The 62,960-nt window shown below is 43.1% G+C and overlaps 1 pseudogene; it reads right to left on the bottom strand.

Moving 5' to 3' along the window:
- Positions 1-23,705: 23,705 nt before the first annotated feature.
- LOC110578875 lies at positions 23,706-33,274 on the bottom strand (annotated as a pseudogene).
- Between the last annotated feature and the right edge of the window lie 29,686 nt (positions 33,275-62,960).

Below are 62,960 nucleotides of genomic sequence, written 5' to 3'. Positions count from 1 at the left end.
TTTTTTTTTTTTTTTTTTTTTTTTTTAAAGATTTTATTTATTCACTTGAAACACAGAGATATATATATATAGAGAGAGCATGAGCAGTGGGAGAAGCAGAGGAAGAAGGAGAAGCAGACCCCCCGCTGAGCCAGGAGCCCGATGTGGGGCTCGATCCCAGGACCCTGGGATCATGACCTGAGCCGAAGGCAGACGCTTAACCATCTGAGCCACCCAGGCGCCCCTATGAGGCACTGTTTTAATAGATTTTATTCCTACTTAGTGAAAGAAGCTTATATCCCATGGAAGTATGAAGAGTTTCTGTTCTATTCCATCTATTCTATTCTATTCTATTCTATTCTATTCTATTCTATTCTATTCCATTCTATTCCATTCCATTCCATTTTATTCCATTTCTTCCTCCCACTCACGGATTCTTAAGCTTGCCAACAGCCTGGAAGAGGGAGACAGCTGCTGTGACCATTGCAGCTTTGCTGGTGGTTGGTAATGTCGCTTTGGACCCACATGGTTAGTGAATATTGGAAGAACTGTGGATGGGGAGGTCAAGTCAGAGTCATGACCCTGTGGACTTCTCGGGACTGCCAGGTGCCTCTGCTTGTCGTTCCATGAGCATCCTAGTTTAAGGTTGTTCGGAATGGTGAGAAGTCGGATCGGAAGAAAGATCAGCCACTTGTGTGCACAACGCTGGGCTCCTCCCCAGAGGGGAAATGTAAGACAAGGCGCACAGGTCAGGGACACGCATCCTGCCTTCAAGGCCAGGTGGTCATTGGACCTCTGGTTTCCTTCACTGGCAAGTTTACTGATGTTAAATTGAGTGTGGGGGGAGGACAAAAAGATTGGAAAGGGTGGCAGGCTGCTCAAATGGTAGATTCCAGTCACCTCAGGTGCCCCCACAGGTAGAGGCACCTCTCCTCTACTCTCTAAGGAGAGTACCTCGGGGGGCATCATTCATAACTCACCGTTCCCTGATTGTCTACTATTTTCTGGATAAGGAAATCAGTCTTTGTCTATGGTCTTTTATAGCATTTAGTTTATTTATTCTTTTGAAACTTTTAGTCACTACTGTCAGTGCTCCTTTAACTTTTCAAAAGACAAAAACAAGTTTGAGGAAGGAAATAGGGCTCTTGTAGAAACCGTAATTTTCATAATGAAGCACTAGTGTAATTTGTTAGAGGCGTGGACTACCTGGTTGTAGGCTGGGGTGGAAACCCTAGCCCTGAATCACAACACCAGTGTCTCTGTAGGCAGGTTCCTTTACATCTCTGCTCTTCGGTGTCTTCATGTGTAAAATGTGGATAATCAGATCATCCTCTCAGTGTTGCTGTGAGGATTAAATGAGATAATAATTGTGAAGCTCCTGCCAGCACCTTTTCCTGCCTCCTTCAAAGTTAACCTTGGTTCTGTCAAGGAATAGAGTTAATTTTTTTCTGTTATTTAAGTATAATTTCTCTCTTTTGTGATGCATTTTCATCTTGGGAAATAGCTTTATTCAAGCAAGTTTCTCCCTCCCTCCCTCCTTCCATCCTACCTTCCCTCCTTCTTTTTTTCCCCCCAAATCCAGATACGTCTGTTTTTTTTTTTTAAGATTTTATTTATTTATTTATTTGAGAGAGAGACAGAGAGTGAGAGAGCATGAGCAGGGTGAGGGGCAGAGGGAGAGGCAGACTCCCCGCTGAGCAGGGAGCCCAATGCGAAGCGGGACTGGATCCTGGGACTCCTAGATCATAACCTGAGCCAAAGGCAGATGCTTAACTGACTGAGCCACCAGGCACCCTCGTTCCTTCCTTCTTTCCCTCTTTCCTTCCAATACATTAGTCAAGGTAGGCAGACACAAAGACAGTCTTTTCTAATTAGTCTAAAGACCAGATTAGTGATTATGTGACTATAGTAAACTAATCAAATTCTATGACAAATTTGTGAAAAACGTTCACTTTAACGTTGTTTTGTCTTTTAAAACAGAGTAGTGTACCTGAAAATTTATCTTCTACAAATACAGTGGAAGCATTATGTGAGAGACTAACACAGACTAATAGAGTGAGGTCTAAGAAAGGCCAGAGAAGAAGGAATCCTAACGAGTAAGCATTTTAATGGATGCACTGTTCCACTGAGATCAGAGAGTGGTTAGTAGAGAGAAGTAGGATGGCTGTAATTAGCGTTGGATGCTTAAAGCAAGGAGGTCTTATTTCACGGAGCAGGGAAAGCCATTCTTGCTGTGTAAATATCATCGCTTCTGTTGGAATAAACTGTACAGTGTCAGTCTCAGCTTGGTGATCACAGAACCTCATTCTTGGGACACTTCTGAACCAAGGAGTACTAAAGCTCTTGAGAGAGTGTGAACGGCAAGGTTAAAACCCTTGGCTTTATAGACTTACAGTGATACATTGGTGGGTTTTGTTGGGGAATAGATTTAATTGGTTTTTGGAGGGACTTCAGTTTAAATTTGGACTCTCCAAGCCAGGAGGGGGACCTTTATTTGGCTGTTCCTTATAAATAAACAGGTCCTCAGGGAAGCCATCTCCTAGTCAGAACCTATGGGGCAGGGAGCCCCTCATTGAAGGCATCGTTTCTTGTGGGTGAAGGGCATGTGGCCATAGGATGCTACATTACAGTATTTTCTTAAACAGAGGAGATTAGCCTATGGTTTATACTCAGAAGTAACACAGTATTTTGGGGGCATGTATTAGAATTAGTCACTTCATGGATTTTAATATGAGTGTGAAAAAAAAAAAAAAGCTTTGTGCCATGCCGCAGCCTGTGGCTTCCCCAGGACATGTCCACGTTTCGGGAAGTCTGACAGACACTGCTATGTCTGAAGGAGACATTGTCTAATGGCACCCTTGAAGGCAGCAGTAGGCTGCAGGTGGTGGCAGGACTTGAGGAAATTGCTTTCTCTTTGGGATTTGGAAAGGAGATGCCAGGAAGCATAGGACCTGAGGCTTGGAAGGAATGGGGTGAGCTCAGAGGCATCCTAGACAAGTGTCTAGATTGTTGTGATTAATATGCTTCCCAACTCCTTTACAAAAACATTTCTGAAGATCCCTAAGGGAATTTATGTGGATCACATGGGGTTTTTAAAAAATATGCCTAATATACAGCATGATGACTATAGTTAGCAATACTCTATTGAATATTTGAAAGTTGCTGAAGGGTAGATCTTAAAAGTTCTCATCATAAGAAAAAAAAATGTAACTGTGTAGTGATGGATAATTAAATTTATTGTGGTAATGATTTTGTGCTGTGTATACATATATGAAATCATTATGTTGTACACCTAAAATTAAGACAGTGTTAATGTCAGTTATGTCTCAGAAAATATGCCTAATAAATTATCTTCCAACTCATAATATCATAGATGGATCAAGTCCACAAAACCTTTTAAGTGATTACTATAGCCTTACAGAAATAGTTGGGTTCATAGAGAATTTTTGTTTTGAGATTTAATTAATATTTTTATGAATGTGTGTGATTAATTTCATTTCTTTCACAGTTTTTTTTTTTAAAGTAGGTTCCATGCTCGCGTGGAGCCCAATGCAGGGCTTGAACTCATGACCCCGAGATCAAGACCCCAGCTGAGATCAAGAGTCAGACGCTTACCGGACTAAGCCACCCAGGCACACCTTTCACAGTTTTTTTTTTTTTCTTTTTTTTACGGTGTGTGTGTGTGTGTGTTTTCATTTATGGAAATGGCCAAAGAACTTACTGAAAAACAGAGAGTACAGATGGCTTGGGTTTTAGTTCAGCTCTGACTCAGATCTTATGACCGTGCGCAAGTCACTTCACTTCTCCCGTCCTCAGTTACTTCAGTCATAAAATGAGAAAACTGATACAAGTTCTTGGATTTGTATGGATATTTATAAAATAAGTGATGCTGCTTGTATGTGAATATGCTGTCAATGTGTCTAGACCATTGCTTATCTTTTCCACTCACCGTTATGAAGGGGATACTTATGTGGAGGAGTGGAATAGGAATGTGGAGAGGGGTGAGGGGACAGGTAGTGCAGGAGAGGGAGCATTGTGTGGATGCAGACGGTGGTGTGCCAGGAGCCGAGGAGTGTTACCAGCACAACTCTCTGCACCCGTGGTCCAAAAAACTAAAGCAAAAGAAGAGAGATTTGGACCAAGTGAGCAGTTCCTAATCTGTGTACTCACATCAGCTAACAATACTGAGAAAACAATGTTGGGAATTGATAAATCATATTTAGTAAGGATGTTAAAAATTTAGCGTGATGCATTACCTTCTTTTTATAAACAAAATGACATTCAAATATATAAAATATAGGGAGCATATGTTACCCAAAAAGGAGACAGTTCCTTAAATTCAATAAATACATCTTTTGGGAGACTCATCCCATTGTCCTTATTTTTCCGATTTTTTCTTGGCTTGGTAAAAAAGGTATCTTGCATGGTCACAGGCCCCGCGGCTGGCATTTAGAAACCAGTGAGTGTAGTTTCTGAGAGAAAACTATCATGTGAGTGCTCTCCTAGGCTGATTTAAAATCCCGAGAGTCTAATGTGCAGTGGTGCTAGTAATTCAGGGACTGGAGGGGAGGAAGAGCTCCTTGCTTGTTGCCTTCTTGGGACACCAGCCGAGCTGCTCTGTGTGTATGGAGGGAATGCGTGCATGAGCGCATGTGCCTTTGCAAACAGTGGGGAGCACTGAGATGGAACCTTTGCAACCCTGCTGGGATTATCATCTTTAGATCCAGTTTTACAATTAGAAGGGGATGAATATCATAAATAAACTGATGGTGATTTACCTTGCTTTTTTTATTTCGTTTCCTGGAGTTTTATGACTTGAGTTTTGTGAAAATCTTCATTATCAGTTGGCGGGTAGCCCACCCATCTAAGATTATTTGTAGAGTGTCTGAGAAATAATTTTTCCCCAAGGAAGTCCAGCATTGACATAGCACTGATTTAATTGTTAAGCAATCCTGCTTATTTTTCCATAGGCTTTTGGCCACATTGTAACCTTCCGGTGTTCTGAGGGCGATCCCTAGCATTGTAGTAGTATTGTCTGTGTGAATCAGTCTACACTTGAGTGGGAGAGCCTGCTTTCAGGGGACTCAGTCTCCCCTTTGTGTTTGGGGGGATGATCACAACCAGAGAGTCATCTCCTTGGAGGCAGAAAGAAGCGCATCCTTCTTTCTGCCCTGTCCTGATTCTCTAATCGTGAACGACCAATATCCATCTAGAATGTGAGCTTCCTACTACCGGAAGCCATGATTTCTTGTTGTAAAGTTGTAGTATGTATAGTGGCCTAATAATCAACATCCCTTGAGAAGAAACTAGAAAGCACCTTGGATTATTTTTGTTAGTACATGCGTGTCCTCTAAGCTTTGGCCTTTTTCTGCTCAGTCCATTTGGCAGGCAAGGGGCCAAAGTTAGTCTTGGCCTAGAGGCACACCACAGTGGGAAGAGGGTGAGGGAGGGGTGTGTCTTCCCTTGTTTAAAGTCACACAAGGACCTTAAAGGACATCTCTCTGATGTCTATACCGGGTTACTCTTTCCCTCTATGAGGGATGTTAAGTTCATTAAGTGGAAATTTTGTTGTCCTCAACTCCAACTGAATGTTGTATGTAATTGAATTTACTGTCTATGTTTTTTTCTTTTGGTGAAGAGAGGGCTCCTTAAAGATGGGAAAGCAAAGGAAAGGGGCCCGTGATACCCTGAAAAGGTAGCAGCCTAGGAAAAATGATGTGAGTGAGTTTGTTCAGCTTGCTTCCTGAACTCAGTCTCTTAGCCCACCACTCTGTTCTGAGTTCTTGTTTTTGGACTTATCTTTCCTCAACCCCATTCATATCGCCATCTTCCCCATCTGAACCAGTATTGGTGCATGTCTCAACTCTGCTCTTTGAGCTTCTCCATGATTCCTCTTCGCATGTAGTTACTGAGCACCAACAATGCATCAAGCATGGTGATAGGGCCTGGATATAAGAAAAAGATATAAACCCCACCTTTGATGAGCATGGATTCTTGTGCAGGAGAGGGATGGATGGTGTAGGAGGAAGTTCTGGAGTCCGGGAAGGCTTTGCAAAGGAGGTGAAGCCCATCTTGAGGGAGTGGACTTCATCAGACAAAAGGGATTTCCGAGGAGAAGGAACTGTGTGAAGAGGGATGAAGGGGCACCGACTTGAGAGGTGGCATCAATTCAGAAGTTAGCTCAGGGTGACTTGAGGATGGGTGTCGGTAAGAGTGGCTGCAGGGAGGCTTGACAGGTGGGGAAGAGGCAGTGGCTGGAGCCAGGCCCCCTCACTGTGGATCTCACCCTCCCCAGCAGAGAGCCTCAGCACTGAGCGCACCTGCCTTGTGCCCTCTTGTTCCTTTTCCCAGCGGGGGGGGAGCCCTAACTCACAGTTTCCCCTCACTCGGAGTGTGCCATTTCCCCAGATCTTCCTGTCTCTTAAGGCACAGTTCTCATGCCACGTGCTCTAAAGAGACTTCTTGACTTCTTGGGCCTTCTGTGCAATGCCTTCTGTTTCTAAACTTCTTTTTAGTGGTAGAATTTACATAATATGAAATTGACCATTTTAACCATTTCTAAGTGTACAGCTCTGTGGCATTAAGTACCTTCACGTTATTGGGCACCGTCACCACCATCCATCTCCAAAACGTTTTCATCTTCCCAAACTGAAACTCCGTGCCCTTAAATACCAGCCCCACCCCCCCTTTCCCATTTCCTCCAGCCCTGACAACCACCATTCTGTCTTCTGTCTGTGACTGATTACTTTAGGAACTGGAATCTTTCACTTAGCATAATACCTTCAAGTTTCATTCATGATGTAATATGTATCAGAATTTCCTTCCTTTCTAAGGCTAAATAATATCCTATTGTATGTATAAACCACCTTTCATTTATCCATTCATTCCTAGATGGACACTTGGGTTGTTTCTGCCTCTTGGCTGTTGTGAATAAGACTGCTGTGAACGTGGGTGTACCAATATCAGCTTGAGTCCCTGAGTTCACTTCTTTGGGGGTGTTCCTTTACTTTATTTATTTATTTATTTGTTTGTTTGTTTGTTTGTTTTAGAGAGGGAGGAGGGAGGGGCAGAGGGAGAGGGAGAGAGAATCTCAAGCAGGCTCCATGCCCAGTGTGGAGGCCGACGTGGGGCTCAGTCTCCCAACCCTGAGATCATGACCTGAGCTGAAATCAAAAGTCGGACGCCTAACCGACTGAGCCACCCAGGCGCCCCGGTGTTCCTCTACTTTTAAAAGGTTATTTTAGTCTGTGTTACACAATTTGGTATGAAATCATTTATTGTCTCCTTGATCGGCGATACTGTTTTATCATACTTTGGAACACCTCCTAAGGGTGTGGAGTAGGTGCTTCATGTGTAGCAGCATCCTCAGCCCCTGACATTTCCTGGGTGCTTACCTTGTACTAAGCAACCCTCTGCCTGCTTTACATGCAGTCACACATTTCATTCTCAGAATAACCTCATGAGAAGGACACTTACTATCCCAGTTTTGCAGGTGAGGAAATGGAGGCACTGAGCATCTATGTATATAGAAGGGCAGATAGCAGATAGGAGGTATATATTATGAACTCTCAAAGCAGCTCAGACCAGCAGATTGTCTCATCTTCATTTATTCAGAAGAGAAAAGTATTGTTCTGAGCAATTAATTGGCATTCTTAATTGCATACAGTTACGAAGCAACAGAGTTCAAATGCCTTGTTTACTTGACTCCAATTCCCAGGTTCTTTCCACTGCAGTGTTACTTTATTTTTCTTTTCTATTCTATCCTATAATATCCTATCCTATCATTTTATTTTTAATCAGATTGCACATTCTTGAGAGGCAAAAACATCCTTCTGATTCTTTTCCCAGTACATAGTCAGTGATCACTACATAGTTGATTTCTCATCGTTAGGTTAATAAACAGATAAATGTATAGGATTCAAGGAAAGGACACAATAGTTTTGTGTAGAGGCTTGAGGAATTTGAGGACAAGGGAATGGGAAGAAATCATTTAAAACAATACTTTCACAAAGAAATTAGTGCTCAGTAACCATTGTTTTTCTTCTGTATTTCTGTAATCTAGAAGTATGTCATAATACATGGAATGCACTGTTACATATGCTGCATCCCATGGGGAAAAAAAAAACCCATTGATTATTCACAAGAGTTACACTACTCTCGTGAATTATTAAAATTTGCTAATGAGATGAGAAGCAGCCCCAAACTCCCATCAGACTGCTCTTTCTGCTCCTGCCATAGAGGGGCCTTTTCTGGAAGAGGGGAGAGCTTCGGGGGAGCCAGGCTGGGGTGGGGTGCTGGCTGACAGGGAGAGTCAGTGTGAGGATGGATGGCCCCCGTGGGAGGAGGGCACGCGTGAGTTGAGAAGTAGGATCCATCCATTATATAAAAATAAACAATAAGCAACTTTAGAATCGCGATGCTGTATTTCCTTCTGGGATTCAAATGACTACACAAACCACTTGAGCTTCATTTTTATGGTTTATGAAGCTCAAGGGAATTATATACTCGTAATTTATAGTTGCTGGTTCCACATAGTGTTTATGGCTCCGTATGCTATGTATGATGATATCGTGTGCATGCCTGTACATAGGATTTAATTAATGACCTAGAGATTATCCTTGGCCTGACTTATTGATATCTGTGTGTTGGAAAATGTGTGCTTCCACGCTGAAAAATAAGAGCGGTTCAGGGCCAAGAACAGTAGCCTTGGAGTTTGGAGTGAAATTTCATGCCGCTTGCAGATTCAGTCTTTGGAATTCTGCATGTATTGTGCACCTTTCCAGCTCATCCTCTAAGCTTTTGCAGTAAGTGAAGCAATTAAAAGTTAAATTAGATTCTGAGTCCCTCTGAATCAATTTCTTTCCTATATGTTTTGGAGAGTGCGAAGGACATAAAAGTTACAATTGATATTTTGGGGTTATTCTTTCTTTGAGAAACAGTGAGTCTTCTCCATTTCCTGGAGTTGGGAGGGAGTCCTGCAGTGGACCCGTGCAGGCATGTCTTTTGGGGTTCCACATGTGAAGAGCAGAGGGAAAGTCAGGAATGCAGGTTGCAATTTTATTAACTTTTTTCTTTAGAGTAGCTCTTGCTAAAACTAGATTTTAGAGTGTTAAAGTGACTTAATTGGATTGACATCATCAGTGGTTTTCAAACTTTTAAAAATCCATAGATCTCTTTTTTAAAGAAGGAGCTGTGTAGAATCTGACAGATGAAACAGGTACAAGAGTAGGTGCCCTAGTCCCTCTGGGTAGTTGAGAAGTGGTGTGGCCCAGTGGTTAAAGTATGAACTGTGGTGATAGACTGCTTGGGCTCAGGTCCCAAGTTTTCCCACTAACTGAGATGGGCAAGTTACCTAGCCTCCTAGTACCTCAGTTTCTCCACCTATAAAATGGGGATGATACGAATAAAAGCTGTCTCATGGAGTTGTTGTGAGGATTAAAGAAGGGAGTTGCTATGAGTTAAGTGCTCACTACTGTACTTGCATGTGATACCTCCTATCAGCTGCTGCTCGTATTATTGAACCTAACCCAACAGCTCAGTGAAGCAGCTTGAACGCCTCTGAGTTATTCAGATATTTACTGTATACCTACCATGTGCCAGGCACAGGTCTAAGAGCTGGGGAGATGGTGGTGAAAAAAACAAAGTCTGCTTTTCTGGCTCTTAGATTCTGTTGTTCTAGCCCATGGGTTGGCAAACGTTTTCTGTAAGAGGCCAGTCAGTCAGTGTTTTGGGCTCTGCAGCCCATCCTGTCTCTGTCATCACTGCTTAACCTTGCCATTGTAGCACCAAATAGATATAGATATAGATAGGGGTTCCTGGGTGGCTCAGTCGGTTAAGCGTCTGCCTTCAGCTCAGGTCATGATCCCAGGATCCTGGGATCGAGTCCCACATGGGGCTCCTTGCTCAGCGGAGAGCCTGCTTCTCCCTCTGCCTGCCGCTCTCCCTGCTTGTGCTCTCTGTCTCTCTCTCTCTCTCTCTCTCACAAATAAATAAAATCTTAAAAAAAAAAGATACAGATATAGATAATACGTAAATGAATGGGCATGGTTGTGTTCTAATAAAAGTTTATTTACAAAAACAGGAAGTGGGCTGTATTTGGCGTGAGGGCAGAGGTTTGCTTCCCCCTGTTCTAACCTAATCTCTCCTTTTATAAACTAGACAGTTGAGGGCCAGGTCACATAATAGTGGCAAAATCAAAACCAGAACATTGTTTCAGACATCCTATGCAATACTTTTTCCTTTTCACCGTGCTCTCTGGCATACTGGCTTTGTGAGGACCCATTCTTTTCCCTTTCTGTCTTTTATCAACTGCACAGTGAGTTGGGTAACAGTGGGGTGACTGAGAGTCTCACCAGTAGATCCTGTGATTTGTTTGCTTTTGTATCTGTCTTCAGAATGGTATATTTGCTCATTCAACAAATATTTATCAGGTGCCTACTACGTACTAGGCACTGTTGTAAGACACAGTGGCTGCTGGTTAGCAAAGCAGACAAAGATCCCTGCTCTCTTGGAGCTTACCTTCTAGAGGGGAGGAGAGAGGAAACAACACACAAAATAAATGAATTATCAGATGAGCAGGAGGATTGAAGGTATAGGAACAGGTCGCGGGGGTTCCGTAGGGTGGTCAGAGCAGGCCTCACCAAGAAGGGCAAATTTGAGCAAAGCCTTGAAGGGGACGAGAACGTTGGCCCAGGGAAACCAGAGCAGTAGCCTTTTGGGCAGAGGGAACTGCTGGAGCAGAGATGGGGGGCCATGTCAAAAGTGTTGAAAGGATGGCAAGTCGGCCACTGTGGCTGGAGAGGAGTGTATGCGGGGCGGGTAACAGGAGACAAGGTGGGGATGGCTGGGGGTGCTTGTGTGCGATGGACAGCCATGCAGCATTCTGAACAGAGGCATGCATTGCTCCAAAAGGACAGGCTCGCTCCCGTCGGCTCTTGGGGAGGGGAGATAGAAGCAGAGGCCGTTGCCTTGATCCAGACAAGAGGTGATGTTGACTCAGGCCACAGTAATAGTGATGGATTGAGGAAGTGAGAGGAGGTCAGATCCTGAATACATATTTTGAAGGTAGCATCAATAGGCATTTGTGATAGATTGAAGGTGGCCTGTGAAGAATGAGAGGAGTTAGGGACGACCCCCCCTTATAGTATTTATAGGATTCCTGGGCCAATCACACAGCACAAGAACTTTCTTTTGTAGATGAGAGAACTGAGGTACAAAGAGGAGTGACTTGTCCAGGTCCCAGCAACAAGCAAGTGGTGGCCCTCCATCTGGGGGGCACAGCTCTATCCCTCTTTTCTATTCTCCATCATTTATCTTCTTGGGTTAATCTTCCTGCTTCCCTGACCATAGAGCGAGGTGCCCCTCTACTCTTTGTGATGTATCCTGTTTTTACCTACCCCGCCATGAGACTTTTCTCTCTGTTTTCTAATGTCCTGCTTACTGTCTGTCTCTACTTGGCTCTTTGAGGGTTCCTAGCATAGTGTTTCACACAGAGGAGGTGCTTTATTAATGCTGTATGAAGATAAAACATTTTTCAAATGATCTTCTCCTAATTTATAGCCATTCTAAAATCTTGTTCTTTTATAGTTTTCTTTCTTTCATTGACTTTCTCTTACGTGTTTTCTTTATTTTTTTCCTTAGAGAACCTCTATTTGGATTTGCTTTATGTTTTCTATTTTAAGAGTTTCCCTAGAGCTTGTCACTTTGAAGGGAAAAGTCCTTTGATTTTCATTTTAAGTTACATCCCTTAAACAGTAACACATCAGGTAGTAAGGCATTTGATATTTTAAATCTCTCTTTTTACTTCCTTTGGTTCCTCAACAGGTCTCTCGGGGGGAATACAAGTTCAGAGTGTCTTGAAATCCTGCCAGTAATGTGGTACAGTTGTCGCGGTGTGTATAATACTCGAATGCGTGAAGTGCAGCTGGATAATGCGGGGATTCCCCATGCCCAGAGTGTAATGCATCTGCCTCAACTCGGTCCTCTCTTCTGCCATTATTCTTAGTCAAGCATGTGCTTATAAAAAACACCAGGTGTCAACAATGTCGGCAACCATGCCCTGACTAAATCTTCTGCGGCTGTAGGTGCATCTGCTGGAAGCATCTTCCAGAACTGTTAGTTGCTGAAATTGCAAATTCACATAACCCTTTGCTTTTAACCAAATTATTGCTCCAAGTCCTGCAAGATATAAACAAGGGAAAGAAAAAAAAAATCAGGTGAGTGTATATAATGGGTAAAATATCTATTAAATACTGGAACCTGAAAGATATTTTTATTCTTTTGTGTATTTTTTTGAGGGATATGTGAGTCTTCTTTTTGTTGTCTCAGTAAGGACTGTGAATAAGCAATAGATTATTGGTTCCGTATTTTTGGTTTTATGACCCATTGTTTATAGTCTCATTCTTTTGAAAACAATGATAAAATGGTAGCTAAGATTTATAGCCTGGCATCATGCTGAGTATTCTACATGCATTCTTTAATTCCTATAGCAACCCAGGACCATACATCTGAGGTAGATGCTATTATTATTCTTACTACTCCCATTTTACAGATGAGGAATGAAGTTAAGTAACTGGCCCCATGACAGTATCTGTAGAGCCCGGGACATACTTGTTACCACAAATGGTATTTGCATATCTACAGGCTCTGTGATATTGTACTGGCTTATGTTCATTTTTTCCTTATAAATATTTTAAATTATGATCATTTGGAGAATATAGACTATATCTCAATAAGCTTTAAGGTTAATTTGTGTTTCATTTGGTATATGATATTTTATGAAAATTCCCAACATTTATATAGCATTGTAGCATTTACGAAATGCTTTTACAAATAATTTCTCCTTTAATTTTAGTGCTCTGTAGACACTCCCCCTATTTTCCTAGTGTCATAGACACACGGATCATTTTAAATGTGAAGAAAATCTTCCGTGTACTTCCTGTCCCCTCTTAACTTCCCCCATCCCTCACCTCTCCCCACCTCTATTGCTTTACAATATTCAAAGCAATTTCGTATCTATTACTCCACTTACCCTTCAAGCCAGTCATCTGAGGTAGACGTTATTCTTCCCATTTTGCTGTTGAAGAAGTTGAGCATGAGACAAGTGATTTGACCGGAGATGAGGAGAAGGGAAGTCGGAGAGATTCGAAGTGTGGGCAAGACTCGACCCAGCATCGCTGGCTTTGGAGACGAGGGAGGTCACGGCCAGGGAATATGGGCAGCCTTGAGACGCTGAGGCAAGGAAACAGGGACCTGAACTCTGCCAACAACCGGAATGAGCCTGGAAATGTGTTCTCCCCTTGCGCCTCCAGAGAGGAATGCAGCCCTGCCAACACCTTCATCCTGCCACGTGCAACACTTCGCAAAGAACCTGCTGAGCCCTGCTGTGCCTGGACTCCTGGCTCATGGAAATCATGAGGTAATACATTGGTTGTTTTCAGCTGCTGAATCTGGGGTAATCTGTGGCAGTGGCAATAGAATACAAATTCAGTCACAAAAGTTGTTTAGCGGTGATTCAGGTGATTCCCAGTTCCATACTGTCCCCACTGGTTGCCCAGGACAGCACTCAGCACTGTGGTCTCTAGGGGTAGGAGGTCCGTCAGCCCCAGGCATGCACAAGAGGATACATTCAAGTGAAGAAAGAAAACTCAGCTTTTAATCTTCTAGTTTTGCAAAGGTTTTATAGTATAATTAGTGTATTAGTATGGCAGAATAGTTATCGTTTGCATATAGTGTGTTGCCTGCCCAGTTATTTTTTACTGACGGGGTTGCATGATCAAAAAGATTGCATGATAGGTTGCCTGTCCTGTGGAACAGTGACCTAGTGGACAGCAGAAGGTGGAGTCCGTCCGCTCTAGTGGAAAGCTCACTAGTGTGTTTGGAGTTGGAACCATCAATTTTATTTTCATCTATGAAGGTAATTAGCCCAGTGACTTTGGCTAAACCACTTAACCTCTGGCTTACATTTCCTCATGGAATCTGAGTTAGGCATCCTGGATGCTCCTTGAGCTTTCTTTGAGAATATGGAGATGCTGCCTTGACACCCAAATCATCTCTGAACTCTCATCTCTTGAACCATGTCTTTGTTCTGATTGAGAGAAGAAGAGAGAAACAGACTACCCCCCCCAAAAAAACCCAAAACAAAAAAACCCCGCAAACCTCCAAAAAACAAACAAACAAAAAACCAGGTTTTACAGAGATGGCTGGTTGTTTGGACTAATGGATCACGATGTTTGACTGAATTGATTTAATATAGTGAGCTACTTCTGAGCAGGTATTTTTCTGATTCATTTTTAAAAGTCTTCCAAACCTCTAATCTGGTACTTTGCACCGGATTAATAATAAGATCTTGCGGAATGAATGGGTAGACTTAAAATGGTAAAATGAAAGCATTAAGGTTAAAAAGAAGTGTTAAGGTTAAAAAGAAGCATTAACAACATAAATTACAGTGATATCTCTTATTTAAGAGATAAATAACTCTTCCGGATAAGTGACTACTTTCATTAGACCACAGGATCTCAAGGGGACTGGCAGTACAATTGATTGTTTCTAGGGGTATTCAAAAGAACTCTCAGATTAATCTAGCTGCATGTATACTGTACCTTTTATGCTCCAGATGTCGTTCTAAGTACTTTCTGTATATTAACTCATTTAATGCTCACAATAACCATATTGGTTTGGTACTAATATTACTCCCTTATTACAAGTAGGTAAAGCAAAGCACAGAGAGGTTAAATAACCTCCCCCAGGTCGCATAGCTAATAATTATCTGGGCAGGGATCCAAACCCAGCAGGCTGGCTTCAAGGTCTTTGCCTCTCAGCACTATGCTCTGTTGTCTCTCCATGATAAGAGGTAGGGAAGCAGGCTTAGGAGGACTCTTCTGATTCCTTCGAGCATAAGCATTTCTCAAATCTCTGACTCACCAGGAATAATCAGGACCACCTCCCCTCCTCAAGGACTCTGAGTATGGGACCAGAATAGGAAAGCCCACAGTGGGGTGTTCAGTGTTGCCACAGAGAGGACTAGAAGGGGGATCTTGGCACAAGGAGCCTTCTGGCCTTGGGAAAATTGAACTTTCTGAGTCCTGGTTTTCTCATATTATCAACATGGAACTGACAGTACCTCCTGGATAAGGCTATTGCTAGGATTAAGAGAAATAATGGGGATGAAGCGTAATGTTTCAGGCACAGAATGTAACAGGTGCTTAATAAATCTTTGTTGAACTGCACTGCATCCCCATTCTGAGTGGCTCGGGAGCCCAGTGATGTTAAAACACAGGAGAGCGGATATGCAGCATGGCTCTTCCTACACAGCATCTTTGTGGTCTTCGTTGTGTCTTTGTACAAGTACACCGAGGCTAGAACACATGCTTCTCTGTTCTTCACTCAGTTGTTAGTTCCCAGTGGTAGTAATAGTATATTAGGAATGCATTATATTATGGATGTACTTGAAAGTATTCCTTCAGAATTCTAATAGCCACAATGCCCTTGGGGATTGATGAAGCTTAATCAAAGGCCTGCGTGATTTTTATTCACTTCCCTCACATCTGTGCTTCCTTGAGTCTTCCCCACCTCTGTTGGGGGGACCACTGTTTACCCTTGCATTCTCTTTTCCTCACTTGTTTTGGGAGGATCGCTGTTCATCCATGCATTCTGTCTCCCCCGTTTCTGTTGGGAGGACCTCCATATATCCATGTGTTCAGGCTTATCACCCTGGATTTTCCTTGACTTCTCTCTTATTCCCATATCCCACATCCCATCCCTCCGTGGATCCTGTTAGTATTACCTTCACAACCTGTCCTCAATCTAACCACTTCTCTTCTCTACCAGATGAATCCTGGCCTCTATCATCTCTTGCCTGGATCACTGCAAGAATCTCCTTTGGTCTTGCTTTCTTTCTTGCCCTTCCAGTATACTCTCCATAGGCAGCCAGAGTGATCACGTCACTCCTCTGTGCTCACCTCCAGTGACCTTCTGTCACGTTGAGAACACAACCCAGTGTCTGACCGTGGCCTGTGAGATCCCTCATGGTCCTGCCCCAACTGTCCCTTTGTCTTCATTTCTATCATCTCTTTCCCCTGCTTGCGGCTCTCTGGCCACTGGCCTCCTTCCTTCTGCTCCTGGAGCACTGCAAGTGGCCTCCCACCTTGGGCACTCCCTGTTCACTCGCTGTTCCCTTCTGGAAGACTCTTTCCCCAGAATTCCCTTGGCTTCTGCGTCTTAGTCTTCACATCTCTGCTCAAACTTTATCTCCTCAGAGAGGCCTTTTCAGTGTTCATTGCTTGCTCTCCCCTAACCCCATTTATTTTCCTTCATATACTTTTTTTTTTTTTTTAAACTACATGTTTATTTGCTTTCCTGTTCTCTGTCTAGGATGTATAGGGACTCAACGCCTGGAATAATAATTGGCATATATCATGAGTTTATTAAATATTTGGAATAAGTGGATGAGTGAATTATTGAAGAATTAAAAATGAATATAGTAGAAGAAGAAATTGGATATTTCAAAAGGATTTCTTCTGAGAGCAGCAAGGGAGGTAGAAGGCAATCTACCTAGGGGTGATTCCCTCCCCTTGACGGCAAAAGAGAATTTAAGTACTCAGGGAATAAAGTGAGCCGGGGCTGAGGCAGTCCTCCCCACCACTGTGTTTTATACACCTGTTGCCTCTGTGGGGCCCCCCCCAGCCTGCTGGTTGGAGGCTTAGGGAAGAGCACCTGCTTGGCCATTACCAAGCAGAGCAGCTGTGCTTTCCTCTCTTCTTCTGTGTTTGGGGTCTCTCTGGGAGTGGGCCTGCAGAAGCCTGTGGGCCTGTTATTCCCTCCCCGGATAGTTCAGCAGGTACCAAGAGCCTTTTTGTCCACTTGGGAGTCAGGGTCCTTAAGGAGAAGCTCACTACTTTGGCTGAACAGCAGAGCTGTTCTCAGGGAAGCTCTCCAAGGAGTTTCTGCACAGGCCTCCCAGATAGAGCTGCAATTTGTAGCAGTATTAGGCCTCTTTATATTCCAGTTTCATCTCTACCCATTGATTTTGTCATTTGCAGCTTATAATGGAAATGAGGATAGCTGGTACGGATGGAACAGTTACCAGACGCTTCTCTCTGTCTTGTAGCTGGGGCACTCCTGAGGAATCAGCTGAATGGGCATTTGCTTCCTTAACTCTTCTCTGGGTTTCACCAAGTCAGGGTTGCCTGGAAGGTGGTCATCAATTCTGTAGATGGTTCATATTGTACAGTGTGAAAAGAGATGAAAGAATTAGGAGCAGCCCCCAACATAAAAGCTTAAAGGAGAACATAAGTATATAAGTTGTGACAATTTATACTAATTTTAGGAATACACTTTGCTTAGACAGGATGAAAAATACATTATATTTAGTCAGTTTCCCTCTATGCTATTCTTGGGGGACAATGGGATCTTTATTTTTCTGTAGATTGCTTATGATGCTAGTGCCTTATGGAAGGCTGATATTTATTTTGCTTTAAGAAACAAAGGATAGGGGTGCTTGGGTGGCTCAGGTGTCTGCCTTCGGCTCGGGTCATGATCCTGGGGTCCTGGGGTCAGGCTCCCTGTTCCTTGGGGAGTCTGCTTCTCCCTCTCCCTCTGCCCCTTCCCCTGCTCATGTGAGTGCATGCTCTCTCTCTCAAATAAATAAATAAAATCTTAAAAAAAAGAAAACTAAAGATATATATGGTGGCATATCACTTGTATGTAGAGGTCAGTCTGGAATACAACTTTGATCTGAAAAAGTAAATGGAAAAGGACTATGAAGATATGAAGCAGAAGACTCATGTCCCTGCATGAAAGCCAGGCCCTGAGCACTTTCTATTCTTGATGTCTATTTAGTACTCTAGTCTCAATATTTTCAGTTGTCTTTCTCCCCCAGCCCAGTTGAGAAGCAGCAAATTGGACGAGGGCAGAGGAGGTTTCAAGTTAAAGTCATCCTAATGGAAGAGAGAAATGACAGCTGACAGCAGGGGAGGTGAAAGCAAAACTTAACCAGCAATGCAGGACTGCCGTAGACTAGCCTGAAATTGTTGGGTTTGTCTGCAAGTCCAAGACAGACACAGTGGGGATTGCCTTCAGGCATGACACCCAAGAAGGAGACATTGGAAGGAGGCACTCTTCATTTTTATTATTGCATTTATGATTTCTAGCATTTCCTTTCAACTCTTTCTTAGAGTTTCTATCTCTTTTTTTACATTACCCACGTGTTCTGGCCTTGAACTGATTTTGCCTATCCACCTACTTTCTCCATTAGAGTCCTTTATATATTAATCATAGTTATTTTCAACTCCCTGTATGATAATTCCAACTTCTGTGTCATATCTGAGTCTGGTTCTGATGATGGTTTTTTTTCTCCTCATACTGTGTTTTTTCTTGCTTTTTGTCAGACCTTGCAGTTTTTTGTTGAAAGCTGGGCATGTTGTATTGCATAATAAGAACTAAAGGAACTAGGTCTTTAGTGGGAGGGTTTATGTTAATCTGACTAGGAGTTGGGCTGTGTTTAATGTTTATTTTAGCTATAGGTGCCAGAGGCTTTAGCTTTTCCTTTGTTTTTGTTCTCTCTCTTGGCTTTGAGGCTTCCCTGTGTACTACTTCTTGGAGAGGGTCTGCATCTTACACTTTCTTTAGCCATAGTTCACTGTTATTACACTGGAGTCTGTTGGTGGGGTGATGGGATGTGTGTGTGTGTGTGTGTAAATGTTCTATGATCTTCTGATTAAGTCTCAGTCCTAGGCTTACAGAGAGCCTATGTGTTGAACTGTAGCCTTCACAAGGGATTCTTTCCCTCTTCCAGTGGTATAGCTCTTTCTTCCTTGCCTTTTACTTCATACTGGAGCTACAGTTTTCCCAATTTATTTCCTTGAAGTCCAGCTCCTTGATGACTATGGGATTCCTACCCATGCCCCCGCCCCCCCACCCCAACTTCCCTACAGGAAGGCTATAAAGTGCTGGAGTGGGGAGGAATTCCTTTCCCCCAGGTAAGATAAGGTGTCAAAATTGTGCACAGGTAAAGTCATTTTCCCTAGAGAATAGGCCTTTGTTATGGTCATGGCTCTGGATGGGTTTCACAATGATCACTTGGCCAGGAGGGGATCTTTCTCAGATCCTTACTGTCAACCTGGTGGTGTTCCTGGAGGGAAAGCTCAGGAAAGTCCCCTTGTCTCAAGACTGTGGACCGCAGGAATTTCTCACTCTTACCCTAGTCTACACTGAGCCTCCAGCAATTTGTCAAAATTACCAGTTCCTACCAGTTTATGGCTCCTGTAACTTCTGTTCCAGGTAAACAGATCTCAGTTGTTATATTTCTTGGGATGTACCTATCTCTCCAGATTTCAGGGAGGCAATTTACCCCACTAATTGATTTTCAGTTTGTCCATTTTTTTCTCCTTGTAAGGATGGGAACAATGACCTTTACATATCAGAGCTGAGATCGAAGTGCCTCACTGCAAGTCTCATTGTTTACATCCTAGTCCTGTTACTTCTATTTCCAAAATATCTTTTGAAATAGTCTCAGCTTTAGTCAAGACATCATGATTTCTTGTCTGGATCATTGCAGTAGTCTCCTGACGATTCTCTGTATCGCCAGAATGCATGCATTTAGTAGATCCTTGAAGTCTCATCTTAGGACTGTCCTTACTAACGTCTTTGAACAGCCCATCCACTTTAGTATAGGATACGGTGTCCTCTACAGTCACTGCCCTCTAGTCCCTTACAACGTAGTAGAAAAGACCAAATGTTCAGGGTTTGGAGACAAGAATGTGGATGCATTTTATGATCCCTTTAAAGTGGGACATGTTCACAACAATCAGAGATCAAAGAGAAGGGACTGGATTGAAACATCTTTTATTTTGGCCACAACTCCGATAAAGTTTGGAGGGTTGTGATGTGACACGCATTCTGTCAGAGCATACATGAGACTGGACACAGGTAAGATGAGGGCCCCTAGCATAAGCATTTGACCTATTTTCAACTTCGGGCCCTCTTAATTCACTACCAAAGACCAAATGAAGTGATAACTGTAACGCATCAGTAGTCTAGAATTTTGCTGGCCCTGGAGACCTGGCATTAGTGTCCTGTGGGTGAGGTCTAAATCAGATGGCAGTCAGGTGTGTATGTACACAGGAGTGGTCATTACTGTGGGCAGATGTGCACAGCTAATAGCTGGCAGTGGAGATTGCTGCAGGGGGAATTCCTTGATAAAAATGAGTTAAAATGAGACAATGGATTGTCCAGAAGGGTGCTTTTCTACAGACTACGCTTTTATTGGTGGAGGCGATCAAAGGAAAAAAATCGAGCCATTAAAAATGAAAGCCACTATAAGGTATTTATTTAATACCATCTATGCAGCACACAACTGTATGCATATATATGAATTTTTTCTTAGGCTGAGTAAACTAAAGGAAATACTGCTTTTATTTTTTTCCCAAATAAATGTGGATGGGAGGCTGGTACATTAAAGCAATGTAGGAACCTAATGTACTGGGGCAGAGGGACTCCTTGCAAAAGAGTTAAATCTTTATGCATGTAAGCCAAACTGCCCATGATCTCATTACACCACAGAGAGCTTGCAAGCATTGCTCCCCAATCACAAAGAAAAATCAGCGCACAAGTGACCTGTGTATTAGCATTTCTGCAAATCTCAGGCAGGAGCTGAGATTTATATAGACTTTACACACCCCTGAGGAAATACCCATTTTATGCCATTGATAGGCCAGATGTATTTTTCTCTGTGAAATGTGATCAGAATGTAATTAGAAGAAAATACACTGCATATTCAAAAACAAATAGACAGTATTCTTTAAAACTCCATGGTAATTTGGAACAGGCAGCAATATCAAATTGTAGGAGTTATAGGGAAGGCTTATTACTGTGTGATTGGGCCTGTGTGGTTATATTAGCCACACTACGCTGGTGTAGTTCCACTGAACTGAACTGAACTGAAAATTTCACATGTCCAAAAAATCCTTGTCTCTGAATATGATTACTTACGTGATAAAATATCATACATTAGATAGTGTGAGTCCTTAAAAATGCCAATGTGGATTTGAGTCTTTTATTTTTTGTTTCCTCAAAACCAGTTTTACACGGAAGGAAGAAATTGAAGATGGCTTTGGGGGAAAAATATACACGTTTCTCATAGAACTTGCGAGAGCAATACACAGGCTGCTATTCTTCTGCATCTGTGCATTTTACTGTAACAAAGTGATTAATATGCTTTAAATTTTGAACTTATGGACTCAACTATTTTAGTGTCATATTAAAATACACAAAAACCCGACACATCTAATTTCTATGGAATCCCAAGTAGTATAAAATTATATGTGTATTTGTAATGTTTAGGCTTTTGAATGGATTGTGTGACATAAGCGTGGACAGTTACATACTGAATAAAACATGGTCAAATGTGTAAACAACACAGACAGCAGCCAAAAGAATTGTCTGTGTGCATGATAAATTAGGATGAAAATTCATCCTTTAATCTCTTCTAGACTTTGGATCATAATATTTTATATAAGACTGAATATAGGAAATATCGGGGGGGGGAGGGCATAATTTATAACCTGTGTACTACAAGGATTTTAATCCTTAGTTTTATATGAACCAAAAGGATGAGTTAAAATATTGTTAATGTTTCTAAACCTCTCTGAAGAGGTCCAAAGAGAGTATGGATTAGTGGCAGTGAATTTAAAGACAGGATTAACAAGGGTTGCTTCCAAATCGAAGGTATTAAGGACCAACTTTACAAAGCAGAATATTCTCATAAGCAGATTTGAGCATCATCTGGGACTATTGATGAGTTCCAAGGAACCAGTAACCCATAGCCTTGCTCTGGTATTGGTCAAAACCTTACCAATGTGAAGAATGTCTAGAGAAAAGGAAAGTTTGTGGGTGCACATGGAAGACTGACACAAGACATGGGGCAGTTTAAAATTCTTTGATAGTCCTCCCACTGAGAGGCAGGGTTCTGTCGGTCCCCTCTGAATTTAGGTGGGTCTCTGACAGCTTGGACCCACGGAATGCAACAGAAGTAATGCGGCGTGATTCTGAAGCTTGGTCAGGAGAGGCCATGTGGTGTCCACCCAGTCCCCTTTGGAATGCTCACGCGGGGAGAAGCCAGCCCCACTGTAAAGAAATTCCACCACCCTGAGACTTCCAGGCTGGAGAGGCCACTTCCAGGTGCCCGGGGCGACAGGCAGGTGAGCCTGCAGGTGGCTGCACCTTGAGGTCTTCGCAAGCACGGAGGAGCAGAGACAAGCCATGCTCCCTTTTCCTTCTCCCAGCCTATGATCCAGGGAATCCATGGGAAGGGTCAAGTTACCGTACACGACTTAGTTTGGGGGATGTTTGGTTCACAACAGCAGTCACTGGGGCTAGCCAGTATTTCCCAGACTGACCTTTAAGAATGGCCACTTGGGGAGCAAGTTAAAAACAGATTCCCATGTTTCACTCATGGGCATTCTGACTCACTAGGTCTGGCTGGGCATAGGGGTGGAGAAATCTGTTTTTAACAAGTAGCATGGACAGTGAACTATGATAAAATGACTCCAAGATGCCGTATGATATGTTGGTCAATTTTGACATACGAATTTTTCATGACAAACATATTTCTTTGATTACTTGGAATGGGCTCACGGACCCGTTATTTTCCTTATTTTAAGACTGTAGAACACACCACTTAAATGCCTATCTATTTTTCTAGTCCCAATTGTGGAAAAGAAGTGAATAAGACAAGACACTCTCATTAAGTACTAGATCAGAGCAGAGAGAGGGAGGAAAATGAGGTCTGGCACAGGAGAGAGTTTTACGGAGGAAGTAGGGCTGCAATTAGGCCCTTTGATGCTGACAGCACTGGAAGTGGCTTAGAGGAGAAGGAAGGTATCATGGGTGGAGGATGGAAGCAAGAGGGAAGGCAGACAGTGAATGATTCCATCATAGCACCAGGGACACTCGATTGCACTTGTTTATTACTACTGTTTTACTTCTAACAACGACGACAGCAACCCAGACCATCTTTTATTGAGTGTTTCCTTTGTGTGCATTGCCCTCACTTGCTCTCATCTGTCTCCTGCCTTCCCAATGCCAGCACTGCATCTTGCTTCTCTTGGTATCCTGTGATTGGTGTGGTGCCTAGCACATGGTGGGCAGGCCCGCAAATGTTTGTTGAATAATAATAATGATGATAATAATAACAACTGATAAGAAATAATATTTATGGGGCACTTCCTATGTGCCAGACTTTGTGCTGGGCACTTTAAATAGATTATCCTAGTTCATCCTAATAGCATATCTATCACAGAATAAAATCCTTATCCCCATTTTACAGAAGTGAGGACTGAGGCAGATTTGTGACTTGCCCAAAGTCATGCGGATTGGAAATGGTGGCCCCTGCGTTCTGACCTAGGCAGTTGGACTTTGAACTCGACTCTGAATCTGAAACTTTAACAAAGCTGTAAAAGAGAATGAATAGAGTCGGTCACTCTTGACCCCTCCGCATACTGCCTCTACCTGGGGCACTCTTCCCATCTTTCCTTGCCCAGCTGGTACCTACCCATCCTGCACCATCCTTTCCTCTGACGCTTAGTGGGAGACAGAAATGATGGAAGTTTCCTGCAATACATGGAACAATCCCATACAGAATGCCAGTAGCACGCCGGTTAAGAAACACTGCATAGTAACACTAACTAAAAGCTCGAAAGGAAGCCCCCGGCCCCAATATTTACAGGGTTTCAGGTGGTGAATAATTTTATTTTATTGGTAAGGAGAGGAGATATTTTCTCTTGACGCTCCTGAAGTGCCAGACTTACGGGGAACAATTTTATTTAAGGGCTGATTCCACAGAAGCCTATAAACAGCATCATTTTAACTTTTGGGTATGAATCTCAGGATATTTTAATCTTCTAGGTCTTTTTTTTTTTCCAACAAATATTTATTAAACACTTTTTATAGGCAAAGCGCTATTCTAGGCTTAGGAGATACAGCATGAACAAGACAGGCAAAGACCCTGTCCTCATGCAAGAGGGAGTTTACAACCTTAAAATTGCAAGGGGGGATAAAACATGAGAGGGAGGATTCAACTGCTTCTTTTGCAGCAAGAATTATTTATGTGGGATCTCTGAAAATATAAGTAGGGACACATTTCTTCATAACTAGACAAGCTTATAACCCCAAGGGTGTATGCATTGTCCGTGCCTTGCAAGAGAGGTAGATGTAGACTGTGTCATTAAAACCAATTGCTACCACATACCCAGGGCTGTCTGGGGACTAAGAGAATTGAGGATTTATTTAAAACTGGGAGAACAGAAGAGTTGGCACCTGTAGGAAGTCTTGCCAGTGCAGTTATGTTAATGTCATAAATATTTCAGTAAAATCAGTGGTTAAAAGGATATCAACATTGACCTAATTGGTTGTAAATGAGGCAAAACCCAGAGACTGCCAAGAATCCTTTTAAAGCTGAATTGGATATGCTTTTTGTTTCAGCTCATTTTCCCCAAACCTCTTTGTTGGGGCCAGCCAAACAGGAAGAAGAAATATAGGTAGGATAGAAAGAGGGTGCTCTTGTTGTCATCATTGTTGTCATCATGATTACTTTTATGTTTTCTTTTTGTGTGTGTGTGTGTGTGGTGATACTTCAGATAATGTTCTTCTTAATTTGATGGACCAGAAGAAAGAAAGCTAAGATAGTTTCCTTTTCACTAGTTTGATGTAATTGACGGAGGGAGACCAAGAGAGAGATTTCCTACCCGTGCCTAAAGCCAAAGATACAAAAACGGAGTAAAGAGATGCCACTGGTAGAAAAAGATAACAGAGCCAAATTTTACCATGTTGAGCGGGTGCTATTGTGGCAGGATCGTTTATTGAGATATGGCCCGTGTCCTGCTTTCCTGTGCCTGAAGAGGAGGTGACCACTCCTTGGGTCACTTACTCAGGGGATGTTTGGGCTGGGAGGGAACTTCACTTCTTGTCTTTGGTGAAAGCCTAAACTTGTTAAGCTGATTATACTAAAGTGTCCTGGAGATCAGGAGAGAGAGAGAGTAGAGAGGTAAGGGAGGGAAGAGCAGGAGAGAGGAGAGATCCTCTAGAACTGGGCAGGATCTTGGCGTAGTGGATACTTGGACTCTGTTCTCTCACAGTGGGCCTCGAAGGGAATGGCAGCATGGAAGACTGGACCCTAGGCGCAGGGTTTGCTAGTCAAGCCAAGGATCCCGTGTCTGTTTCCACCCAGGACTCTTGGAGTCACTGCCCCCATCTGACAAAGTGAGCCTGGGCCATAAAGCAGCAGCTGTGCCCATATGGATGGGAGATTGGAGGTCTGACTTTGTGTTCTGGGCACATGGGTGCCTCTAAGGTTTCCATGAGATTCTAGAGACGGGAGGATGTCCAGAATGGTGAAAGGTCAGAGAGTGTAACCCACTTGCAAGGTGATAACTTATTACTGTTTCATGGATGCTGGCAGGAATATACTTCTGGGTCAGAGACGAAGCAGCAACAGTCACAGAAATCATAGCAGCCAGAGCCCCATTATTTTCGTATTGCCTCTCTGAGCCGCGGTGCTCAGAGGGTGCTGGGACGGGAGCCAGATGATAACTGCCCGTGCACTTGCTTGCATTATGGGAAGAGGAACCTTGAGCTTAGGAATGCTAATCTTCGTAATGGGCAGGAAGCGTGTGTGCCCTTTGCTCTGCAGACGGTATCTCTATATTCCAACGTTGTTTGCTACAGAAAATGTCTTTGAGAAGATGATCTGGAACAAAGGGCAGTCAGTACCACTGCTCACCAGATGTGCAGAAACATCAAAGACACATGGAGAATTGTCTCCCAACAAAGAGGACATTCTGTAATGACTGAGATTAAATTTCTGCTTTATAATAGGGACTTGAAGCCAGATTTAATTTGGTTAAAAGAAAATAAAGAACATGACATTTCTTAAAAATAGTCCGTGGAATACATTTTATACCTACTGTGCTATTACCTACCAACCACAGTGCCAGGGCATTATGTGATTTATCTCACGAGCATGGCTTTTGGAGTCAGATAGATCTGAGTTCAAACTCTAGTCATCCCCTCCTGAGGAGGTCACTTAACCCTCAGCCTCAGTTTGCTCACCTTTGAACCAGGAATAACAATTTCTGCCTTGAAGGTGGTGTGAGAAATCGATGCAATGATGCCTGGAAAGAGCTTAACACATCGCCTGGCATAAAATAAATGCCAAATGTTTGGGAGCTATGATTTAAGGCATATAATGCATAACACTAAATGTGTGTGGCAAATGGGGTAGTCGAAGGTCGGAAAAGAGAGAAGGACTGTTTTTCAAGTCTTTTGTCTTAGTTCTGAGGTTCTCATTCTTTTGAATTGGAAGGCCTTTTGACTGGGCAACTTGCCTTTGAAGAAGATTCGAGTTTCCTGTACTTGCATCCCTCACATCTTTGAGTTGGTGTAAAATATGGAAACGTTATTGCTTTGCAGAGAAAATCAGGGCTAACGACAGGAAGACCTGAAAAATCCAGGCTGACCCCAAAACAAACTCTTAAAACAGTGAACCAGGCTAGAGGCCATGCAAGCAGGCCATGAATGGGTTATCACCAGTGTGACTAAATAGTGGTGCCCTCAGCTAGAAGGTAGCTAAAGAAGGTCTGAGGTGACCGGAGGCCCTTCTCTGGTCCAGTCGTCTTTGACTGGGAACATCTGTACAATACAAGAACAAATCTTGTATGTACAGCATGGTGACTATAGCTAATAATACTGTATTGTATATTTGAATGTTGCTAAGAGAGTAGATCTTAAAATTTCTCATCACAAGAAAAAAATTATAACTCTATGTAGTGATGGATGGTAATTAGACTTATTGTGGTGATCATTTCACAATATATATAAATATTGAATCATTATGTTGTACACCTGAAACTAATTTAATGTTTTCTGTCAATTGCATCTCAAAAAAAGGGAGCAAATCTTATGTTTTATGTGTGCCACAATGTGTAAATGGTTGGGAAGCACTGATTTAAGGATTGAGAACTTCGGGTCCACATTGGGGAAGATTGCAGAGGTAGAAGGTGATGGGGAAAGTATCCTTAAAAAGCTCAAACTGAATTTAAGATTTATCAAACCCAAGGAGGGAGAGGATAAGTGAATCCCAGGAGTCCACGAAGGCCAATGATTTGCCGTGGAGTCACTCATGTGGAGTTGCCAGCACAGGAGAGTTGTGTAATGCCCTGGATCCTGGAGGAGCCAGCTGTCAGGTCCCAAGAACCTTGGAGTTTGGAAGTGGAAATTCTACTTCTGCCAGTGGGCTTGGGGCCTGGGACTTATTTGTAGGGCAAGATACTGCCACTTACAAAGCAGAAACCTCCTTACCTGGGAACTAGGGTGCCAATGCCAGAGTGAACCTGGAAACCAGAATAAAGTCCTGTCAGCTGCCCAGACTAGTAGCTCCAGGCTCCTTGTCCATCCTCAATTTAGGGCAAGTGGACAAGTTTGGTGCCCAAGACTGGAGTAGCGCCAGGTTTTAAAGTAAAGGCTTACGTGGATTTAGGTTTGAATGTTAGCAAGGAAGCCGGGCAGGGAGCCAAGCGGACCACAAAACCACCCTCTCCGTAGGGCTCTTGCGGCTGTGGAGTCTGGAATCCACCAGCTGACTGCGTCCCGCCCCCGTAAATAGCTTTTGTTCTTTGCTGGAGCTAAAGGACACTTAGGTTCTATTCTGCCCCGTCAGATCACAAGATTTTTTTTCTTTTTAACTGAGTGGGTTAAGTAAGAAGCTCAGATAATCACGCTCAGCCCTTGTAGCAGCATTTGAGTCCTTTATTAATGCAGGGACATTAAGCTGCTCTATTGTAAATACAGGATAATTACCCAGATGATGTGTGAAGCTCTTTCCAAATTTCTTTTCTTCATTTGGTCCAACATAAGAACTAACATATGGTGCCTTTGCATGAGTACATGTGGATGAGGTCAATTATGAAGAAAGCAAAAACTGATTGATAAGTGGGTGTGGTGTCAAGAATCAATCCGTCAATGAAGACATTAAGGCCTTCTGGTATGATTGGAACTAGGTATTGGGGGCCTAGGGACAAAGAAGTAAAATCTCTGAGCATATCCCCCAAAGGATTTCCAAACCGGCAGGGAAAGGAAGGCTATGCTGTAGGAGTCAGGGTGGCTGAGAATTTGGGAACCCTTGGAGGTGCTTGGGAATGTCAACCACATGCTGGAGGAAGGTAGGCATGCACAAAGACAATAGTTCACATCTCTGATTTGTATCTTCTCTTTAAGGCGGGGAGGGCTCTTTAAAAAAATTAAGGGTTCACTCCAATGTAAGGAAGGTGGTTGTGGAAAGAGGCAATCCTGTAGAGAAACAACAGCAGCAAGAAAAAGAAGGCAAATCTTTGATTCACAGCTTTGATGCTTTTTGAGAGAGTCTGAATGATAGGACTAAGGTCGGTGCTAAGAAATTTTTTTTTTTACTCTTTTTTTTTTGTTATTATGTTATGTTAATCCCCATACATTACATCATTAGTTTTTGATGTAGTGTTCCATGATTCATTGTTTGTGCATAACACCCAGTGCTCCATGCAGAACATGCCCTCTTTAATACCCATCACCAGGCTAACCCATCCTCCCACCCCCTCCCCTCTAGAACCCTTAGTTAGTTTTTCAGAGTCCATCATCTCTCATGGTTCATCTCCCCCTCCAATTTCCCCCCTTCATTCTTCCCCTCCTGCTATCTTTTTTTTTTTTTTTAACATATAATGTATTATTTGTTTCAGAGGTACAGATCTGTGATTCAACAGTCTTACACAATTCACAGTGCTCACCATAGCACATACCCTCCCCAATGTCTATCGCCCAGCCACCCCATCCCTCCCACCCCCCACCACTCCAGCAACCCTCAGTTTGTTTCCTGAGATTAAGAATTCCTCATATCAGTGAGGTCATGTGATACACATCTTCCTCTGATTGACTTATTTCGCTCAGCATAACACTCTCCAGTTCTATCCACGTCGTTGCAAATGGCAAGATCTCATTCCTTTTGATGGCTGCATAATATTCCATTGTATATATATACCACATCTTCTTTATCCATTCATCTGTAGATGGACATCTTGGCTCTTTCCACAGTTTGGCTATTGTGGACATTGCTGCTATAAACATCGGGGTGCACGTACCCCTTCGGATCCCTACTTTTGTATCTTTGGGGTAATACCCAGTAGTTGTGCTAAGAAATTTAGAACATTTCTTACCCTATAAACTTTCTGTTTTTTGTTTTTTGTTTTTTTTTTAATTTTATCCCCCTCCATGGTGATTGTGAGTATGTTTGGGTGAGGAAAACAAATTTCAGGAGATTGGGGCTGGTGGACTGTTAGTAACAGGAACTGTAAGAGTAAGCATTCAGCTGTTTGCTGTGCTGGTTGTACCGGAATTTCCCTGTCACCCTCAGAACTCTGCCTTACTCCTCACTTGGGGGCAAGGGAAGAGGATGAGGGAGCCACATCTCACATGGGTATGGATATGGGCTGGAGAGCAGAGTGTGACTGAAAGAGGCCAGACAATAGAGGTCGAGAGACCTCACTGAAAGCAGGCAGTCCAAGCAAAGGGAGACTCAGGAAACAGAGTTCTTTTGAGAGGCCTGAGATCCTGCGGTGATGTTAATTCATGCTTGAGCATTTTTTTTAAATTGATGTTAAGCCTGTTCCACCATCTTTGCCTCTTCAGTGCCAGAAGGTTTTATGGGGATATCTAGGTAGCTGACATTTGGCTTGTAAAGGCCCCCGTGTTCTATTTTGTGGCAACAAGGAAGGGGTGGGTACTGTAGAGACTGTCCAAATCTACAACAAACGTTTTTGGGGAAAAAACCTCAAAAGGATGGTCTAGAAGGGCAAAAGGGTAAGCCGACCTCCCATCACTATGGTCTGCGGTGGAGAGGAAAAGGCAGACTGCCATGCAGCTTAAGAAATTGTCCTGGCGGGGCACCTGGGTGGCTCAGTCGTTAAGCGTCTGCCTTTGGCTTGGGTCGTGATCCCAGGGTCCTGGGATCGAGCCCCGCATCAAGCTCCCTGCTTGGCAGGAAGCCTGCTTCTCCCTCTCCCACTCCCCCTGCTTGTGTTCCCTCTCTCGCTGTCTCTCTCTCTGTCAAAAAATAAATAAAATCTTTAAAAAAAAAAAAAAAGAAATTGTCCTGGCTACCTGTGCAGTTTCCACGGAGAGCAATCACCATCGTGTGCCATCTACTCCCAAAGAAGGGTAACACATCGTTATAAATTCAAAGAAGAGGGTGAGTGGAGCCCCCAGAGCTTCTTGGAAGAGATCAGGCTTCAGTTTGATTGGAAAGAGTGAGAGGGCTTTGGCTGGACAAAGACGAGAAATAATTTTTTTTTTTAAAGATTTTATTTATTTATTTGACAGAGAGAGACATAGCGAGAGCAGGAACACAAGCAGCGGGAGTGGGAGAGGGAGAAGCAGGCCTCCCGCCGAGCAGGGAGCCCGATGTGGGACTCGATCCCGGGACTCCGGGATCGTGACCTGAGCCGAAGGCAGACGCTTAACGACTGAGCCACCCAGGCGCCCAAAAAGAGAAATAATTTAATACTAGCGTCCATGTGTCAGGCCCGTGCTATTTTACATACGTCACTTCATTTCATCTTTGGACAGTTTTCTTTTTTCTTTTTTTTCTTTTTGGCCGGCTTGTCTGTGTTGTATTGACGCCAGTGCTCGGGCTCTGACCGCTCCGCCCGCTGCTTGGTCTGCAGGTGCTCTGCGTGCTTGTTCAGCCGGCGGCGCCTGGCACGGGGCTTCTGGGGCCGCGGATCCAGGGGCTTGTGCCTCTTAACCCTTGTAGAATTTCTCGTGTCTGGTTGATGATGGTGAGACCAGGGGCCACGGGTTTGCGAACAGCTGGGATCTCGGAGAACTTGGAAGCGGCGCGGCTGGGACAGGTCCTCCTTCAGGTCCTCCAGCTGTTTAAGCAGCTCGTCCTTCTTACCGCGAAGGTCTCAAGCCTTAATCTTGGCCGTGTCTCCACAAGCTGGTGCCGCCGCCGCCGGCGGGACAGCTTATTTAACACGTGAACAATGAGGTGGAGAGAGATGTTTTCTGATAAGTGATGGAGCTCAGTTTCATATCTAAGAACCTTTAGTGCCCAGGAATGTTCTTAGTCACTACATTCTGTATTTCTTTAGGTTAGACTGTATAGTTTTAAACTGGGGACAATACCCCCCTTCTGGAGGCTATTTTGAAAAGTGAGGAACGGGGAAATTTAGGGTTGTCACATGAGGTTATCAATGGAGATTCTGTGAGAATTTAGTGGAAGGGCCTGCGTTGCAAAACATTTTGCAATATGTGAGTAGTGCTACACTGTGGAGAATTGCCCCAAATGCTGATAGTTCTACTAAGAAACGCTAAAAAGCATAAATGCAGTAGGTAAGGCAATGGGAAATGGGAATTGCCAGCAATAGGGGACATAGAGGGGCTGAATGGAGACTTATCTAATCCGTGTACAGACTCAGACCCGGGAGAAAAGTTTGTTTGCTTCTGAAATGTTCCAAGCCCCTTCCCATTTCTGCTGGCTGGTCCTTTAACTTAGCTGGGTTTTGCTTGCTTGTTTGTTTTTGCAGAGCTCATTCTTGTTCTTTAGGTCTCAGAGCAAATATAATCTTTTCAAGTTGGTCTTTGCAAACCGCTGCTCAGTTTATTTCAGCATCCTTGTATTGTCATTTATTGCTGTGTAACAAATTTCCCCCATATTCAACAGCTTAAAACAATAAGCCTATTTGTCTTACATTGTCTGTGTGTCAAGAATCTGGGAGCTGGTGGTCTTGATGGAAAAAAATCCGTGTCCTAAGATGGCCGACCGAGCCAGCGAGAGAGTCCCAGTCCTTGCCCTGGGGCTCTTCCGTGTTGTTCTCCCTGCTCTGCTTCCCTCAAGCACCAATCCGGGTTCTTTTCTCTGTCCCGCCTCACACATGCGCCCAAAAGTGCCAAGTATGCGCAAGTGTAAGTGTATAAATTGCCCCCTTTGTTTGTGCTCGGGGTTCAGACCTTTGGAGACCACTCTCTTCTGAGCCCACCGGCATTAAATAAACCTCCTAGCCTCCAAGATCTCTGAGTGCCACTTGATTCTTCCATCAGGTGATCCAGTCCAGGTTCCGTAACATTTGGTTCCCTGACCGGGAAACCCAACCTCGGTGGCCCATTGTTGCCACCGGTCTGGGGGCAATGGTGGGATGGTGACGGAACGAGGGATCCTAACGGAGAAGGCGCTCCCTGCCTAATTTTCGGCAGTCTCCTGTCCCGGTCGCCTTGGGCTGGCCCTGCTCCGCTGTTCCCGCCGAACTCGAGGAGACTTGGCAGGTGAGGACCTGGTCCTGACATCAGATACCAGTAAGTCCTGGGACTCCAGGACCCAGACAGGCCCACCCCCATTGGGGTGGAAGGGGAGTCTGATCACCTCTCAGAGACCTCTTAGAGGTCTCACAGGTAGGGATTCCCAGAGAGGTAATGTAATAACTTCTGGAGTGTGAATGTGTGAGTGAATGTGCAGTCCAACTTGGCTTGCTCAAGCGGACTGATTCTGTGACTCCATGGGCGGGCACCCTTAAGGTCCCCAGAAGCCTACAGAGTCTCAGTGGGCCTGTCTGCAGTTTCATGGTGAACGGCATACAGTCTATGGTGGCATCGGAATAGTTTCCGACCGTAAGTCACAACGCTGAGAATTTCAGAGGAAAAGACTTTCTTGAGTAATAATTTTTAAATCCAAGGACACAATGTCTAGAAACGTTTTAATACTAGTGGGCACACAAATAACATTCAGACTTGTCTCCAAGGGGTACTGTTCCATTGTCCAGCGAAAGCAGAAGATTGATGCCTTTGCCCCATACCTTGGTTTCCTCCTCACCCAAGGGAAAAGAGAACTAGGGCTGGAGAGGAAAAGGGTCATCATCTCCCTGCCACAGCCCCAGACAAAAAGGGGCCTATGAGAATTCCTGGAGGCTGCAGGATTCTGCTGCATCTGGATCCCTGGGTTCTCGGCAATAGCAAGACCCCTTTATAATCTCTTAGGGGGACCAGATTGAGAACCCTCTGCCTGGACTGAGGAAGCAGAAGCCGCTTTCACAGAGATAAAGACTGCCCTGGGGCAGGCTTCCAGCCCTGGGCCTACCAGTTGTAGAGAAACCCTTCAATCTCTTTGTGCATGAAAAGGAAAAAATAGTGCTCGGGGTACTCACCCAGACTATTGGACCCTGGCAACAGCCCGTTGCTTACCTGTCAAAGAAGCTGGACCCTGTGGCAGCGGGATGGCCACCATGCCTCAGGGCGCTGGCAGCCACGGTCTTACTCATCAAGGAGGCGGACAAACTTACCCTAGGGCAAGGACTTAACATCAGGGTCCCTCATGCAGTTGTGTCCCTCATGAAGGCACAGGGACACCACTTCCTTCCCAACTCTTGGCAAGCACAATACCAAGGGCTCCTCTGCAAAAACCCACGGGTCACCGTCAAAACAGTAAGGACATTAAATCCAGTAACCTTTCTCCCCATGGAAGAGGGGGAACCAGACCATGACTGCTCCAAGGTGACTGATGAAGTCTATGCGAGCCGTCCAGACCTGCGGGATCAAGCCCTAAAGAATCCAGAGCTCGCGCTGTTCAGTGATGGCAGCAGTTACTAACCTACAAGAGGGTGCCCGAAGAGCGGGTTATGCAGTAACCACAACCACTGAAGTCCTAGAAGCTAAGGCATTACCAGCTGGATGGTCAGCACAATGGGCTGAGTTATATGCTTTAGTCTGAGTCCTCACCCTCGGGGAAGGCAAGCGAGTCAACATCTTTATTGACTCTTGGTATGCCTTCGCTACTGTACATATACACGGAGCCATCTACAAGGAAAGGGGCCTCCTAACCGCCGCAGGAAAGGCTATCAAGAACAAGGAGGAGATACCGAGACTCCTTGAAGCCGTGTGGCTTTCAAAGGAAGTAGCAATCCTGCACTGTAAGGGACACCAGAAAGGAGATGACCCCATAGCACGGGGAAATCGTTGGCAGTTGAGGCAGCGAAGACCGCAGCCAGTGAGGACATGGACAGAGCCCCTTGCCTTACCATGGCCCTAACACCCCCAGAAGAACTCTCTCCACCTAGTTACATTGAAAAGGAAAAGGAATGGGCCATGGCTGAGGGGGCCACCCTGACTGAAAAGGGATGGTGGATGATGCCGACGGGCACATCTTTATTCCAACAGCAACCAGAGGGCATCTAGTCAAGGAACACCACCGACTCACTCATGTGGGAAAAACTGCATTAGAAGCCCTTCTCAAGAAGCACTACATCAGTCAGCTGCCAGCACTGTGCCGAGCAACGAGTGAACGATGCATAACATGTGCTAAAAATAATGCTCGGTCTGCACCAGGATCCCCGCCAGGTGTCCCGAGGATGGGAGCAACCCCCTTCGAAGATCTAGAGGTAGACTTCACAGATGTGCAGCTGAGCAGGGGGTTCAGATATCTCCTAGTGATAGTATGCACATACTCTGGGTGGGTCGAAGCCTTCCCGACCAGGACGGAGCAAAGCCGGGAAGTAGCTAAAGGCTTCTTGCGGAAGATCGTGCCCCAGTTTGGCCTGCCATTAACAATCCATAGTGACAATGGACCCGCATTTGTGGCAGACATTGTACAGGTCGTGACCAAATCTCTCAACGTCACTTGGAGACTCCACACCGCTCACCGGCCCCAAAGTTCAGGGAAAGTAGAGTGAATGAATCGCACCCTCAAGGGAACCTTAGCAAAGTTGTGTCAGGAGACTAACCTGCCATGGCCGGATCTGCTACCCCAGCTCTCCTGCGTGCTCGGTGCATGCCCGGGACATCCAGGTTTCTCTCCATTAGAATTAATATATGGACGGCTTCCCCCGTGCTTGGGAAGCCTTCCAGGAAACTTGTATCAGGTTGGAGATAAAGGGATAAAGGAGCAGCTTCAGGCCCTGGGGGCCACCCTAAACAAATTACAAAAGTACACCATTGAGAGGGCCCCAATCTTCTTAGGGCCTCAGGTACACTCACTCCTTCCAGACAGGGGACTCAGTTTGGGTCAAAGATTGGAAGAAAGACCCCCTCAAACCACAGTAACAGGGCCCCACACTGTTGTTCTAACCCTCCTACTGCCCTCAAGGTCTCAAGGACCCCGTGGGTCCACCACTCCAGAGTGAAGAAAGCTCATCATTGGGACGAGGAGCCGTGCCAGTGGAGAGTCCAGCTAGACTTCACGAACCTGCTCCAGCTTCACCTTCGACGAGACCCCGCCGACCGAGGGACACCTGCTCACCTTGGTCCCTGGCTCTCATCGGCGTGGTTTCCCTCATCTTGGGAGTCAGACTCTACATTGTTACCCCTCCTGACTGGACTTTCCCCCAGAGGCTTACTATTGTCATTGCTTATTGGGTGTCCCTAGGGTGTATTACTGCACTTACTTGTCCACAGGTTTCATTTGCTGTCAGGTTAGCCACGATGGCTCCCTCTAACTAATGTCGTAGACCCCACTTTTACTGGCCCTTTGCTGTCTACTCCTAAGCACATTTCACCATGGTTTTCCTGGCCCCAGTCAGTCCTGGTCTTCTGCTGCCTGGTATGCTATTCCTCCGCACTGCCTCTAGCTTGCCCGGCCTGGCAAGGGGGGCAAACTGTCATATCACCATTACTGGTAAATGGACTTTCCAGCTTGTCCCCCTCAATCCTGCACCAGTGCCCCCACTGACTTCTTCCACCTGGGATAGGCACACACCAAAGGTTAACCTCCATTCTGATGGATGCCAGCTTCTTGATATCTCCCGGGAACCTCATAGATGGTGTTCCTGCCATGGCCCTCACTCAGGTTACTGGCTGGTAGATATCTACATCTGTGGGGGCCCTACACCTCAACAGCCAAACACCTGCCCTCAGTTCTGCTCTCAACCCTGGGGATGTGAGTCATGGGTGGCGACTTGGCGGGGAATGGAGCGATGGTCCACCAGGTGGTGGCACCTCAAACAGTGCAGTGACATCGAATTTCCCTGTCACGCAATGCTACCCCATCCTCTTGCTCTAACAAGCACTGTATACTGCTCACCTCTCAGTCTTAGAACCCAATGCCACATCATGGGCTACAGAAATCATTCTCCTGTTGGGCCAATATCACTCTATGGGAACTGACCCCGTGGCCAAATTTATGATTAAGTCCATGTTCACTCCAAGCCTTACAGTCAACCCCCAGAGTCAGACAGAAAATAACTCACCCTGGCGCATCCCTGGGTCCCCCATCCACACACTGCAAGCATCTATAGCACAATTGTTAGGTATGATTAACGCCTCCCACCAAGCGCTTAACCACTCAAATCCACCCCTAGCATCTGACTGCTGGATCTGTATAAAGCCCGGTCCCGTCCTATACCTAGGTGTCATCCTCAACCAATCTACTGTGTCACCTCCCATCTCGACACCGGGGACCTCAGATTATCTCTTTCTGGCTCCAGTACTGCTGTATGGCAACTCTTCCTCTCCCATCATGGGCCACAGTTGGGTCTGTGCACCTAACAACACTTTTCTGGCTTGTGATCAAGGTGTATACATCTGCATCACCCCACACAATCAATCATGCACGCTTTTCAGTTTCTTACCCGATCTTTCAGTCCTCCCTGGGAGCAATGCCCCACTCATATGGAGACCTCCTCTCCGCCCTTGACGCTCCCCCACGGCCATCCTTCTTATTGTGAGCCTGCTGGCTGCATCAGGTGTTGCCCTCGGCGCCACTGGCATCAAGATGTCTCAGGTTCAGTACCAGGGATTAACTCAGCAACTCATGATGGACTTTTCCACCCTCACTCAGTTGGCCCTGGCCCTGCAGCGCCAACTTGATTCACTGGCCTCAGTGGTCCTCCAAAACAGGCGCGGGCTTGACTTATGACTGCGCAGGGGGGCTCTGCCTCTTCTTACAGGAGGAATGTTGTTTCTGTGCTAATGAGTTGGGGGTGGTCCAAGAAACTCTGACCCAATTACAGGAACGAGTGCATCGTTGGTGGAAAACACTCCAGCGGACAACTTGGTGGGATTCCCTCTCACAATGGTTCCCTTGGTTCGCCCCCCTCGTCGGCCCCCTCCTATTGCTTCTCCTCATAGTGGCATTGGGTCCTTGTATTCTTAATGTCCTTACTAGGTTTATCACTACTCAGATTGCTAAAATCAGACTCCAGTTACTCCTTACTCACTATGGCCCCATAGAAGATGAAAATGATGCCCTCTAAACTAGGTGTTTAAAGGGGCATCAAAGTGGGGGAATAATGGGGAAAATCTGTGTCCTAAGATGGCTGACCGAGCCAGCAAGAGAGTCCCAGTCCTTGCCCCGGGGCTCTTCCAGGTTCTTCTCCCTGCTCTGCTTCCCATGCGCACCAATCCGGGTTCTTTTCCCTGCCCTGCTTCGCGCGCACACCAAAAGTGCCAAGTATGCGGAAGTAGAAGTGTATAAATTGTCCCCTTTGTTTGTGCTCGGGGCTCAGACCTTTGGAGACCACTCTCTTCTGAGCCCGCCAGCGTTGAATAAACCTCCTATCCTCCAAGATCTCCGGGTGCCCCTTGGTTCCTCTGTTGGGCGATCCAGTCAGGTTCTGTAACAGTCTGGCTCAGGATCTTTCATGAAGTGGCAGTCAACTTGTCGACTGGGGCTGCAGTCATCTGAAGGGCTGGAAGATCCACTGCTAAGACTATTCACACTATTTTTGGCAGCCCTCAGTTCCTTGCTGGCTCTTTGCTACATGGGACTTGCTGTAGGCTTTCTGAGTGTCCTCAATATATGGCAGTTGGCTTCTCCCCCCGGTGAGAGCATGAGAAGGTGACCAAACAGAAGCCACACTGTCTATTATACTCCAATCTTGAAAGTGACATATGACTACTTCTTTTGTGTTCCATTGGTCAGTCAGACCAACTCTGTCAAATGCGAGAGGGGACTACACAAGGTGTAAATATCAAGAGGAGGGATCACTGGGGGCCATCTTGGAAGCTGGTGACCACAATCCTGCTTATTTACTTCATAGCACTTATCCCAGTCTTGGATTCTTTATCTGTTTACTTGTTGATTGGTGATCTCTTGCCCACTAGCATGAAAGTTGCACTAAGGCAGAGACACTTACCCGGCTCACTTTTGAATTTCCAGCCCCTAGGAAAGTGTTTGATACAATAAATATTGTTGAAAGAATGAATATGTGAGTGAACCCCATGGTAAAGTACAGGAAGTCACTAACCAACATTCATTTCCTCTGTCTAACTTTGTTTTTGTCACATTAGTTTGTGATTCTGTTAAGAATGACTTAGATCAGGGGCACCTGGGTGGCTCAGTCGGTTAAGCGGCTGCCTTCGGCTCAGGTCATGATCCCAGGGTCCTGGGATCGAGCCCCACATCAGGCTCCCTGCTCAGCGGGGAGACTGTTTCTCCCTCTCCCACTCCCCCTGCTTGTGTTCCCTCTCTCGCTGTCTCTCTCTGTCAAATAAATAAATAAAAATCTTTAAAAAAAAAAAAAAAAGAATGACTTAGATCACTGACTGGACAGAGGCAGGAGCATGATACAGATGTCTAGTTTTATTTTTGTTTTTTTACTTGATAAGTGGTTTAAAAGAATTAGCTGTATTCTTAGTCTTTCTTTTTCATTCTGTCAAATACATGTTCTAATAATAAAAATTATGTCTGGTATAGTACATCATAGTTTCAAAATTGCTTTCACATTCTACCTTTCATTTGATCTTAATGCCATATCCAAGTTGGTAGAACTTGTATTTACAGATGAGGTATTGGAACTTGGAAAGGTCAGAGATTTACCAAAGGGATATACTTTGTGGGTAACATGGGGACCTAAAAAAAGCCTCTGTCTCCAAATCAAGGACACTGTCCCTCAGCCCAGATTGCCTTTGTTTAATGCTTATATGATCCTTCTCTCATGATAATTTTTTGATAGTCTTATATAAAATGATACTTTCAGAATAGCTATCTCAGAATAACTTACTTTCTTTCATAAGTGCATGGACTGTTTCTTGTACACCAGGGTGATTGTATTAACTTACCATTATGGCATGGGCTTTGTTTATTTTATTTAATTTAGTTATCATTTATTTGAGTGCCTGCTGTGTATACCAGAACTGTGTTATGTGCTGCATATAAAAAAGGTGAATAAAATATGTGCCATGATTTTAAAAAATGACCTTTTTTTTTTATATTTTATTTTCCTAATTCTAAAAACAACTTAGGTGTTTTTCAGAATTTTTGAAAAATACGGAAATGTGTAAAGAAGAAAAAAAAAATCTTCCATAAACCAACCAAATGTTAACTACCATTAACATTTTGGAGTATTTCCTTCCAGTGTTTCACTTATATGCATAGGTACACGTACATGTATATGTCAATATGTACTTTCCTATATTTTAATGCAAGAAAAAAATCACATTAAAATTTATTTTTTCTCATCCCATTAAAAAAAGACTTAGTCCCTAATTTACCTGGTCTTGGGCTAGTTAACGACTCCCTTGAGGTTGTAACAGACCCCAAGGGCTTGTACAGTCTGGGAAATTTGGGAGGGCTTCTGGTCTTCAGTCCATTGTGGTCTCAGCCCTCATAGACCATTCAGTGGTGGAGGCTCCTGAGTGTCAGGGCTCACAAGGGACTGTTGAGACCCCAGATCTCCAGGACCCATGCCCTCCTGTAGAGCACATTGAAGAAAGCCAGGGAGCAGAAACCCAGGGCTTGACTCCTCCCATCCCAGTCTTAAAAAATCTCTCTCCCCCTCAGTCTCTAACATCCTTTAGTCATCCCCTTCCACAAAGGTCCACCTTGCTCACTCTTGCTATGCGACTGGAATACCATGGATGTTAACTCCTTTTTGGAGCAAACGAGTGTCCAACCTCACAGACCTTGCTATTCTTCCGTGAGAGGAGAGGGGGAGATCACATTTCTATCCTCTTGCTAATGATTACTCAACAGAAAAAAAAAGACAAGATGATAATTTATTAATTACACATGCTACTTTCTGTATTTCTCTCTACCTATATTTAAATTTAAACGATACTGCACATAGTTTTGTATCCTGCTTTTTAACTTGATGCCATATCATGAACATCTCCCACATTATCAAATATATTATATAAAACAGGATTTTCCTACTTTCTGATGTTCCAAAGAGTTCTGAAATCAACATTTTTGAACATAAATCTTTGTTCAAACCTTGTGATCATTTTTCTGCTCTTAAAGAGTTCATGTCTGACTTGGGAATGAGAGGAAGACAATGAGAGACAGAGTTTTCATGTAGGTGGTGAACTGGACAATGGAGATAGACTACCAGGCACAAAATGGGTCAAACATGGGGGCCACCTCAGCATGGGTGACAGATTTGCTAAGATGTGTTTAGACGTGCTTCCTTAAATCCGCTGACAGTCAATGGCATAGACTTCACATCTGACCCTGAAAGAGTGGTGTGGTTTAAGGCCTTACTACTCAGAGTGTGGCCTCAGACCAGCAGCATCAGCAATGCAGGGTGGCTAAAATGTGGAATCTCACATCCTACTCCAGACCTTGATAAATTGTAGTTAGCATCACTATTATCGCATCCTAAGTCTTTGTGTTCCAACCAGCTGATAGGCATGCATTTTTAGCTTACAGCCTAATTTCCCTTTCCATCAACACAGAGCCCACGTTTGAAAATGCATGAGCAGTTATTGCTATTATGATGATGACTATTATTACTATTACCTTGATTTTATAGTGCATATTTTCTTTTAAGAGCCAAAAAGGCTTAAGAAATATTATATCACTAATCCTTATAACATCACTGTGAAATAGGTAGGTGGCAAATATAAACAAGTATCAATATTATGCTAAATCATACTTAAGTATATGGTGTGAAATCCTGAGCGATCTAATGAAAGCAATATCCTTTTGCGGCTGGTGAAGTATTTTATGTTTTTATCTCTTATGTTAAATCAGTGAGTGGTAGGGCTTGGTGACCTATTATGTTTTTCTCCATCTCTCATTTAGATAATGTTCCTTTCTCATTTATATGAAAACGTTTAGATTTGTTTTTGAAAAATTCTAGGCCCAAAAGAAATTTTACAAACATGACCTCAGCAACACCTGTATGTAAGGGAAGCAGAGATACTGAGAATTACCAAGTGGAACTGAAATCAAAGGCCGTAATTGGATCCAGTGAGCTTCTATATTGAGGCGTTTCCAGCCTGAGTCCAAATCATCTTTCCATCTTGCCAGTTACTATGCCATATTAGTCCTCTCCAAACTTCCATCATTTGTTCATCACATTCACTAATTCTACTTTTTATCTTTAAAAAGCAACTAATTTAAGAAATCTTAAATAAATTTTCCCTAAAAGGAAATGTTACATGCATATGTATATTATTATTATTTTTTAAAGATTTTATTTATTTGACAGAGACACAGCAAGAGAGGGAACAGAAGCAGGGGGAGTGGGAGCGGGAGAAGCAGGCTTCCCACCCAGCAGGGAGCCCGATGTGGGACTCGATCCCAGGACCCTGGGGCCATGACCCAAGCCAAAGGCAGATGCCTAACGCCTAACGACTGAGCCACCCAGGCGCCCAAGGAAATGTTATATTACCATTGCAAATGGAAGACCAGTAAAATCCTACTTGGTATCAAATAAAGTAACACTGAAAACCAACATCGTGAAAGCAAACAATGTTGTTAAATTCCAGTCTGTAGACTTTGGGCCTGAGGCTGGCTCTCTTTGTGAAAACGAGAGATTTAGCAAATACTGGAGTGGTGTGAAAGATATATAGGCACCAAACCGAGATTGTCTTCTTGAGGCAATTAGGAGAATTAACAGAGTTAGTAGGAGATTATTTTCCTGACTTTCTAATTCAGTGTTATTTGATGCCTATATGTGTACCACTCAAAACCATTTGCCTTCACTCCCATAGGTTTGAACATTAATTCTCAAGTGGTAACCAGTGCAGGCTCCTCACAGTTTCACCCATTACTCCTGCTTCCTTACAACAAAATACTTCCTGCTGTGGGCCTTTGTGAAGCTTCTCCCATTGCTATGACTTCGCCTTTTCTCTGACCATCTGAATCTTACAGCCTTTGAGACTGATTTTAAATTCCTCTTGGTGAGGTTCCTTGATTTCCTGGGCTTGTGGAAATCTCACTGTTTTAAAAATTCCTTTTGCCATACTTGGTTCATATATTTTTTTAAGATTTTTTTTTATTTGAGAGAGAGAATGAGTGAGAGAGAGCACGAGCAGGGGGAGGGAGAGGGAGAAGCAGGCTTCCCGTGAGCAGGGAGCCCAGTGCGGGACTCGATCTGAGGACCATGGGACCATGACCCGAGCTGAAGGCAGACGCTTAACGACTGAGCCACCCAGGCGCCCGTACCCAGTTCATATTTATCACACGCCAACTCAGTGGTTGAGAATCTTCTTGTGGGAGAATCTGTCTCCATTACCAGCTAGCTGGTAAGCTTTCTGTGGGCAGCCTGGCGTCTTAGGCTCCTTCTTAGCACGATGCCTTACAGGGAGCAGGTGCTCAGTCAGTAACTTGCTTATTTGGGACAAAATTTCTCTGAACTGGCTCCATTTGTGGTTTGAATATCCATGTGCTAACTGGGGCTGTATGTACAGTAGATTGATAGCTTTGAGGGTTCCTGTTTCACCTTGTCACTCTGTTCAGTGTTGCTCTAGCTGTAGAAACTTTTGGCAGCCTGTAAGTGAGAACACTAAGTTCCAATTTATTTCTGCTTTGACCTGGAAGTTATGGTTTGTGCTATTTGTGACATTCTTAGGGACCTTAGGAAAGCCTGTCTAACTCAGAGAAGGTAAACTAAATTGAATGGAAACTTTGGGTTTGGATTCAATCTAGTAGCCCAGTCATCTAGAATTCATAGAAAGCATTCCAGGAAGAGGCAAGAAAACCATCTTAAGCCACCTGACACAGTTTTCATTATCCAGTCCACCAGATCATACTTCTTTTTTCAGTGTGCAATATTTTTCAGGCTCTCTCTACCATGATATGATTGTTTTTCAATTGAATCCTTTCTTTTGGACTATGTTTGCCAGGTTAATTAATTGCATATGTCTCAGATCCTGAAAGGTAATTGTTTCTAAGATTTGGATGCAATATTCCCCAAAAGATCACCGAATTTACAAACAAGTTGTTACTGCTAAAATCTTGGTATTTCACTTGGGTAAAATGGAAAGTACCGAGATCATTATCTAAATACTGATGAACTTTCTCTGTTTGAAATCTTTCCATTGTGTATGGTTACGCTTCATATGACTTGTAAGATACCTGATGGTTGTGAGGATTCTTTCAAGAATATACTCTTATTTCAAAGGACTTTCCTTCGTCTGTGACACTTTTCAAAAACGGCTACAGTGCATTTTAAACAACATAGAAAATTATTATAAAGCACTGGAACTCACATAGGAACCAGAGATGTCGAATCCAAACGAGTAAATCCATAGTCCCTTCTTATTTTTGGTTAGAGGTGTTGAGATTGCATTTTCATGGCCTTTATAAAATTGTCAGTAACTGTAGGAATATTAAGGGGTTAATCCGTTTCATTGACTTAAATATTCCAAACCACGATGAAAACATTTTTGCACCTAAGAGGAAAGATTGTGGGTGAAAAACTGAAGATACATGATTTATCACTCCCCTCACAAATAAAATTTATTCATTGCATCCACCAGCCATCACACAGATGGTCAGAAAATTGGCTTTGTGTAGGGATGTGGATTCAGGCATGAATATTAATATGAGACAGATGTAAACGCATATTAATATGCATTTGCTTTGCATGGACTGACATTACAATATTTTCATTAAAGAAACTGCATTTGAAAAGAAAGTATAGGTCACCTTTTACAAAGCATAAAATTGTATGGTAGAATATATTTGTTGGCTCTGGAAAACTACTGTTGTTAAGAAATGGAAAAATTAATGTTGAATCTGTGGTCGGGTGTTTACAACATGGCAACAGAGGCATCAGAAAGATTTCACTCCTCTGGATTACAATTAAACTCTATTTTCGAACTTTAGCCGTGCGGGGGGGGCAGGCTGCAACTCAGCAACCTAGGAAGCAAAGCCCTGTTTGGAGATGATACATGGACAAGTATAAATTATGAGGACTCTGAGATAAGCTAAACTATCAAGAAAGATCCATTCACATCCTAAGACACAAATTTTCAGTGTGCGGTTGCCATAATGGCAGTGATTCATAAAAATATAAGATTTATGCAGGCATGGTACTTTGGGAATTTTTTTTTTTTTGGTGCGGGACAGCGTTTTATGCTCACATCAGCGCCAGCATCTGTGCTGTTAGTATCTGCTTATGGTAGCATTGTGCTTCCTTCCCAAGTGGAAGGAGAGAACGTGACATTGTAAAAAGCTATTCACATGCTTGCTGCTTTGTACTCACAAACCATTCACAGGGTGTTTTGCCACTAAAATATTGCTTACTGAAGAGAACAGCAGCTTTCTTCTGTTTGCGGATCCCTTTAAAACTGCTGTGTTGGCTCTTCAGACAAACGTGATTACATCCCAGCACACGAACATGCAAGTTAATAATTATAAATGATCTGTTATTGATTATTCACTTCAGCAACTTCACTAATCCTTACAGAACCTCCGTGAAGCTTCTGAATTCCATTCTCCAACCCTCCTGTCTCCCCACCCCCCAGACTTCCTCTGCCTTTCTAGCTGGCCGTTGAAAAAATTCATCTAGAGGTCCAAGAGTGTGTCCAAAAACAGAGTTGGAATCCCCCCCCACCTAACCCCAGCACTAGCATGGATTCCTGGAGAGAGCATGGAATCCGGTCTGGGATCCGGAAGCTTTGGGTTCAGATCTTGATTCTGCTTCTCACTGGCCTCATGATTCTAGGCAAATAACTTTTCTGAGCCTCAGTTTCTTATGGGTAAAGAAAAGGCTACTTTCATTTGGTCGTTTGGCATATTACTTATGAAAACTTATGGGAAATTGCTAGCATGTCTGGCACATAGTAATTTCTCAGTTCTATTTTCATAGTTTTTGATTTCTTTTGCTGGCCCAGCCATTTTTCCAATCTCTCTGTCTCTTTACTCAGCTATTATCCGTTCTGTTTCTTACTCATCTTCACTGTTGTCATTCTGCTTTGGCCTCGCTTACACTTCTCCTGGTGTACAACCATTTATAATACAATGGTTTTGTACCTGGTTTTCCCATCTATTCATCAACCGCAGGACAAGTTGATTTTCCTAAAGCATAGCACTGATCAGGTTTCTTCTTTGTTTAAAATCCTTCAGGGGTTTAGCATTACTTATCAAGCAAAACCCAAATCCTTTGTTGGCAGGCAAGGTCTCTTTTTGCTGAGCCTCTGATCTGCCCCTTTAGGCCAATCTGTCTTCTTCTTCTTTTTAAAAAAGATTTTATTTTTAAGTAATCTCTACACCCAAAGTGGGGCTCGAACTCATGACCCCGGGATCAAGAGTCACATGCTCCGCCGACTGAGCCAGCCTGGTGCCCCCAGTCTCTGTCTTCTTGTCGTACTTCTCCTGGACTGCTTTTTCCAAACCTGCTCTCACTTTCCTGCCTTGTCCTTGCCTGGATTCTGTCGGGAAGAGCGTCTCTCTGTAGCACCACCTGGTGCTCCTTTCCCAGGAATATTTTCCTCAGAATACCCGTAGCATTTGGTTTCAGTCCAATAAGTGTTTGTTACAAAGTTTATTTGACAAATACATTTTTCGAACTCGAATTCATTCAGCCTTCAGCTCTTTCATGTGTCGATTCTACAGATGAAGAAGCTGAGGCACAGAGAGGGAGTAACTCTCTTGGTCATAGAGCTGGTAAGTGACAGATTTGGGATTCCAACCCAGGTGGTATGGCTGCAGGCTGTGTTATTAGCCACATGTATTCTATACCATGCTGCTTCTCAACTTCAAAATTTTTAACATTTCATGTGTGTTCCTGCTAGTCCTATTCCTGTTAATGTACTGTTGCAGTTCTCTACCAAGCTTTCCTTTTTTTTTTTTTTTAACAAGAGATTATTTGTCTAGTTTATTGAATCATTTAGCCTTTTCTACCATGTTTGAGTCAAAAATTAAACCAGTGGTTGTCTGAAAGGGTTCTGGATGAGCAAAGCTATTTGATAGTGGGTATCTATCTATCTATCTATCTACCTATCTATCAGATATTTCTTTATATATTTATGTGTTATATTTCTTTTAGGGGCTGATATAAAACATTTCCACTCTGGTTCCATAATCCTTGTGTATCAATTATACATATTTTTTTTTAAAGATTTTATTTATTCATTTGAGACACAGAGATAGAGAGAGAGAGAGCATGAGCAGGGGGAGAGGCAGAGGGAGAGGGAGAAGCAGGCTCCCTGCTGAGCAAGGAGCGCAATTCGGGGCTCGATCCCAGGACCCTGGGATCATGACCTGAGCTGAAGGCAGACGCTTAACCATCTGAGCCACCCAGGCGCTCCTATACATGTTGTTTATATATTGAAGATTTTCAACAAGATGGGATATCTTGCATTAAGCAGGCCAAGAACATTCCCATGCCTCTAGGCACCCGGTAGTTTCTAGGTGGAAAACAAGGCTGTTTTTCTCACTGCCTTATTTCCAGTGTCTAGCATATTGCCTGGAATATGGCTGGTAAACAAATGCTCAAAGAACCATTCTATTTCCTCATGTTGTTCTAAGTACTCTTAGTAATAAGTTATTTATATGTTAATTTATTCCTTCATGTTTGTTATGATCACCCTTGGTGTGGTTCCTAAAGTTGCAATACAGAGTTCCACATGTAGTCACTTCCAAAGAAACAAAGAAATGAATCTTTATTTCCCACTTGAGGGTGGCTGGGTGTCATAGCAAATGGAGCCCAGGGTGATTACAGAATATATTTAATAGGTCCCTTGATCCTACTTCTCTCCACATCTGAAGGCGTCAATTTTTTTAAAGCAGGGGTGCTTAGTCAGGGGCACACATACCCTTTAGGAGATCCATGGATGGACTTCAGGGTCTAGGAGATTGCTAAAATTGTGTACATAATTGTATATGAATTTTGGGGGGGGAAGAGGTCCATAGATTTTTTATTTTTTATTTTTTATTTGAGAGAGAGAGAATGAGAGACAGAGAACATGAGAGGGAGGAGGGTCAGAGGGAGAAGCAGACTCCCCGCCGAGCAGGGAGCCCGACGCGGGACTCGATCCCGGGACTCCAGGATCATGACCTGAGCCGAAGGCAGTTGCTTAACCAACTGAGCCACCCAGGCGCCCGAGGTCCATAAATTTAAAAGAATAATTTATATTATTCTGCTTTGCCTTTTAAATGATAAAGTAGTATGTTCATACTGTGAAAAATTCAAACTGTACAGAATATCAAGTAAAAAAATTCAGCAAGCACAGAAGCATATCAAATAATAAGTTAGAATTTGTTTTTTCTTCACTTTTCTCTCTTTACATCTTCAATCTCTTAATCTCATAAGAGGATCATACCATGGTTCTATTTGACGACTGACTTTAATAATACAAAGTTATATTTCCATACAAGTACATATAGACCAGCCTTTTTGAAAACCTTTATTTTGATAGAATTACAAATTCACATGAAGTTGAAGAACATGTATAGAGAGGTCTGGTGTTTCAGGACCACTGGTAATATATCGCATAACTATAGTACAGTATCAAAACCGGGAAGCTGACGTTGAGGTCTACAGAATTTATTAACATTTTTCCAGTTTTACCCGTCCCTGTGTGTGTGGTTCTATGCAGTTGTCTTATGTACTATGCATGTAACCACGACCACAATCAAGGTACGGAACTGTCTGCAATCATAAGGACCTCTCCTGCTACTTTGATAGCCGCATCCACCTCTCTGTCTGCTATCCCTAATCCCTGGCAAACACTTATCTGTTGTTTAGCTCTATAATTTTGTTATTTCAAGAATGTTACATAAAGGGAGTCATACAATTTGGAGTCTTTTGAAATTTTTTTTTTTTTTTTTTTTTTTTTTCCCCACTCAGCATAAGTCCCTGGAGATTTACCCAAGTTGTTGAGTTTATCTGTGGTTCACTTCCATTTATTGCTAAGCAATATGTGGTACAGGAGGTTGGTGCCACAGCTGGTTTCTCCATGTGCCCACTGAAAACCATTTAAGTTGTTCATGGTTTTTGGCTGTTGTGAATAAAACTGCTGTGGACGCTAGCGTACCGGTTTTTGTGTGGAAAAGTCTTCATTTTTTAAAAGATTTTATTTATTTATTAGAGAGAGTGAGTGAGAGAGAGCGGGGGGGCAGAGGCAGAGGGAGAAGCAGACTCCCCGCTGAGCAGGGAGCCCAACGCGGGGCTCGATCCCAGGACCCTGAGATCATGACCTGAGCCGAAGGCAGATGCTTAACTGACTGAGCCGCCCAGGCACCCCCAAGTCTTTATTTCTTTGGGATAAGTGCCCAACAGTGCAATTGCTGGGTCACGTGATAAGTGCTTGTAGTTTTATTAAGCACTACAAAACTATTTTGAGGTCTGTAGCTTTATCACAGGTTATCAAAGGGAACCGTGATCCTAAGAAGGCTGAACCAACTTGACATGACCCACATATGGTCTGTGACCCAATTATTTGCTCCAAATTGTCATGTAAGGAAACTTTTCTTTTCTCATTCTTTCTTCTGTTACCTCATAGGCACTTCGCACGAAACCTTCAGCAATGTTTCTTTGAGGACATTCCTTATCATTTACAACCCTGGTCCTAGGACTCCTCTAACTTCTATTCCTCTGCAGTCTTTTCAGTGCCCATTATCTCTAAGAGGAATCAGCAACAACTCTTGCTCTCAGGGATTTTGACTGCATTTACCATACTGTTCTTATTTATTTACATTGTCGACACTTCATCTACTGATTGTCCGTGTCTGCTCTGTTAATCCTGTGTCTTATAGACAATTAAGTCCTTTCTACTTACTCTTGCACTGTGTTTCCAATATTCCCTCTACCACATGTCGACTGGTCTTCACAACACACTGGATGCTCGAAGCCAGTGGATTATTCTTTCAGTGCACTGAGTCCTTCAGCTGCTTCCAGTGGAGGGATGTGCTCGGAAGGATCAATGGAGCTTGTTCCCAAGCCCGTTTTCCAGATGCGTTTGTTGTTGAAATTATGTAAATTGATTAAATATTATGTAAAGTGGTCATATATAGGTGGGAAAGAAAGATATTGTTTTTATGAAAACTTAAGTTGCATGTTTCGAAAGTCTTAAGGAATTCACTAAACAAGTTGCAGTTCAATTTAGCGTGGAGGAAAATCTAGAAGGATTTTGCCCTTAGACTGTTTTACAAGTGTCTGCATGTTCTGTTTCTTGTTAAAGAAAGTACAACTGGAAATTATAGATACATTATGGGTGTGGTTTATGCAAGAAAAAAAAGGCTTCGCACTATTTCATAAGCTTGATGAATTTTCATTTGTATATTTTAAGTTACTGTAAAATATGTAAGGTATATTTGTATCACTTTACGACTCCCCCTTTTAACGGATATTTTTGCTTATGTAACTAATTCCAGGACTGAGTTATGTGGGAAACGCAGCCTGCAACAATGTGATGGCATTTTGCAGGTAAGGAAACTGAAATTTACAGAGATTATGTAACTTGTCTTCTTTTTCCAGAGGATTAATGATCCCCCAGTGGATATTGCAAAAATAGGATTGGGTATACATGTCATGTGTTGGGAAATTGCTTGATCCTATATCAAGGTTTTTTTTTAAACCTTTATGTAATATGCATATTGGTGCCTGAAACCATTATTGATAGTGATGATAAATTTAAAATACTGTGACATTGTAATTAAAATACTTAAGAATGTTGAGTTAAAAAAAAGCAGGTTACAAACCCTGTTTATAATATAAATCCAGTTTTGAGAAGAAATATATATATATCCAATTTGCGGGAAAAATATATATGCTTTAGATTAGCATTACTGTCTAATATGCATCTTCCACATAAAATAGACCGACAACATTTTTACCAAGTCTTAATGATTGTTTTTCTTTCTGAGTGGTAAGAGGAGAGATCATTTCTTTATTTTGCTTTTCTGTATTTTAAAAAATTGCCTCTAGGCATATATAATATTTTTATGATCATTTAAAATGTTCTGAAAAACCAGTCATGGACTTGATTTTTTTCATTCTCCTTCACCTTAAAAAATATGCTGACTGGTCTATTATTACAGTCATTTTAATGCTGGTGGCATGGGATCAGGGGAAGTGAAGGACTCTTCCACAATATTTTCCCTTTGTCTGGTCTTCTGGACAAATCGCTTTAAAAAACAGGCCCACATTCTGACCTGCTTTTCTCTGATACCTGACAATTCGTCTCAGATGTTTCTCTCCCGGGTCTACCAATGTCTTATCAGTGCTGCGTTCTGAAGAATTGAATGCAGTATGAGTTGATTTAACAGAGCTCTGTCATCCTCGATCTCTATTATGTCTAAGATTATAAGAAGTCTCCTGTCTTGTGACCTGGAATGGCCCTGCTAGAATGAATAATTCACCATCTAGGCTTCTGTGAGAGTCACCTTATCTATGCCTTACCTGTTTTTAATGGAAGTTTTCTAACAAATGAAAAAATATGGGTAAATAATTTTTCAGATTTTGTTTCTTACACCCCTGTAGTAGATTCCTGAGCTATATAAATGTGCAAATGAAAGCTGTCTCTTATTATCCACCTAGCTTTCTCCGTGCAATTCATTTAGCTACACCTCTGTCTTTTCTTTTTGATGTAACAATTGCTGAGATGAGGATGAATTGTAATATTACTTGTCTGGAATCGGAGTGAAATATGCCCGGAGAATGCAATGATTATGCATTCTCCGGGCATGATGATTCTCCTCATTATGATGAGGGTGTTTCTATGTGAGAAACATACTCTTTTTTAAAAATCAGCATTGGTGGAAAATTGCCAGCCGATACATGGAGCTTTTAGTTAAAAACAAAGTCCTAGGTTATAGTTTTCCACAGAAACATGGTAATAATTCATTAAACTTTAACAGTTTAATCCAGAAGTCAGTGATTGTGGGGGGCCTCCGTGTGAAGCATAGAAAAAAAAAATCTCTCTGAGGTTTGGTGCAATTTTCTTGCTTTTAATCTGGTGTTCAGGGTGTTTCCAATCATCCTTGCTTCACAGTTGGGAGTTTTTCCTTGGCGTTCTCAAAGATTGTAGAAGGAATGATAAAACAGCTGTTATCAGGCTGTGTGAGAATCTCCCTCTTACCTCACCACAATAGGAGGGTGAGGTACAGATGTTGTTTAATGAAGAACTTAAGAGACAGGTCAGCCTGTCCAGCCTGGATGAACACAAGGCTGTAATTGCTCAAGTAGGGACACATGTTACACCCTAAGAGGATTCTCTTTGACAGCTCCAGCTTTTCTGGCTGAGTCCTCCGAGAGGCGAGAATAATGATGTCTGTGGATGTATCTTGATGTGTGTAAGGGGACACAGGGAGGGTGGCGGGTGACAGATATGAGGGTCACGAAATGGTTTAACTTTTCCTTTGTCTTCCAAATTTAAGACACTTGTGGCATAAGAATTGTCCTAAGAGTTCAGTATTTGACTTTTCTTGAACAATTCAATTCTCAGTGCTAATCCACCTGCCAATCAACACCTCGGAAACAAATGGAAAGTATGAGAGGATGAGTCAAATGCCTTACTCATTACAGAGATTTCATGAGCAGAGAACAGGAGGGAGTTCACTCAAGTGATCTCTCAGGAGAGCATCCCAGAACTTCTGCTAACAATCAACTGATCCATAGAGGTCTGATTCTACTCTTGTTCAGTTGACACAGGTTCCCCAGCCATCCAAGTGCAGGGCTTGGCCCTTCTAGTGATTAAACACTTCTCGCGCTTTGGTGGGCCAATGGATCACATATGAGTGTGATAAGGGCTCTAACAAAAAGAATTGTAGAAGATAAGTTTCACTTTTTAAAGTACTGTCACCTTTTGTCTATCTTTTAAATACAATATAAAAATTTTTTACCAAAAAAAGAAAGAATTGAAAAAAATAAAAGAGAAATAAAATATCTTTGAATCGTAACCCCAGTAACCAGTGGTAATTATTGTTAACATCTTGGTGTAGGCTTTCCCGTCCTGTTTCTTACGCGTGTGTACACCACCCCCCCCACATACATTTTGATTTTTTAAAATAATAATCACATGAGTCATCATATTCATATTGTTTAATAATCTGCTACTTTCACTTGATAATATCATGGTCATTGTTTCATGTCAGTACATTAAGCCTCGGGTTATAATTTTTAATAGCCACATTGTAATCAATTGTATAGATTTATCTTTAGTTATTAAGCTGATTCCTTATAGATGGACATTTAGTTTTTTTCCCACCATTCTGCAATTATAACAAACTCTATGATAAATACTTTTGCAATTTTTTTTTTACACATTTGACAAATTATGTTAGAAAATAGAATTTCTGGAAAAAAGAAATTGATAGCTACACCCAAACTGTCACCTAAAGATGTTAAACCAATTTATGTTCCTGCCAATAGTGTATGAGAATTCCTGTGTTTTCTCAAACACTTGCCAACATTAGGTTTTGTGTTTAAAAAAATCTATATTAATCTGTTAAATTAAAAATATTATCAGTTTGTTGTCCTGATTTGCATTTATTTTCTAACTAATAAGATAGAGCATTTTTTATATGCTTGTAACCACTTGTATTCTATCTTTTACCATCTGCCTTTTCATAACTTTTGTTCATTTTTTATCCTATTTGGCTGTTTATATTTTCCTTATTGATTTTTAAGTTCATTATGTATTAAGCATATTAATTATTTTGTCATGAATTCTTTCCCATAAGTCCCCAATTTGTCAACTGACTTTCTAAAAACCTTGTTAATGGTTTTTTGGGTCAAAGAGAAACTTTAAAAATGGTATGTAATAAAATCTGTTCATCTCTTCCCTTTATGATTTCTATCTTTGCTGTAATTCCCAGCCCAAGATTATGTAAATTTCACTGATATTTTCTTCTAGTACTTTTATGATTTATTTGTTCTTATTTGAATCTTTAGTCTATGTGGAATGTTTCTTACATTCCAGTATACAGCACTGGTTAGGAACTTAACCCTTTCTCCTTAAATGGTTAACTACATTCTCCATCATCACATATTGAATTTTCCATCATTTCATTATTGTTTTGAGATGCTTTCTTTATCAGATTATAAATTCTGATACATACTGGGTCTGTTTCTGAATTTACTCTTCTATTACTCCATCTACTCTTATGCCAGTGTCATACCCTTTCAAAAACTCTGACATAATGTAGTGAACAACTGGAGGGCATATCCTTTTGTCTACTTAGCCATTGCACACCACCATCTTTCCATAGCAGTTATGAATGTATGCCTGGACTTGAGTCCAACCCTGTTACTTACTGCATGTGTAATCACAGGCAAATTGCCCACCTCTTTCATGCATTGATTTCTTCCTGTGTTGAATGAGGAAAATATACCTCACAGAGTTGCTGTGACAAGTGAAGTAATCTGTGTAAAGCTCTCTGTGCGGAGCTTGGAATATAGTATGTTCACCAATAACTTAGTTCATAATAGACATTAATTTTTTAATTTTTTATTTATTTTTATTTTTAAAAGATTTTATTTATTTGACAGAGAGAGAAAGACAGTGAAAGAGGGAACACAAGCAGGGGGAGTGGGTGAGGGAGAAGCTGGCTTCCCGTGGAGCAGGGAGCACAATGCGGAGCTGGATCCCAGGACCCTGAGATCATGACCTGAGCCGAAGGCAGACACTTAACGACTGAGCCACCCAGGCACCCCATAATAGACATTTAGGACATGGTCCTTCTCATGGTTTTGCTCATGACTTGACTGGAAAGATTAAGGATAAACATGAAAAGGGAGATAACTTGATGACACACCGTAAGGTGAACACGCACATTCCAAACCTCCCCTCTGTTAGGTGGCAGACTCAGGGCTGCTGTGGCAGGAACAGAGATGTGTGTAGGGCAGCTGCAGCTCAAGACATATTTCAGGGTGGCAGTGACTTGATTTGGTCATCAATGTCCAGGAATTGTTCTCAGCTTTGTGGTCCAGTTGATCTAGAGTCAGTTCAGATCTGGAGTCCCACCCAGCAAATATATGGTTTCAGGTTATCTGATCTGAGAAGACACACATGTCTAATGCTCTCAGATCATGTGCCCTGTCCAGAAACCATGGAGATCTGCATTCTGCTGGCTGCTTTTATAAACATGGTACAATCCCTCTCCTCAATTTTTTGTCTACCAATCATTATGATGTTCAAGTTTCCCAAATCAGAGGGGTGGTGCCTATTGCAGGTGCCCAGATGCAGTGGCAGCTTCTCTGGTGCCTTCTTGCTCATGGAGTCTGAGTCTCTTAAATTGTTTATGAATGTGGATTTCCACTGTTTGGAAGGCCTGCCTTTGATACCACGTATGACACTAAAATGACTTAATGTGACTTATATTAACTTGTTATACTCTTTTCTGTTCCTTTACCCAGCAGCTATTCCTTATGCCAGCCTCTCAAAGCTGGATAAATTATTTCTGCACCCCCATATAGAGTAACTCTTCTAGAACAGGAATAGTTACTTTTTAATGCGATGTCTATCTCCTGTTCACTACTGGATAAATACAGACAAATTCACATTCTTTGCCTATTTTCCTTGATTACACACACACCTCTCTTCTGTTGCTATAGCTCTCCTTTGTACTTGTTATCAAATACAGTTGATTAAGTTATAACCTTCGTTCCCTACATTCTAGCCTTTAGAATGGTGGGCTTGGCAGATTCCTAAGTCCGTGCAACAACACATTTACACCCCAACTCTTAGGACCACTGAATATGCTAACCCTTGTACGCTGACTTTTCCCACCTTCTGTTTCAGTGGGTGCTTGTTTCCTGACCTTGCCTTCAAATTCAGAGGGTGTAGATTCTTGATTATGGCCCCCAAATGAGCGGCGACTTCTTCCATGCTACTAAAAGGAAGCTTCTGCTTTCATCTTAGTTCCATTTTCCTTGGGTGACACCAGACAAGGGAGTTAGCAGTTTTCACATCTAATGTTATCTATCTGTAATATAATAGTGGGCTTTATTGTTCCAAACTGCTGTTGAAAGACACAACCACTACTGAGCCATTACCTATATATTTTTATCACGCACTCTTCATTATAATGCCTTTGTGTTCTGTCTGCATTATCAGAGGCAACCAGTATTTATTAGGTATCCCCTGGATGTGTGATGTTGTGGGAGGTGCTGCCAAGGGCACTTGTTTAGAATGAAGCATTACATGGGAGGAAGGTGACAATTTTTCTTTATAGGGAGTGCACCACTCTACCTTTCACTGTAGTTTTGGCCACCAGGTTGGTCAAATTATTCATTTTGTCCCTTGGACTCTGTTAGGATTTCCTAGAAATGTGAGTGTGTTTGTCATGTGTTTTAGATGGGCTCACTGCAATATGGCCTTTGCATGAATACAATAAGAAAAGATAGTCCCTTCCATTATATATAAAATGTGTGTGTGTATTTATATCTCAAGTGGCATAAGAACTTCTGCTTTCATTTCAGTATGTATGCTGTGGAGCTGGGTTAATTTTTTTTTTTTTTAAAGATTTTATTTATTTATTTGAGAGAGAGAGAGAGAGACAGTGAGAGAGGGAACACAAGCAGGGGGGAGAGGGAGAAGCAGGCTTCCCGCGGAGCAGGGAGCCCGATGTGGGGCTCGATCCCAGGACCCTGGGACCATGACCTGAGCCGAAGGCAGACGCTTAACGACTGAGCCACCCAGGTGCCCCGGGAGCTGGGTTAATTTAATAGAAGACTTATAAATATTTCTAGATCCATTTCCCCAAATAAACTTAGCTGACCGGGGCGCCTGGGTGGCTCAGTCGTTAAGCGTCTGCCTTCGGCTCAGGTCATGATCCCCGAGTCCTGGGATCGAGCCCCTCATTGGGCTCCCTGCTCCACGGGAAGCCTGCTTCTCCCTCCCCGACTCCCCCTGCTTGTGTTCCCTCTGTCGCTGTGTCTCTCTCTGTCAAATAAATGAATAAAATCTTAAAAAACAAAACAAAAACAAAAACAAAACTTAGCTGACCTTATTCCACATCGTATCCTAGAATTTCTGGTGAGGACTTAATGTTCCCTTCCTGGAGTAGTTTCTGACTTCTTGGCGTCTGATTAGTACAGAATCTGAGCTCCCAATTTTCTTCATCTTTGGCTTCATCAACCATCTCAAGTCTCACAGTGTATATGTAGCTGCAGTAATCACCCTGTTGGTATAGTGGGTCTGAGCTACCTGTCCATTTTGGCATACATAGTACTCCCTTTGATCCTACTGTCTCTTGGTCTCTGGGGTACCTGCCATTGAATCATAGAGTCCTGCTAGATACTGACAAGTGGCAAATCTGACATGATCTTTTTGAAGTTTTGGATGATTCTTTTATTATGAGAATGATGATGGTTTGAGTTATGACTTGTTTCTTGTTCTCTACCTAAAGTTTCTTAGCAGAGCTAGAATCAATCCTGGTGTGATCACTGGTCATACAAAGTAGAGAGTTGCATGATATTTGGACACCAAGAGGGACTCATTTTATCAAACACAGAAGCAAGCTAACTCATTAAACAAGGCATTTCAGTGCAATGGAATGTACTGGATAGTCATCATTATTAATAAAAATATTGATAAAAATTTTAATGCATGCAATCTCATCATTTTACATAATAGCCAGGTATTTATTAGGCTTTAACTTGCATGATGTGGTATGTTTTCCATGTGTGTCCTTTTATTCAACGGAGGCAAAGTAGATACCATCGCCTTGTGGGGAGTCATCATGGGGTATTGGAGAACCAGACAAACCTGGTTTGGCTTCCACTGCAACTACTCTAATCACCCAGTAGTACATGCAAGCAACTTACATGCAAGCAAACAACTTGAGGGTTGTATCATTTGGGTTCCAGTCAGGAGGCTGAACCATACGAATTATGTTAACAGAGAATTTAATAGTAAGAATTGTTAACCAAGTGTTAGAGAAATGAAAAGGTTAAAAACGAACACCTAGGTATCATGGCGGTGGTGATACAGGAAGAAGCTACCATCCTTCAGCTAGGGAAACAAGAGAAAGAAGATGGAATTATTAAAACTTAGAAGATTGGAGGAAGGACCTCACAGGGCCAGGACGCAGATCTCTGAGGAGGGTGTGCTGGCTGGGCTGGTGTCACTGAAGAGCTGCTTCTACGAGTTTTAGAAAACCTGTACACTTTCCTCACTGTTGCTACTGGAGTGAAAACTGCTACTGTGAGCGGGAATGAGCTGCTGCGGCCAGAGCTGGGAGGTGGTGTTGCTGGGATGAAGCAGACAAGAACAGGGAATAAAGCAGGAAGGCGCGAATCCTTCCTCCTGCCGGCTTGCGGTCTCTCTGACGCCCCCTAGTGACAGAGCCTAACAGGGAGCAGCAGGCTCTGTGGTCTGCAGAGTCCCAGGCCCACCCAGCCCCACGGAGCAGAGCGGAGCAGAGAAGGCTGGTGCCAGATGGAGAAACAATCGTTTCATAGCCAGCACGGGCTTGATGTTGCCTATCCCAATGGGTTATTTTAATCATTGTTGATATTGAAATTTATGTAAAGAATCAAGTATGATGACTAGTTCATAGTAAGGGCTAAAACTCCTCCGTTCTTTTCAATTCTTACTGCTTTACGAAGTCTTCCACCAGCCTAGTTTTTAAAGCTTGTCAGTTACCCTTTGATACTCTGATTCCTCTGTTTTGACCCCAACCCCCACCATAGTAGCATTTTATGTGTGGATCAGTGGAATTGGCTCTGGAATTCATTGGTTATTTATTAGCTGTGGCCTTTGGGCAAGTTAACTAAGTTCTCCAAGCCTAAATTTACATTATATGAGATAACACATGGACCATGCGTAATTCAAAGCCTTGCAAATAAGTGTTTAAACATGTTAGCTGCCATTATTGTCATCCTCATCATCACTGTCATCATTTCATGTGTATGGAGAAGGAGCAACAAAATAAGCCTCAACCTAAGATACAACATCTGAGAAGCCAGCTCTCTCCCAAATCACCACTGATTACCTTTATCTCCGAAACCTAACCATTCTAATGAAAAAGAAACAGTTTTCCTCTTCAGCCATCTACCTCATTTTTGGTTCTTTAGAAAATTTCTATTTTTCTAATCTTTGATCTGATATTCTGAAAGAAGCCAGCATTACCAATTCTGTTTTGTATTAGAGGCCATTGAGACCTGAGATTCTTTGAGACTTTCCCTGAGTCATGCATGTGTTTGTAAAAAAGCCTGGAAGGGATTCAAAAATCCATCATGCCACTATCAGGGACTCTTGAATTCTGAAGCATTCCTGGCTCCCACTTGCTCAGGGATATGGAGACTGTCAGTAGAAATTCAGAACGAGTGTTCTGCATGGTAATGTGGTACATCACTGCTAGGTCCTGAGGCAAGCTGAGGACATCCTGAATTTTATGCATTATGCATGAGAGGGTGTAAGAAATAAAGGATCAATCATCTTCTCCCTCAGATAACATTGATCATTTGCTACACATTATTTGGCTGGGCTCTGTGCAGATTTATTTTCTCCAATGAGAACGAGAAGCAGATTGCCTGTTTTCTTAATGAGCAATGACATCAATCTAGCCAAATCTATCTAATGCACTGGATGACTCTCTCTCTCTTTCTCCCTCTCTCTCTGCCCCCCTCTCTGCCATAGTTAGAAGAAATGGGGACAGCTTCTGAAGACCGTGCCAGCTCCTGTGAGGGTGGTGACAGAGTGGGAAAATTGGGTCTAATTCAGGGTGATGAAGAGTCTCTTTCTCTCCCTTTACTTTTTTCTCTCTTTAATTTAAAGCTGTGTTTTCGCTCTTCATTTTTCCAGATGGCATATTCTGAGGGGCTGATCTGCAGAAAAGGCCAAGTGAAAAGTCACCCAATAATGAGAAAGGAGAAAGATGGCATGTGAAATGCGTGACTCTGTAGTGATGCTAGGACTCTGAGCAGGCTGGAACAGCACAATCACCAGGAAAAATAACAAATACCAATCAGAGAATGTTATTATAGGCACTCCCGCCAACACGAATGACTCTCAATAACATTGGAATCAACACGTGGCACCATGAGCAATTGGAGTTGAAACTTCTATTGATACGGTATTCCCCTCATTGTGCTAGCCATTGGCAGTAAATGGGCAGGTGTCGGAGGTAATGGTGTAAAGGTTTGAGAGGAGAGTGGGATGATGTTTTGCCAGGCACTTTCCCTCCTTCAGTCAGACAAGTGTCCACTGAGGGAGGTGGGGGCTTTGGGACATTGACTGGATGAGGTTGGGCAATTTGGGATTTGGTGGAGTAGACTACTGATGGCAGATCAGGGCTGGCCTGGAGTCCTGGCAGGAATGGCCCCACTGGAGGCTGTTCGCAGGGAAGCACCATGCCAATGGGAGAGCATACATCACAGGCCCCTGGCCTGGCAGACGGTAGGGCAAGAGGGATCCCAACAGAGGAGGAAAATATGTTACTAGGTGGAGGGAGGAGAGGGATAGGGCAACTTCCAGGAGATCCTGCCAATAAACGGCGGTGGTTCAGGTCCCAGAAGGAAGAAAAGAGGCTCTTGTGAGAACAAGGCAAGACGTACATCCCAGGCAAAGGCCAGAGTGGTGGGACACAAGGCTTCCCACATCAGAAATTTCCCACTTACACTGCAGTGTACCCACCTCCACTGTCTCAAAGTCACAGAGAAAGAAATGGGTTTGAAACTGTAGGAAGCTAATTAATCATGAACCGTGATAGCACAGGGAATCAGTGATGTAAATTGTGAAACCTAAGTCCTGCTTCTGTTATTTTTCACCCCGCAGAAATGGAAATATGGGAGAATTTTTACCCATCTAAAATTTAAGAAGAAGACTGGGGGAGGGGGTACTGCATGGAGTGTCACGCCTTTACTGCATCAGGCGAGGGACGTGGGTTATTAGAACCACAGCTCAGGAACAGGTCTGGGAGACCCAGTTAAACAAGCGGGCCTTCAGTGGAGGGGAAGGAGAGGCCGGGGTGGGTGTTGCAGGCGCCGCTGAAATAATAGGTCACTCTGCCAGACTGTTGCTGAGACTATAAAGATTTTCTCATAAAATGAGGTGTTCTTAGCATTTTTTCTTTTCTGTTGTTTCTTTCCTTCCCTCGCTCCCTTCCCCCTTTTTTTTTTTTAAGATTTTATTTATTTATTTGACAGAGAGAGACACAGCGAGAGAGGGAACACAGGCAGGGGGAGTGGGAGAGGGAGAAGCAGGCTTCCCGCTGAGCAGGGAGCCCGATGCGGGGCTCGATCCCAGGACCCTGGGATCATGACCTGAGCCAGCCGAAGGCAGACGCTTAACGACTGAACCACCCAGGCGCCCCTCCCTTTTCTTTTTTAACAGACGAGGAAACTTATGGAGAAGCAAATGAACTTGCCCAAATTAGTGTCAGGTAGAGAGCTGATCTCTCATCTTTTAATGTGAGTTCAGAGCCTGGTCTCCTAAGCACCGTGTCACACAGAGTCTCAGTCACCTGCTCTGGGATGTAAAGTCTGAGTCAGCCCTGCTCAGAGGCTGCCCTGAGCCAAACCATCACCTTTCTCATTCTGGAGCTAGAGAGAGTCCTTTTATCGATTCACCCTGAGATCAACTTACTGTTTGGGGAGTTCAACCACAACACGGTGTACGCAGCATGAACTTGCAGTAGGCTCCTGAAGGTTCCTTTTATTTTGTACCCCAATGTAAATCATTAGATTGTACATCTTATTAAAGTCATCTTTTTATATTTAGCCTCTTGCTCTGGCTTGTCAAGATCTTTTTAAATCCTTACTAACAGCAGATTCTTCTTTTTTTTTTTCCCCTTCTTTTTTAAATCCAATACAACATGAAATGAAAACCACAACTCTCTTAAAAGCCCTCCTGTTTCCGAAAGCTCTGACACATTCAGCAAAGATCTATTCCTCAGTGTCTGTCTGCGCTATGTTTATTTTCTGCTTTGCCGATTCGTGGAGTCTAACTGTACCCAAATGTGCCTTTAGACGGCAGACTCTTCAGGGCAAGGGCTCTGCTCTTTGTTTTGGCACATGCTACCTATTACAGAGCTCAGTGTGCACCTGGGGCTCCAGATAAATAATAACAATCCAGGAGTATTTCTCACTTGGAGAGCTGCACGGGCCTTTCCAGGCAGTGTGTTAGCTTTCTTTAAAGAATATCCGAGTGACCGATTTTACCTTGACATTGGGTGCCCATCTCTCCGCACCTGTCCCACCTGCTGCTTTATTGTTCGCTGTTTCCGCACCACCCTTAGGAGCCATTCCTGAGAAGTAGCACTTTGGCTTGCAGATCATGCCCGCATTTATGAATGTTTTGGTTCTGACTCCAGCCAGGCAGCATTCTTCCCCCTTTCCCTCCCCACCCTGTTAGTGCTGAAGTGTGAATCCCGGATGCTTTCCAATGGACAGAAGCCAGAACAGGAGGAGGTAAAGAGTTGGGAGGGGACAGTTATTTGATTTTTGGCAGTAAAAACAACTAGCCGAAGCTGGAGTTTCACAGATTTTAACAAAATAGTCTTTGATTTTGGTTTCTTTCTCTCCCTTTCTCATGAGGAGCTGGAAATGGGGGAAGGGGGAAGATTACAGCTTTTTTGTTGTTGTTAGCTTTGAAAAGAATAGTTTAAATATGGTTAATATACATGTTATCATTTTCAAAATATAGAATGAAAGAAATCCTGGTTGGCTCCAGTGGATCTGGAAGCAAAGTCGCCTGCTTTGGCTGCAGCCAGATTAGATCACTGTAATTCTCTCAAGTGGGACTTTTGCTAACAATTCAGGTGGATCTTTTGGAGGGACCAGGATTCAGCTGAGAGGAAGGTGTCTTACAGCCATGAATCAACCACTTGTTCTCAGATTTAGAATAAAAAAAATTAACTTTTAAGCGTCGCACTTTTAAGTTGCTATGGCATAAGGAGGGCTTGCTTTTTAACAGACCGACCCCTCAACCCTTGAATTACCTGGCTCCGTCTCATGCCTTCGGGCTCTTCTTGGCAAACCAAACTCCATCATTAGATAGTGCCTATATTCTCTGTCAGATGGTCCTTTTGAACATCATGCTTACGTCTCATTCACTCACCTCCAGAGTAGTCAGGTCAAAACTTGTCTGTCTAGGAAACTACTGTTATCCTGTCGTGTGTGATACATGTAATTGATATTAACTGTATGGTCATAACATTGTTGTTCCAAAGAGTAGCTTTATTTCTTGACTTTATTTATTTACTTACTTATTTTTACTATGAATGTTTTATTTAATCATTTTTATTTACAACTGAAGCTCTGGAAGCTCTAAGTTAACATCTTTGCCCACGAGCTTCTTCTTGCCTGACTTTAATTTCTGCCTTTGAGTCTTCAGATTTTTTTTTTTCTTTTCAGATTAAAGCTATCTGGTGCACTAGGTTCTTGGTCAAGATCTATAAAATGGACAGTCTAGTTCAGCATTCAACTGTATCAAGACTGGTTTCCCCATGCAAAGTTTCTTCCTGTTTCTCTTCTGCTCTAACTTCTAAGTTACACCGAGTTGAGGGGTAGTTGCTCTTGTGATGTTGAAGGCAGAGAGAAGTCACATCCATTTTCTGCTCCGTTGATGTGCCTGTTGTCTATCCTCCTGCTATGTCTAACACCTTGAGGAATCACACAGAGAAGCAACTGTCCCCTTTTCACCCTCCCGGTGGCTGCATTTGCCTCCTCTTCCTTCCCCCGCTAGGGGTCCCTTCGCAGACAGGCTCTTAGAACCACTCATTGGCTTGTCTTCACTTTGGGCCCATGAGATACCTGTCATTTCTCCATGCCTGGTTTCTGGCTGATGATGGTGGTGGGCCACTTCTCAAGTCTGTGTGCATATGCTACCACACTCTTGTTTCCTTTGAGTTTCACTGG

The sequence above is a fragment of the Neomonachus schauinslandi genome, chromosome 4 (assembly GCF_002201575.2).
Source record: "Neomonachus schauinslandi chromosome 4, ASM220157v2, whole genome shotgun sequence".
NCBI classification, from domain to species: Eukaryota; Metazoa; Chordata; class Mammalia; order Carnivora; family Phocidae; genus Neomonachus; species Neomonachus schauinslandi.
Note: the sequence above shows the minus strand (reverse complement) of the source record. Positions and strands in the feature narration are given on the sequence as shown.